This window comes from Panicum virgatum, chromosome 9K, assembly GCF_016808335.1.
Source record: "Panicum virgatum strain AP13 chromosome 9K, P.virgatum_v5, whole genome shotgun sequence".
In the NCBI taxonomy this organism is placed as follows: Eukaryota; Viridiplantae; Streptophyta; class Magnoliopsida; order Poales; family Poaceae; genus Panicum; species Panicum virgatum.
The window spans coordinates 24,409,804-24,481,241 of NC_053144.1; the positions used below are offsets into that span (position 1 = coordinate 24,409,804).

General features: G+C 47.3%; 3 protein-coding genes and 1 non-coding gene across 5 annotated transcripts; all 4 read left to right on the forward strand.

Moving 5' to 3' along the window:
• Positions 1 to 8,774: 8,774 nt before the first annotated feature.
• Positions 8,775 to 14,201, forward strand: LOC120650907 (actin-related protein 7-like). The gene is made up of 8 exons (XM_039928214.1): positions 8,775 to 9,129; positions 9,231 to 9,443; positions 10,436 to 10,577; positions 12,058 to 12,302; positions 12,517 to 12,700; positions 13,509 to 13,576; positions 13,649 to 13,833; positions 13,916 to 14,201. The coding sequence occupies exons 1-7, from the start codon at positions 9,052 to 9,054 to the stop codon at positions 13,799 to 13,801; spliced, it is 1,083 nt and encodes a 360-aa protein (XP_039784148.1). The 5' UTR covers positions 8,775 to 9,051; the 3' UTR covers positions 13,802 to 13,833; positions 13,916 to 14,201.
• Positions 14,202 to 32,021: 17,820 nt separating this feature from the next.
• LOC120650908 (E3 ubiquitin-protein ligase AIRP2-like) lies at positions 32,022 to 34,293 on the forward strand. Of its 2 annotated transcripts, XM_039928215.1 has the most exons (6): positions 32,022 to 32,221; positions 32,254 to 32,367; positions 32,502 to 32,643; positions 32,742 to 32,808; positions 32,901 to 33,123; positions 34,052 to 34,293. In XM_039928215.1, the coding sequence occupies exons 2-6, from the start codon at positions 32,306 to 32,308 to the stop codon at positions 34,263 to 34,265; spliced, it is 708 nt and encodes a 235-aa protein (XP_039784149.1). In that variant the 5' UTR covers positions 32,022 to 32,221; positions 32,254 to 32,305; the 3' UTR covers positions 34,266 to 34,293. The 2 variants fall into 2 exon arrangements, with proteins under 2 accessions (XP_039784149.1, XP_039784150.1); XM_039928216.1 differs by having other exon boundaries at positions 32,022 to 32,367.
• Positions 34,294 to 35,181: 888 nt separating this feature from the next.
• On the forward strand, positions 35,182 to 35,255 carry TRNAI-UAU. The gene has a single exon. It is a non-coding gene; the product is annotated as a tRNA-Ile (tRNA).
• A 17,655-nt stretch (positions 35,256 to 52,910) lies between these two features.
• LOC120648607 (ethylene-responsive transcription factor ERF096-like) lies at positions 52,911 to 53,425 on the forward strand. The gene has a single exon (XM_039925334.1). The coding sequence runs from the start codon at positions 52,911 to 52,913 to the stop codon at positions 53,325 to 53,327; it is 417 nt and encodes a 138-aa protein (XP_039781268.1). The 3' UTR covers positions 53,328 to 53,425.
• Positions 53,426 to 71,438: the final 18,013 nt, after the last annotated feature.

Genomic DNA, 71,438 nt, shown 5'->3' on the forward strand with positions numbered 1-71,438 from the left:
AAATGGATTCGCTCAAGGCAAAAGTATAAACATAGGGCTTTTTCCTTTTACCGGTCATGAGGTGTTTAGAGGATGAAAATTGACTTATTAATAAGATAAATAGCCGTACTATCAAGAGGGGGTCGTTGTGCCCTTGCTTGACCGTGTGCTTTTTTGCTCAAATTTCAGTGTTGCATGTATGAGGGCTAACACTTTTTTGATAAATGGCAAACCGAGTTTAAAAAATGTGTGCTGACTGCTAGGGGCAGACAGTCCAATCCCTGGGGGCGGACGGTCTGCCCCTCATCTAAATGATTTGGACAGAAATGTTTGTTTCTATGTTGCGCTGAAAGGGACATCGGTGGACGGTCCGCCAGCCAGCTTGAGCTCGGGGACAGAAACACTTGGTTTCTGGTCGCGCCGAAACTTTGAACGGCGGATAGTCCGCCCGGGTGGCGCGGACGGTCCTCCTGCACCTGACCAGTTTAGTCAAAGATGTTTTTGATTCTGAGTGTTGGAGATTTTGAACGGTGGACGGTCTGCCCCTAGGGCACGGACAGTCGCTGTTCTAGCCGTTGGTTTTGAATGGTATACCGTCCGGTATATGTGAGGCGGCCAGTCCGCGAAAACTCTGTTTCACGTGTTTTGAGTGTAACGGCTATATTCCGATGGGTCCTCTATATATATCACTTGCCCAGTTGTGGGAGCTCCCTCTCCGCCCATTTGAAAGCTTCCTTGACATATTTGAGCTGGTTTCCTCCTCCTCCTCTCTCTCTCACTCACTCGCTCGCTCATTGCTTAGAGATTGCATCCTTGTGAGTGTGAGAACATTCTAGTTCATTGCATCAAGTGTTAGAGCTTTATGGCACTAGGGAATCCTCAAGCAAGCATCATCGGCTTGTTACTCTTGGGAGTTACCGCTCCCTAGATGGTTTGAAGAAGGTGATTTCGTGGAGCCCTTCAAGAAGATTGTGGAGGAGCCCCGGAATTGGTCGTGAGAGGTTCTTGTGCTCACCTCATCGGAGAGGTGAAGAACAACTATAGTGGAATCGAGATTTGAAGAGGTTCACTGATTCATGCCGGCTCAAGATCAAGAGGAATCTTGATAGAGGAGTGGTTGATTCTTTGAATCCACCTCAACATGGATTATGGGTGACCGTCAAGTCATCGATATCACGGGAAAAAATTCTTGTGTCAAGCTCGGCTATCTATTTGCTCATTTCAATTATTCTTGCAATTTACTTTGAGCAGTTTATTTTCCTAGAGTTTGATTTGCCTTTTGTCATCCTAGATTGCAAACCTCACTAGTGATAGGTGGTGTTAGACATAAAAGCTCTCTTGTATTACTAATTAAATTTTTCTAGTATTTGTGATTTTAGTTAAAAATCGCATATTCACCCCCCTCTAGTCGGTGTCCTTGATCCTACTGTTATCGCCATAAATTAACAGGGTTAATTAATGGGCCGCGAGTGAGTTGAGCTTAATGAAGAGACTGAAGAAGGCTTACAAATCTGCTCCTGCGTGAGCATTTGGGCCATGTGGGCCATGTATCCTTAGATTTAGTTCAGATTGAGTTAGAGATAGAGTCCGATATGGACACATTAGTTTAGATTGTTTCCCAAGTCTCCGGACTATAAATATGTACCCTATGATATTTGTAAAAGAAGAACGTCATCACGTTTTGCAACAACAACTCTTGGCGCACCGCCACCCCTAATTCTAGGGTTTCATCCAAGTAAGCGCCATGCTGCCCTGATCGCTTCTTGCGATCAGGGCAGCATTGTTCTTGCCTTTACCTTGGTATTACTCGTACTGAAGCATTTTTGATGGCGAGTAATGCTAGTTATCTTGATGTTCGTAGCATGATTTTTAGTAGATCTATCATGTTCTCATTGTTTACCATCTATGAATATCATGTTCTCTCTATGCATTCATGCTTGATCTTAAGCTAATTCTTGTTGCAGAGGGTTAGTTGTGTAGAGTTAACACCTTGCTTCTTTTCTATCTAGTAGATCCAATCTGTTATGGTTTGTTCTTATTCTATAAGGATTAGCTCAATATCTGCTAGGTTAGGCCCTGCAAACGGATTGGATGTTCCGGTGATGTAATAGATGCTTTATTTTAGCCTTAATAGGGATTGTTCTGGGAATCAGCTCTTGCTAGTTCTTAGGTCTCTGTTTTTTGTTATGGTTTAGTTATCTGTTATGTTCGCTAGGCCTAGTTACGTGTAGGACGTTCCGATCTAGTGGTGAAGCTTTTACTGTCGTGGATCAGATCAGCTAGATTTAATTGAAGCAAGTTTCTCATAATTATTTGCTTTATTCATCAATATCTGGACAGGTGCAGATCCAATCTGACACCGGGACTTGATCGGCTCTTTAAAGCCGATGCAAGAGTCGTCCCAGGGAGCCGACCACGGCTCGGACTCATGTTTCCACGTGTTTATGTATGCAGGCAAATCGTCGCAAGCACGTTCGCACCTTCCTGATCGAGTATAGGTCAGGTGGCACGCCTTACATTCTCCGGAATCTTCGACGTGTGCCGGATTGCGGGCCGTTGTCCGAGGAAGCAGTGCCTGTCAGCGCCCCGGTGACCTCTCGGCTCTTCGTGTTGCCTGTCGCTACTCGCCGGTAGATTTTGACCGACAACACCTACACAGGATTATATGGAAATCATAGCCATATATCAGCCTAAGTCCTACTATACACTGGTCGAATAGTTTTCTTGTTTTTTAACTAGTTCTACTCCTGATCCAGTAGTTACAAGAGGATAAAAGTACATGTCATGTGCTATCTTTTATTCTAGAACATTTTATGCCTATGAGTGTTGGCGTTTCTTATGCCCCAAAAGAATATTAATTCCGCAAGCACACAGAATCACCGCTGTAGCATTTCACCATGGATTATTTCAGGGTATCATATTTTTCCTCAGGGAAGCACTATGGTAAAGAGTATCGTAAATCGAATGATAACCGTACTAGCTTAATCAACCGACTAACTAGGTGGGGGTAAGCCAGATACAGAGATAAGATAAATGGCCAGTCTATGACCGAGTGACACACGGAGACTCAATTCCTTAGAGAGGTAGCATCTGGGAGGGCAACGAACGAGATAAGATATCTGATATACTTCTGAACTATCGAGCTAGCCTATCTAGATCAGACTAACTATCTAACTAATCTTCGGAAAGGTAGAGCTTACTTCGGCGGCTTCAGGGAAGGACTCAGAATGGGATGAGAAGGGAGTCCAATGACAGTTAGCACTACTGCTATGAAAGCACCCGAACGTGGTGGACTACGAGGGACGGGCAGAGCTATCACCACCTGCCGCCTACCACAACGGTATCGTGGGGTGGAATACACTTTCTAGATAACACTAAGCTCAGACACCACGTCTGCACTCGGTGTTAGGATTTCTCTCGAGGTCTTCGAGAGAAATCCCCCTCAACCTAGAGCACTAACTTGAGATACTCTAGTCCGGGCAAGAAAACCCGTAAGATAAGTTCCCGACTATCAGAGAGATAACTTAGCTTAAACTAAAGGATACAACTTCCGCACTCGAGCTGAACACTCAGACTCGAGAGGATAAAAGAAAGCGGAGAGTAAAGCTGACTCAGAAAATTAGAGAAGATAACTTGTATTGATAAATTCTAAAGAAGGATATAAGAGCTATACCAGACTTCCGAGGACTTCGGAATCCCGAGCAAGCTCGACTCGACTCTAACTCCCAAACTACTAATCCTATTCTAGAAAGTTAAGAGAGAAATGAGCTCCAAGGTGTGTGTTACAAGTGATGGATGGGGGTTCTATTTATAGCCTTCCAAGGTCGGTTCTGAGCAGGTGAAGCACGTGGCTTCAGTTGTAAGCGGTTGAAGTCGGTGTGCTTGTCTTCCACGCGAAGCCAGAGCATGAGTGGCTGCCAAGTGGGACCGGCCGGCCTTCCCTAGGTCGGCCCGCCTGGGGATGTGGCCACGTGGCCACCGACCTTTGGATAGTGGCCCTGATTTGCTTCTGAAGGCGGTTGACAGTTGCTTGAGGTGTACGCGGGCACGTGCAAGGACGGCCGTCTTAGGGGAGGCCGGTCGGCCTCCCTCTGGCTCCTCTCGGCCCTCCGTTGCGCCGACGTTACACTTGTATGCTTGTGATCTTCCAGAGAGGTGGATTGCTGACTTGGATGTGGCGTTGCGCTGAATTGTGGGTTCTTTAATCCTTGTGCAAGCCTTTCGGTCCATACGATCAAACCGACATCCAATCCTCGGCTCAGATGCTCTTGGACTTGTTACATTGCTCCTGGATCGAAGACATGGCAGTGTACGTGGAGGTGCCAGGCCAGCCGGCCTAGGAGAGGCCGGTCGGCCTGGGATCTTGCCCAATTTTGTCCACTTTTGTCATGTATTCTCCTGAAATTAGAACTCATCCAAAACTTGTAGAACTTATTAGAATTAAATAAAATATGAATGGAATATAGTGTAAAGCTCGATTTATTCCCGAGAAGTTGACGGTCAGAACGTGAAATAATGGCCGTCAACAATGAGTAGTATTGTTGTCCCGGGTTCTGACAGGGGGTCCTTTTCTCCAGATATATGCTTCAGCCAAGAGCTTCACTACTTCAAGTCATTTACAAGTCCTCTCATGTTCACCTATGATGTAAATCAAACCCGATGTTGAGCACTTCATCATCTATAATGTAATAGATATTGATGAAAGGGAACATACAATGTGCCAGACCTGTTGCAAATCATGAAATGTACAAGCATATATATCAACGTCTCCATCAAAGGGAATCTCTGCACAAGATGACATACATGTGCACGCCTCCCGTCATGGCGTGATGGCAGTCAGGCTGTCATCAATCGTATCAGACTGCTAGCTAGCTCCCAGTTACATACGATTGCATGTGCTGGTATCAGTTAGCTCTATGTTCAGCTTGGTCCGTTGCCTATGCGGTTTCGTGTCTTACTTGCATTGGCCGGCTTCGACGTTGCACAACACAATTGATAGTGCATCAAAAATGTTTTTTTTTTTAAAATCCACCCAGACCATATCAACGGAGGAAGCTGCATCGCAGATGCTTGCAAACCAGGTCACTAAGTGTGTCACGTTTAGAACCCAGAATAGGCTGGATACCGAGCAGGCGAGCAGTGAAGGCCTCGATGGCGCTAAGATGAATCCACATCTGCAGGCTGCTTCTTTTTCTAGAGCGGTGCACGATTCTTTTTTTAAGGGGAATGCACGCCTTTTTTTTCTCTTCATCTCCCTCCTTTCTCCCTCTAATTTCCATGGAGTCCTTGGGATAGGGGGGCTTGAGCCCCCCCCCTAGCCCCCACGCTAGCTCCGCAGCTATTGGCAACTTCATCGTGGGACTTGTGGACGACGATGTCATGCCAAACTAAGCGGGTACGCGCTGGTCAAGAATAAGTATTATCGTAAGAACAATAAGTTTGTTCATTTCTTTATTTTGTGTGAATGTATGTTGTGAAGGAAGCTCATCTGTTTGTATGCAATTGTGCCTCCAAAAATTTATTCAAATACTAGACTTGAAATGATGATTTTGAAACATTTTTGCAGAATTTAGTGAGAGTTAAACCGAAGCATAAAATTCTTGAAATTTTTGAAAACTGTTGTTTTGTTTATTTTACAACGGGCACTCTAGAAGGACTTTTTAAGTGTTTCTTGTTGCACTGTGTTCTCGGTGAGTTTATCTTGCTCCAATTTTAGTTTGGTAAACTTTGGAGCCAGAAAAGACCTTGTTTTCAAATTTTTAAATCAAATTGTTGCTTCGCTTTTCTCGTTCACCCCAGGCCCACCTGTCATCCTTACCCCGCGCCCCTGGATTGGGCAGCAAGGGTGGCGCACCACGCCGGCAGCCTCTGGCTGGGTGCCTGCGTGGCCGCGGCTGGCCGGGGCGTCACGCCCGACCACCTGCACCTCCTCCTCCTTTAAACCGCCACCCTCCAAACCGTAGCCCTCTCCCCCATTTTCCCCATTACCGCCGCCACATCCATCTTCCTCATCGCTGACCACCGTGATTCTCCTCCTCCGGTGAGCCCTGGTTCTATTCCTCACCGCTGCACCTTCTTCGGCCCTTGCCCACCTCCTCTAATTTGGGCCATCACCCGGCCTTCCTTTCCACCGTGTAGGGCCCCCGGCGGAGCCTCGCCTGTTCGCCACCGCCGATGCGCGGACCGCCTCCTCCATCGCATATCCTCTTCGTCCGCCGCCGGGGTGAGCCTCACCGCCTCCTCGTCTTCGCCCTGCGCGCTCTCCCGGTCCCGCCAGCCTCCCGAGATGTTTTCCCGCGCGAGCCACACTATGGCCGTGGGGCCCGCTGACTGGATCCGGGTGGATCTATTGTTTTAAAGAGTTTTTGTTACTGCTGTGAGTTTGTGAAATTCATATAAATTTCTGTTGATCTCCAAAAAATATGAAACATATTTTGTTGGTGTCCTCTTGTATCTACTCAATAAAAATATTTTTCTGCATGTTTCTACTACAATTATTTATTTATGATTTAATGTTTTTAAAGTGAGTTAATTACTTAGTAAATTCTATACTGCTCTAAATATGTCAAACTAAATTTTTCTAGATTCCTTGTGAAGGTTTCTATCTAGCAATAATTTTTTTTGCTGTATCTCGAATTTTTGTTAGGATTTTATCTTGATTTCATGTTTGCCGCTTGAAATCTTATTTATTGCATAGCTCTCCACCTACACCAACTAGGATGCGACATGTGTCTAGAAAACTCCCTCAACCGCATCGACCCTCGAGCCCGCTGGATGCCCGCTCTCTCTCTTTGCTGCGTTAAACCGGATGTTGGAAAACATTTGCACGGATCTCAAATATTGAAAGATACATTAGCAATTTTCTTTGGGAAGATGGATACTCTTAGGGCTGGGCCTCGTTAAGTTGCGGGCCGTAGAGGAGCCTGCTAAAGGCTTGTTTGGTTTCCGGGGCTAAATTTTAGTCTATGTCACATCAAAGAAAATCTTAGTATTTAGAAGTATTAAATAAATGTCAATTATAAAACTAACTACAGAATCCTAGGTCTAAACTGCGAGACGAATCTAATGATGTATACTAATTCATAATTAGCGGATGGTTAATTATAGATTAATTAAGCTCATTAGATTCATCTCGCGAATTAGCACTCAGCTGTTAAAAAAATTTATAAACAAATTTTATTTAATACTCTAAAATAATAATAAAAAATTTGATGTGATAGGGACTTAAAAACATCCCTGGAATCAAACAGTACCTAAGGCTCTCCGCACTCGTCGTTCTCTAAATTCACTATCTAAACGGAATATTATGTCCTGGTCATCAAGATTCACTGCTCTATATCTCGTTCTTCCGCACCCATCCACTATCTATATCTCCTCTCTATATCAACCACCACGCCATGGGACCCACATTTCAATTTTTTCCCACTCCCTCCCCTTTTTTCTCTCTCCTCCCCATCTCTTCTCCCCGCCGGCCTTCCGCCCCCTTCCCTCCCTCTCCGCCACTGCCACCGCCCCTCCCTCTCCGCCCTCACTCTCCTCCTTGCTACCTCGCCGTGCGGCGGCGGCGGCCCGCGCCCTCCTCCCTCGAGCTCCGGCGGCCGGATTCGGCGTCGGCTCCCTTCCTCTATGCTCCGGCGCCGCCGTGGCCCGCACTCCGGAGCTCCCACCCCCTCGGCGCTCCGGCACCCCTCCCTCCCTTCTCCCTGCGCCGCGAGCTCAGCCAGCCTCGGGCTCGCAGGGGCGGCCTTCCTCCCTCCGTCGCGCGGCGGCCATGGCGAGGCGGCGGCCCACGCGCCGCGGCGGCCATGGCGGCGCTCCGAGCTCGGGCCCATGGCCATGGCGCCCGCGCACGCCCCGCGGGGCTTCCTTCCCCTCCCTCGCGCGCGGGGCCATGGCGGCGGCAGGCGAGCAGGGGCGGGTGCGCGCAGTGGCCGCAGCCCCGGCTCCCACCGCTCACGCCGGTCGCGGTGGCGTTGCGAGTAGGGGCGGGCTGCGGCAGCCGGCGGCCCCGGCTCCCTCCGGTCGCTCCCCGCCCCTCCTCCCGGCGGCGGACGGGCTCGGCGCCCTCCAGCGGCGCGACGGTCGGGACGGGAGGCGGCCGGCGCGGCAAGGCTCCCTGGCCGCGCCTCCCCTACTTGGCCAGCGCCCCCCCGATTTAGCGCGGCGGTGGCTCGATCTGGGCCGTCGTTGCCTCGATTCGGCGCGGCAGGGACCACGCTGCGCCACCCCCTTCCTTCCTCCCTCCGCGAGCAGGCTAGGGACTGCGGGGCGGAGCCCATGGCGTGGCAACCTCCTGGCCTCCTCCCTGCTCCATCCCCTCCCTCGCCTGCGCGCGCGCCCTCCCTCACCTTCCTCACCGGCCTCCCCATACCCACCCTCCCCGGCCGCCACCCACCCTCCTCAGCGCGTGAAGCTGAGCCGCGGCGGGGCGGGCGAAGCTCGGCCACGGCCACCGGCGGTCATGGCTTCGAGCGCGCCTCCCATGGCTGCGGCCGGGCGGAGGCGGCCGCAGCCGGGCAGCCTTGGTGTGGCGTACGCGGCGGCCGGCGGCGGAGAGCTGCCCGACGCGGGAGGGAGGCTGGGGAGCAACGGCCGGAGGCAGGCCCCATGCCACGTCGCCGCGTTGCGGACGGCCGCTACCGCGCTAGCTTTGGCGTGCGAGAGCCCCGCCCGCAACGATGCAGTTCGGCTTAGAGAGTGCCGCTGCAGAAAAAAAAAAGCGCTATACATGCGCGCTATATTGTGTTTACAGAGTCTTTTACACCACTGCGGACAGTCTATGCCACTTTGCCCCGGCCTGGGCGGCAAGACGGGAAGTATACCGATACGTTATCATCCGTCCGTCGACGCGTTCTCCCCTTGCAGTCGCCGCAAGATCTTCCAAGCTTCGTCCTCCTCCCTTCGCTTGGCTCTGGGTCGCTGCTTGCTCCGAAATTCCCCAAACCCCTCCTCCCCTTTCCCGCGGCGTCCACCTTTTTCAAAATTCTCACGCATCCGTCCTAACCTCCAGTCCTAGCGCCTCGCGTCGCCTCCGCACCCTAGGGTTTCCCCGCCCCGCCCCCGCCGCCGGCCATGGAGGCGGTGGTCGTCGACACGGGCTCCAAGCTGCTCAAGGCCGGCATCGCGGCGCCCGACCAGTCGCCCCCGCTGGTGAGGCCGCGGATCTCTCGCCCCCCACCCCCCAGCGCGCTACTCTTAATTCTTTTGGTGAATTATTTAACCTTCTAGTTTTCCGTGGGTTCGCTGCTCAGGTGATGCCGTCGAAGATGAAGCTGGAGGTCGAGGACCAGCAGCTCGCGGACGGCGCGGTGGTGGAGGAGGTGGTGCAGCCGGTGGTGCGCGGCTTCGTCAAGGACTGGGACGCCATGGAGGACCTGCTCAACTACGTCCTTTACAGGAACATTGGCTGGGAGATTGGGGACGAGGGTCAGATCCTCTTCACCGAGCCACTCTTCACGCCCAAGGTGATGGATCTTCCTGCTCAAATCCATCTTGCTCAGACAGATGCTCTGCGTAGTAGGGTTGCTGATGGGGGCGACTTGGGTGGCCAATCGTGCCCCCACATTGTTTTACAACAAGTAAATGTGGGTCTGAATGATGGGCTTGTGGACTGGGGCTTATTTTTGCTTGCCTTGTTATTAATTGGGATTCTGGACTTGTGGTTTTATTTAAGTCTTAATTCAAATCATAAACTCAGTAGCATTTATTTAGTATTCTTACATGCTCATTTAATAGTTTCATGTGAAATCATAAGCTCTTAATTAGATGGCCGTGCCATATGTGTTCCAAACTATGATGTAAAACCTTTTTCTTTGATGGGGTCACGGGATACGCATGCATAGTGGCTTTAATGATCTGTGTGGAAGTTGGTAACAATAGTTAAACTAACTGAATTAGGGAGTTTTTTCTTACCTGAGCTGAGTTGATGGACCCCAATGCATTTCGTGGCTGCTTCAGCCTATGTTTTAAGGTCACTGCACATCTTAGTATTGTATTGGCGCCCATTGAAGCTTAGTAGAAAATTGTAGCTCTAGGTCCAATCTGATACGCTTTTAAAGTAAAAATTCAAACAAGCTGATTTACTCATACTTTTTCCTCAAGTTGAAATCAGTAGTTTAACTGCATCTGTGTGCCAATTATAAAGTAGTATTAAGTAATGGACTAATAGACTGCTTGATGGCTTTTCTGGTGTGATGTTCTATAGATGCTGATAGTATAGGTCTTGAAGGCATCATAGCAGCACATGTTTGGATAGTGTATGATGCATCTCTTAAGCAATCTTTGTACTTCTGGAGCTGCAAAATAATATCTTGTACAACTCTGCTTTCTTAAAATTTTCCCATACTGAACTGTTCATGTTTTGAGCATTTTTTACGCATTGCTCTATAATTAGCAGTTCTTTTAGTACTTTTAAATTTGATTATAATGTCCTCACACCTCTTAATGCTCTCTGCAGACTCTTCGGGAGCAATTGGTGCAGCTTATGTTTGAGAAATTCAATGTTTCAGGCTTTTATGCCTCTGAACAGGCTGTATTGTCACTCTATGCTGTTGGACGCATTTCAGGATGTACAGTTGACATTGGGCATGGGAAAATAGGTAATATCACCAAACTAAAGTTTCTATTTTGGATGCTTAAGTTTTAGATTTCAGTTCTGTTGAGTGTTGATCCCACACATGGCTTTTGGTTGTGCAGTGATAGTCTGAAGCTGTTCATCTTTTGCTTTATTTATTTTGTTCTGCATTACTCGTATCATTCTTATGGACTGTTTTTTACCATATTTTTTTAGTTATTCATAACATAATTGCCTTGTTGCAAACCAGCACATATCGAAGGCTTTCAGGAAAAATATATATTCCCTTTTGAGCTCAAAACGTGTGCCATAGAACAGAGTTGTCACCTAGCGTTTGACGATCGTTAAGTACATGCAAGGGCATCTCATGAGGATGACATAAATTTTTCATGGATTTTTTTCCAAGAATTATTATGTTACAATGCAATACAAGGTTATTGCTTTTATGCCACTAACCTAGTCTCATAAATCAACCATGGTTTGTATTTTACTGTTTTAGTGTTGTGCGTGTTCATTTTGTGCATTGTTTTCAGGTATAGCAGTTTTTCAGTTCATTTACCTAAATATTTTTTACATTTTCTACAAATATCTATTGTTACCCCTCGTTCACCCACTTTCTATACATTCTTAAAGTTAAGAATAACCAACATTTGTTTATCAACTTGGGTATCAATTAAGAGCATAAATGAAACTAAACGTATTAAATGGAGTTTCTGACACGAGGCTACTTGAGGGAGTGGTGCTTATGTTGTACATGGTGATTGAAGATATGGAAATGTTAGTTGTGGAAATGTGGAGTTGTTTCAAAATATTACAAACTTTATTAGTTACGTAAATATATCAGAAGATAAATGAAATGACAAAATTGGATTTGAATGACGAGCGGATGCCTGGAGCAATTCTATTTCCTTAACAAAGGGAACACATTGTTTTATTAAGAGATAAGACTCAAATCTAAGAAAATAACAAATATCATTGTGCTATATTTGTTCATATGAAGAAACAGTGTATTAATAATAAATACTGTTCCTGCCTGGCAACTTCTTTTTGAAATCTTGACTTCTTAGATGCTTGCAACTCCCAAGGTGTCCATCTGTTTATATTCGCTGTCATTAACTCCAACTCCATCAGCTCAGCAAAGGAGGGACTAGAGGATTTTTGGTTCAGTTATGGAAATGTAACTGCATAATTGCTCTGTAGAACTGTTTGTACTTGCATTTATCTTGTTGTTGCTATTCTGTTGGTCTTCTAAAAGGTCTTATACAATTTCTTTTTGTATTTGTTTAGTGTAAAGTAGTTGACTACTTAGTAAAAGACAAGATACATAACGCACCTTGAACGGCTACCTTTTACTAAAGTAGACTCTGCCTACATTTTGGTTCAGTGTTGGCTGTTCAGTGCATGATTTGCTTCATTAACTAGGATTTTCTCTCACAACCACCCTTTTGTATATTGGCCGGCAAGTAACACTTGAAAAAGATTGTAATTTCCTTTTATTTTACCAGATATTGCTCCAGTTTGTGAAGGAGCTGTTCAACACGTAGCATCAAAGAGATTGGAGATTGGAGGAGTTGACTTGACAAATCTGTTTGCACAAGAACTGAAAAAATCCAATCCATCAGTAAATTTTGATACTTCTGATGTTGAGAGGCTGAAAGAGCAATATGCATGCTGCGCAGAAGATCAGTTGGCCTTTGAAGCTATAGAAAGCTCATGCCAGCCAGAAAGGCACACTCTTCCTGATGGACAGGTTGGTTAGAGTTATTCTACATTGCTTTTGTGTAAATTTTGTTTGGTTGTGCCAAACATACATATTGGTCCTCTTTTAATTTGTGATATTGACTGTGTACATAAAATGCATCATAATTGTGTCCTTTCTCTCTTTTGTTGACCAACTGTCTTGGGCCCAAATATCATAATGAATCTATGCAAGCTAATCTATTTATAACCACTTCCTTCTCCAGGTTATAACAATTGAAAAAGAGGGGTATATTGTTGGTGAAGCTTTGTTTCAACCAAGTATTTTGGGTTTGGAAGATTATGGTATCGTTCACCAGCTAGTTACCAGTGTCTCAAATGTTTCATCAGAATACCATCGGCAGCTGCTAGAAAACACCATGTTATGTGGTGCTACTGCATCGATGACTGGTTAGTTATCACTTTTCTATGCTTGATGCCTTTTTTTCTTGATGTGCACCTTTGGGGGCGTTTGGTTCCTTGGCTAGCTTGCCTGGCCTTTTTGCCTTGCGAGGTGAGTGAATCCTTGCCAGCCCAGGCGAGTGAGATTTACTCTCCTGTATCAGCAGGTAAAATCTTGTCAGTGCAGGCCCTGAGGCAAGCTTGCCATCAACCGAAACTTAGCCTCATCCGTATCCTTGCTTGGCAAGGGTAAATAGTGTCCAGCAAAGGATCCAAACATACCCTTTGTTTTCTTCAAACCTTTTCTTTTACATGGTAAATGCATGTCTGCTAGGTAGAAAGGGTAAACATATCTTCTGTTTTGAGCTGATTGTGTATATGCCCTATTGTGTAAGTGCGTAACCTATGCACGGCTATTTTGGTACTTTAGTTTCCATGCTCTCCTGTTTGAGAAGCTGTTGGAACTTTGAAAATCATTTGGTTGATATGAAACTGGAATGAGTTATAGCACTTGGAAATATCTTGTATTTCTGGTATAATTTGTAAGTTTAGTACGTGGATCACACTTTAAAATATGCTGGTCAAATAATATTTGGTGGCTGAAACTGATTGTAAATATTGTAAACAGCAGTTTGTTACACAGCTTTCATGGCGTTGTTCCAGCTTTGCATGTTGAAAGGCCTTCTCTTGCCTAGTTGTGTATCTGACTCAAAACATCTTCCTATCTTTACATACCTAATACATCATAAATTATTGTTTTTGTTTAGACTGTTCTGTAGAGTAACCACTCAAGTTCATATTGCTTTCTTTTTTCAAGGTTTTGAAGACAGATTCCAAAGAGATGCAAATCTTTCTGCTTCAGCAATTTGGCCATCTCTTGTCAAGGTAAGCTCCTTGCCACTAACCTGCAAGTCCACCCTTTTTGTACTGCGTGACCATTGCTAACTGCTCCAACAGCCCCCAGAATACATGCCTGAGAACCTAGCAAGGTACTCGGCCTGGATGGGTGGTGCGATACTGGCCAAGGTTGTCTTCCCTCAGAACCAGCATGTCACCAAGGGCGAGTATGATGAAACAGGCCCATCCATTGTGCATAAGAAGTGCTTTTAGAGACAGTTGCCTTGACTTTGACAGTTGACACGGTTGGTCCACCATTTACTGCTGCCGCTCGTCTCACTGATGCGCTTCGTGTATGCGACTGTATCTCATACTTGACTGTTGCAGGTGCTGATGCTGGGATCTAGAACTTTACTGCACTGTGCTCGCGCCAACCTGCAGTGCCAATGCCCTTCGGCACTGCTGTTCTGAGCTTTTCGTGGTCTTTTCGTGCATCCGGCCCTGTTAGGTTGTATTGCCCCAAGGTTATTTGGAGTGCAGTAAATTGTAAGATTAAGTTATATTTGTTAGGTGTACAATACAATTGTTCAATTGTATTGTAGTATCAGAAAGTTTCCTAAGACAATTATTTGCAATTTGCATTATCATCCATCATCTGTTTAACTGCTAGTAATTATTAGTTGTTTTGGCATTTTTGGACTCATAGGCTTTGCTATGCATAGACTAGAAAATCTAAAACGACCAATAATTTGGGAAGGTTTGAGAAGGAGGGAGTACTACTGTATTAGGAAAAGAGTTAAGTTGCTTCAAGACACGCAGAAGACACGTCAACTGGTTGCTGGATGCATATAATTTTATCTATACCTCTTACTAAAGCGAGTAGGGTTTCCACCTAATTTTTTGGTTTGGTACGTTGGTTTGGTCCGTCTATATTATTGACGGGTGGGCCTTAGTTCATTCCGTATGTGAGTCAGATCAATCCTCTCCGTTCACGACTCGATCACGTACATTCATACAGATTAACGTACAGGCACCAATACGTGTCCGATACTTATACTAATTTTGGCCATAGCAACGCATGGGCATAATTATCTAGTATAAGATAATGACGTGTTATTAAAAGTTGTAGTTTAGGTTGTCTGTTTTCTTGCAGCAACATTAACCTATGAATTGTCTTCGTAAGATACCAAAACCGGGGGCAGGCTTGGACTTTCGGCGCACAGGGTTTTGTCTCTTTTTTTTTTCCTTTCTGGAGGGCGTTGACAAGGTTGAATTTTTGGCGGAATTTTAGGTTCAGCTTATGTCATGTGCAGCTATACCAGCAGTCAAAATCCATTTGCCACGCCACCAGACTGATGAAGACCCCTTGCCCGTCTCACCAAGACTACCTACCATTCCTCGGCAGATGTTACCATATCCTTGGCTAAAGCCGTAACGGTTGAAACCGTGCACAAAACTAGGGGTGAGAACGATGGAAATTGTTCTGTCATGTCCTAAACGACATCTTTCTCGGGGAAAGGTGATAAAAACCAGCAACAAGAACATATACGAAAACAGTGTATGATCGGAAGACAGAAAACCCGGAGCCAATGGACGGAGCTATAGCAGAGGTGAACGATGCTCTCTCTCTACAGTTCTTTTTCCTCACCTCTTTCTAATTCCTTATTCCTTTCTTCTTTCTTTAACACAACAAGCACACCATACAAGTATACCACCCCTACCGCCGCCGACCTCTACCACCGCCCACTGCTGTGGCAGAACCGCCTAAATTATCCCGGCTCAAGTGCGTAAACCATCACTATAAAGGCAACATTAGCTTAAACGCACTTCAAACGGAACAATTTTTGGTCTGTCGGGTAACGTCCTGATACAACCACCGATTCTCGGATCGAACAAGCATACCCCGCACGAAGGCGAGTCCAGAGATATTACAACCACAATTTTTACAACACAGGCATAGTAATGATTACAAGCCAGTTAAAAACATTATTACAAGGCCAACTTAAATAAAACAGTTGTACAAGTTATGATTATAAGTTCAGAGTCTAAACAGCGGAAGATGAGACACGATGACTACAACACGTCGCAAAAGTATACCAAGCTAGCCCAAGCATGGTATTACTCATCACAGTCATTGCCGGCCGAAGACGTATCCCATTCTACGGACCAGCCAGGAGGCAACGAGCAAGGATAGGTCAAGCTAGCGATCTGATCCTCAAAAGTCATACCTGAAAAAGGGTTTTCAAAAGCAAGGCTGAGTATTCTAATACTCAGCAAGACTTAACCGACAACGGGTATAAGTAGCCCACCTTAGCTAGACTATGCAAGGCTTTGTAAGGCTCTGGTTTTCCTTTGCTGAAAAGCAATAAAGAGTAGGTCCTTACTTTCAAGTTTTAGCTTCAAGATTCTAGTTGATTAACCATTCTATGTAAGCATCTACTATCCAAACATGGTGGAACTTCTAAGCAAACATCAAGATTAATAAGAATATTGTTGCTCTTATTACTCTGTGTGGCAGATCAATTAAGCAGTCTCATTTCATCGTGAGAGGCGGACGATTCTGAATCGAAATTCAACCTTGCAAGGACAACCTAACACACACGTCTGGAACACCGTCGGGTCATTCCCAAACAACCGTTGACCTTTCTTTCCGGCTTGTGGATAGTGTCACTCTCCCCGACTACAGGGCTCCAAGGCCGAACCTTGTCCCTTGAAGTCGTAGTGTTGCGTAACATAATAATAAAACCTATCCCTACTGAGAGAGTGAAAGGTATATCCACTCCCCGGTCCAATCGGCTACTAGGCTTGCCGCGTACCATATTTACGGCATGTGGCTAGTACTTTCAAAAACTTAACCGGCACTACCACACACCGCGACCTTAGCAAGTTCATTAACACAGACGGGGTCTCACATAAGGTCATGATATCGAACACAACCCCGTCCGTCGTCCTTATATTGATAACAGAAAGTAAACAGGCAATTCCTATAAAGCTCGCGAGTGACAGGCAATCACTCGACTTTTACCGGTCCTATAAGCTTAGCAATTATTCGAACTCAAGTCTAGTGTTCAGTACATAGGTTCCTAGGATCATGCATCTAGAGTTTCAATTCAACTCCTATGAACTGTAAATGCACAAGTAAAATAATACAGTAAATGAAATTAATTTGAAGTATAGGTTGTGTCCGTGGCTTGCCTTCTCGGTAATTGCTAACTATTTCAGCGCTAGGCTCTTCCGAACTTGGGTTCGGGGCTTCAGTTAGTTCTGCAGTGTTTACTTGAGCTTCTAGATCACCTCCGTCAGATTCCGGGATCAGCTGGTACGTCCCGTCCGATAAGGCAGTCGTGTCTATATGCAATGCAAGAACAATATTATAAACAAACATGGGCAATCGTTTATAGAGTAGTTAAATAACAAATTTAACTACACAAGGCATCATGATCAACAGCACAAAAGAAGTTAACTAACTTCATAAAATGAGTGGTGGTGATTTCCTATACGATTAAATCATGGTTTGTAAATAAAACAACAACTCAGAGTACAAATAGTAATAAAATCCACTACAATTACACTAAACAGAACATGAACAAAGTAATCTACCCTACAAAAATTATATCAAGACATGTAACCATTTAATCGCAATAAAACATTTATGCAGGCAACACCTAGTACAAGCTTGAATTATACAAATCAAAATAGATCAAAACAGAAGCTCAAAATTTAACAGGAGATCTACACAGGTATGATCTATCTACTGTGAATTTTTCATGATTTTATCTACACCGAAATAATTCTGAGAAAATAAATAAAACAGGCAACAGATTAGCAAGATTTATTTTTAGCCCCTGATCTAGCCATGAACTAAGGCTCAAACTTCCTGGACAAGCTAATATACTCCAGAAGAACACTCAGGAATATTTTCACGATTTATTAAGAACAGAAACTATTTACCATGATTAAAGTCTACTAAACAAAGATTAAATCAAATAAATAGCTACACAAGAGAACTGATCATGAAATTTTTATAGCAAAGCTAGTGTAACAAGAGTAAACTACCACAAAAATTTCATAGCTATACCAGCTTTAAAGCATCAGATAAGAAAAAGAGTAAATAACTAGTATTTATAAACCTAGTAACACAAATCAAAATCTACAGCAAAAACTTGCAACTAAAGCCTAACATATTCTGGTTCTACTGCATAGAGCTCTTCAAGAGGATTCCAAAACATCAAGATTTTCCATTTTACGAATTTTCTACGAATTGATCTAGAATTTCAAAGATCACAGCAAACTATTACAAACAAGTCCTTAGAGCACTATTCCTCTGAGTCTAGAGCTTCGCAGATAGCCCCCTGGGCTTTTCCAAATTCTAACACCGACGTCCCTGGCCGGGTCAGAGAGGGGAGACGGGGTTTGACCGGCCGTTTCCCGGCGAGGGGCTCACCGGCGGCGAGGGTGGAGGGGTGCGTGAGCCTCACGGGTTCAAGGCGCACCTCTGGGTGCTTGGAATCGAGGCTAGGGCGGTCGGAGGTGGGGTGTCGATGGCAAGCGGCGGCTTGCGGGCTCGGAGCACGGCGGCGGGATGGCTCCGGTGAGGTTTGGGCGAGGGGAAGTGGCCTGGGAGTTGCGCGAGGGTGAGGCGCGGCTAATGGTGGGGGATGTAGGGGTGGAGCGGGCTTGCAGTGGCGGCTCCGCGGCGGGGTGGAGCTCGCCGGGGTTCAAGCGGGGCGGCGGCGGTGTTCTGCGGTGTGGGAGCGAGGAGAGAGCAAGAGAGCGAGGGGAATGGGTCTCTGGGGTTCCTCTATTGCTCGGGCGCTCGCTAGAAGAGAACGGCGGGCTCTGCAGGGGGCGCTCCACGGCGACGTCGCGGTGGCGGCCGTCGGGGAGGTTCTGGGCGCGGCGGGGCGCGTGGCACGGGAAGGAGAGGGCCAGCGCGAGGCAACAGGAGGGGGAGGAGGTCGTCCGCGACGCGTGGGCGCCAGCGCACGGCGGAGTAATGGCCGGGAAAGCCGGGAAGGCGTCGGCGGCGACGCTGTCGGTGGCGTCGGCGGCGAGAAGCAGAGCAGGGAGGGGGAGATGGTCATAAGGGTAGTTTTGCAATTTCCAAAAGTTCCAGGGACCTCTCTGTAAACAAGCAATAACTTTTAAACTAAAGCTCAAATGGAAAAGTGCCCAACATGAAAGTTGTTTAATTTTCCAAGATCTATAACTTTGATGTTGTGCAAAAATTTATTTGACCAAAGATTCAAGAGCTAAAATTAAAAACATTGAAGGGATTTTGAATTCTAGGAAATTTGTCTTTTTCAATGCAAAATCACTTCAAATGTAGACTTACAAGCAAAAATGACTACCATGCATTAAATGCACTGAAATTTTGCACAAACACCCTCCATAAAAGCTATAAACACAAATAACTATATAAAGGACCTTTCATAAAATCATAATTACACATATAACCTTTCATAATTACAAAAAGGTCCTTTTTAAGTATTTCAAGCACAAGATGCATATCAACAAACACAATTACTGTGCAGACACTTATTTAAATTACTGTACAAACACCCGGGGTGTTACAGCCTTCTCCCCTAAAAGGAATCTCGTCCCGAGATTACAGGAAGAGAAGGATGCAAAGACTTGGTACCTGGATTGGTTCTAAGAAAGTCGGGAAAGTTTCTTTGGAGAAAATTTTCAGTTTCCCAAGTAGCTTCTTCTATAGTATGCTGATTCCACTGTATTTTGTACATTTTAACTTTCTCCCTTCTAGTACTTCTTTCTTTCGCGTCAAGAATCTTAATTGGATACTCCGTATAAGATAGATCGGATTCAATCTCGATATTCTGTGGTTCAATGATTTCAGTAGGTACCCTGGTGCACTTCCGAAGTTGTGAGACATGGAAGACATCATGAACGGCGGCCAACTGAGATGGAAGACGGAGTCGGTAGGCAACGGGTCCACAAGTTTCGATGATTTCAAATGGTCCGATGTATCGGGGTGCTAATTTCCCTTTTACGCCAAAGCGTTGAACACCTTTAGTAGGAGATACTCGCAAATATACAAAGTTCCCTACCTCGAACTGTAAAGGATCTCTTCTTTTGTCTGCATTACTTTTCTGTCTTGATTGAGCTGTTTTAAGATTAACCTGGATAACTCTGACTTGCTCCTCTGCCTCAGAGACTAAATCTGGCCCAAAAATTTTGCGTTCTCCAGCTTGTGACCAATTCAAAGGAGTTCGACACCTTCGACCGTATAATGCTTCAAATGGTGCCATTTGCAAGCTGGATTGATGGCTGTTATTGTATAAAAACTCTGCCAGTGCTAGGCACTTAACCCAATTCTTGCCATATTGAATAACACATGCCCTCAACATGTCTTCAAGGATTTGATTGATTCGCTCAGTTTACCCATCAGTTTGTGGATGATAAGCTGAACTACGAATCAGTTTTGTTCCAAGGGATTCTTGCATTTGCTCCCAGAAACGTGCTATAAACTGAGGCCCACGATCAGAAATAATCGTCTTTGGAATTCCATGTAAACGAACAATCTGATCGAGATAAATCTCTGCGTACCTCTTGGCAGAATAAGTGGTGTGTACTGGAATAAAATGAGCGGTCTTGGTGAGTCTATCAACGATTACCCAAACAGAATCATGCTTATGAGGAGTAGTGGGTAAACCAACGATAAAATCCATACTGATGTCCTCCCATTTCCAGGATGGAATAGATAAAGGTTCGAGAGTACCAGCTACTTTCAAGTGACTAGCTTTAACTCTTTGACAGACATCACACTCAGAAACATATCTGGCGATCTCTCTTTTCATTCGAGTCCACCAGAAATTTTGTTTGAGATCATGGTACATCTTGGTACCACCGGGATGAATCGAAAATTTCGAAAGATGTGCTTCATCAAAGATTTGCTTTCTAAGCTGATGATCCTTAGGTACCACCAGTCGGGATTCAAACCATAGAACTCCCCTATGATCCACTCTGAAACATTTATACTTTGCTTCTCCCTGTGATAACTTTTCCTTGATGACCTTGATACCCTCATCATGTAATTGTCCCATGATGATGCTATCATGAAGTGTAGGCTCAAGGGATATATGGTTCAAACTTCCTTGAGGTACCATTTCTAGGTTTAACTTCATCATTTTCTGGCATAGAGTTTCATTGAATGGTTCTACAGATAGACAATGGCATTGTGACTTGCGGCTGAGTGCATCTGCAACCACATTAGCCTTTCCTGGATGATAGTGCACTTCTAGATCATAATCCTTTATCAACTCTAGCCAGCGTCTCTGTCTCATGTTGAGATCAGCTTGAGTGAAGATATATTTGAGGCTCTTATGGTCAGTGTAAACATTACAGTGAGTTCCCATAAGATGATGTCTCCACATCTTAAGAGCGTGAATGACAGCTGCTAACTCTAGATCATGGGTTGGATAATTCTTCTCATGATCCCGAAGAGCTCTTGATGCATAAGAAATAACCCGGTTGTCCTGCATAAGCACACAACCAAGTCCCGTACCCGAAGCATCACAATAGACATCAAAAGGTTTGGTACTGTCCGGTGTAGACAATACTGGAGCGGTAGTTAATCTTGCTTTGAGAGTTTGGAAAGCTTCTTCACACTTATCATTCCAAACAAACTTCACTCCCTTCTTCAATAACTCCGTCATAGGCTTGGCTATTCTGGAGAAATCAGTAATGAACCGACGATAATATCCAGCTAAACCAAGGAAACTGCGAATTTGATGAACTGAATTAGGAGATTCCCAATCCATCACTTCTTGTACTTTAGTTGGATCAACAGATATACCATCACTGGAGATAGTGTGACCTAAGAATTTCACACGGTCCAACCAAAATTCACACTTGGAGAATTTGGCATAAAGATGATGATCTCGTAATCGTTGAAGAACGATACGCAAATGTTCAGCATGATCTTCTTCATTCTTGGAGTAGATCAAAATATCGTCAATGAAAACCACGACGAATTTATCCAGCTCCGGCATGAAGACTGAATTCATCAAGTACATAAAATATGCTGGGGCGTTGGTAAGACCAAAAGACATGACCAGATACTCATAGAGTCCATATCTGGTTGAGAAAGCAGTCTTTGAAATATCACAAGGCCTGATCTTTATTTGGTGGTAGCCAGAACGAAGATCGATTTTTGAGAAAACCTTGGCTCCAGCCAACTGATCAAATAGAATATCAATGCGGGGAAGAGGATACTTGTTTTTAATAGTGACCGCATTGAGTGGTCGATAATCAACACATAGCCTCAAACTATTGTCTTTCTTCTTCACAAACAGGGCCGGACATCCCCAGGGTGAAGAACTGGGACGTATAAAGCCCTTGTCAAGAAGGTCTTGGAGTTGGACTTTCAATTCTGCTAACTCATTTGGAGGCATTCGGTACGACCTCTTCGAAATAGGGGCTGTACCGGGTTGAAGCTCAATAATAAACTCAATATCTCTATCAGGGGGCATTCCAGGCAAATCATCTGGAAATACATCCGCATACTCCCACACAATGGGGATATCTTCAAGTTTAATTTCTTTTGTGGCATAAGCACAAGAGTTAATGCACTCTCGTTGTGGTAGATAGAGTATGGTGGCTCCTTGATGTGGTGAATCTATCTCAATAGCTCGGGAAGAGATATCTAACAATACTTTATGTTTAGTCATCCAATCCATGCCCAGAATAACATCCATGCCTTCTAAATTCATTAAGATCAAATCCGTCTTGATCAATTTACTACCCAGCTTAATTGGCACATATCTAGTGATTTGATTGGAAGCGATCTTCCCACTAGGGGTTGTTATCATAAAAGACCCCTTAGTATGACAAAAATCCAATCCTAATCTTGCTCCAAATTTGGCACTTATAAAACTATGCGTTGCACCAGAATCAAATAATATGACTGCAGGTTTATTGTGGATAGAGAAAGTACCCGTCATAACTGGTGCTCCTGCTGGAAGGTCTGCAAGAGTAGTGAAGTTAACTCGCCCTTGTCGGACTTGCACCATTTGCCTCTTGCCCTTGCCCTTATGTTGTTGTTGTTGTTGTTCTGATTAGAGTTTTGCCCTGGATTATTCCTTCTGGGTTGTGGACAATTCTTGGCAAAATGAGAAGCACTGCCGCAGTTGAAACATCGATTATTACTATTCCCACTATTGAACTGTGGGGCATTCGGCCTTGGGCTAAACTGCTGCTGTTGCTGTTGCTGAGGCACTGGAGGTCTGAATCCTCCTTGTTGCTGAGGCGGCCTAAAGACAAACCTACCCACTGGGGCATTTCTTTGTGGAGGCCTTGGTGGAGTATTTTGCACCAGGCGATACCTCGGTGGCTGGGCACTCGAGGGTCCCATTGGTGCCTTCCGCTTTTTCTCAGCACGATGTGTAGCAATACAATCTTCCTGTGTAATAGCCATATTAACCAGCTCATTACAGGTATTGGGCTGAACCAAGTTTAAACGTTCTTTGAGCTTAGTATTGAGGCCACGACGGAAACGATCACGTTTCTTGGCATCAGTATCAGCATGGTGGCCCGCATACTGGCACAGATGATTGAAGGTCTGTGCATATTGTAGAATAGTGCGGGTTCCCTGATCTAGAGCCAAGAATTCATTCAACTTTCTTTCAATTAGTCCATCCGGAATATGATGTGATCTGAAGGCTGTTCTGAATTCCTCCCAAGATATGATATGTTCAGCAGGCTGCATTGCACAATAATTATCCTACCATATACGTGCAGGACCACGCAGCTGTTGGGCAGCAAAGGGGGCCTTGTTTGCATCAATGCATGGTACCGCTAACAAAGCAAACTTGGAATTGATTGTACGAAGCCAAGCATCGGCATCCAATGGTTCATCAGCTTTGCTGAAAAGCGGAGGTTGGGTACCAAAGAATTCCTGGTAACCCGCTGGTTGTGCCTCCCTTCCTCCATACTGTTGGCGTGGCTGATTTTGTTGCCCTTGGACTAGCTGGCGAAGCAGCTCTGTTTGCATGGCCATTAACTCGGCCAGATTCGACGGGGGTGGCGGTGGTTGCTGAGATCCACTGCCATTTTCACAACCAAAGCCGTCAGGCGTTCCGCGTGTATGACCAACCATCTAAAATTATGGAAGACATCCATTAGATACATATTTCTTGCTTCCAAAATCAATGGTACGTGCAATGATCATACATAGGATAAAACAAAATCAGCAAAATTTAACTAGATGCGGCGTAGCACAATATGCACAGCACATAACTGTGCAACCCACAAAAATCAAAACTGGTTAGCTGTTAGATAGCTTCATGCTCCATTGTATAGAGACTCAATGCTGAGAGCAAAGGATAAAGAAAATAATCTATCAATTCGCTCTTCATCGCTATGTGCTATGTTGCTAAACAACAAAGATCATAGAAGGGGTTGGACTAAAATTTTAGTCTCTCAAATTCAACAAGCTAACATTTGATGGGCACATATGCCACAAAAATTTGCAACATCTTGTATTCATCAAACGGCGTGAAAATGCACAAATGCAGAGATTTGCTAAGTAGAAAGATTATGATTTCCAAACTGGTAGTCGCTACTTATATTACATCCAAAGCAGCATTTTTCTCACAACCTAATATTACTCACCCTTACCACATATAATACAACAAGTGGTACTCCTACCTAGGGCTATCTTACAACATCTCTTTCCTATGTACAAGCTACAACAAGAGAAAACACGAACTATTTAGGACTAGTCTAAGGAGCCTAGAAGTCGTCGAGGTTGCCCACAGAAGAGGCACTGCCGGAAGAAGAGTCATCCGGCTGAGGGTTAGGCTCAGCAAGTGTGTGCTCTGAATCTAAGTCAGATACTCCCTCAATCTCCTCTGGGTCCTCCTCTGCTGCTGCAGGCTCAGCTGGGGCATCGAGTTGCTCCTGGAGCATACCAACATGTGCTAAAGCATCAGCCCAATCTGCTTGCAGCTCATTCACTTGCGCCTGAAGAAAACCGATAACTGTGTTGCGCTGCTCTATCTCAGCACCATGCTCCATAACCTGATGCTCAAACTGGGCAATAGCAGTATCCCTCCCAGCAACGGCATCCTGAAGTCCCTCAATCTGAATATCCTTCAAATGAAGGCCTCGCTGAAAACTCTGGGCCAAGTCTATCACCTGGTCCATGTGTCGCTGCTGAAGTATCTGGTAGTGAGACTGGGCATTCATATATCTGACTACTGCCTCGATAGTCTCATCCGCTACATCTCCAATCAAGTGCCCAAAGTGTGTGACCCTGAACAGCCACTCTGCATTGCCAGCACTGACTGCTGGAAACAAACCAATAGGATATGCTGCTACCTCCTCGGGATGGTGCTCACAAAAAGTGGTGATAGCGTTGAGAGCTGCTTTCTCAAAAGCATCCACAAGACGGTACCCAATCACCTCGATCTCAATCGGTGGCCACTCCAAAGTGGGGTGCTGAGGAATGGTCATTTTAACTCTGTTTTTCTTAATTCCATCCTCCGAAAACTGACGTCCCGTGTACTGGGGTGGATCTGGGTAGTGGAAGATACGAAGTGAATCCCAAAGAATCCTCGGAAAACCCTCCCAGTACAGACAATCGGTATGAGCATTTCCCTCCTCATCCCAAAAGATCTGGGAACAAGTCGCCATCTGAATCAAAAAGGATTCAAATGTGAGTAATACAATTATCTCAAGACTTCTCAAATAAAGCTTTAAGAAGACTGCGGTAAAACAAAAGTGATTCTAATTCACAAGATGATATGATTCCAAACTCAAAGAATAATAAACCACAATTGGTACTGGTTCATCATTTGAGATTCTAAGGAATGAAAAGATCCTTATAACAGCAAGATGGGGCTTAGGAGGAAGGCATGACTCGAAACCATATTTTTCATCTAAGGAAACCTAAGCATTTTACAAACATGCTACTAACATCAGAGTTTCACTCACTCATGTTTTAAGCACACTAACACTTATCTTATAAGGATTCATACTAGAAATTCCTTAACAAGCTCATGTAGCAACTTCAACTATTACGAACCAATCAAACATCAACCAAATATGCATGCACGTCCTGACCGTCCTCACAAGATAAACAATTGCCAACTATGGTTGGGCTTACGTGGTTAGCACGGTGGTATACATAAATACGGCTCTCCCTATATAGCTAGTCGATACATTCTAACCGTTCTTATCTTAACGAATCGTGGTTAGCGTACCTGCATAAGATTGACAGAACATAAATATATATACCCAATGAACCTTTCATGCCAGCACTCATGAAAGCGTTCCCAAATATTACCGCTTACTATAGAAGCGGCAGCCATACAATTTCCGCCGTATGGCCAACGTTAACATACGCTACTCAGAGGCGTATTCACAAGTTCCTTTACTCCCAATATAGTCGACCGAGATCGATATATTGGCAGCAGCTCAAGTAGGCCACTGCTTGAGCGCAGCGTTCGGTTCGCATCGTCGACGGGAAGGTCAGACTCTCTCAGCTGACTGAGTACACTTTACTTCCAATATAGTCAACTAACAGTCGGTATATTGGAAGCACCTCAAGTAAGCCACTGCTTGAGGGCAGCGTTCGGCTCGCATCACCGACGGGAAGGTCAGACTCCCTCAGCTGACTGAGGATCCTTACCATCTTACCTCACGTAGGTGCGTCGTTACAAGAATTAAGAGTTGCTTGTGAGTATGGTTTGACAAAATGTAAAGTGCTGGAAGTCAGATAACATAACCATACAAAAATAACCACCTAGTAATTCCCATAAATTCCCTAGGACTTTACGTTCTATGCACAACCCTTAATGAATCCAACGTAATTTTTCGAAATACCCTGTTGTTCCAATTTATACGGAAAGCGATTTTTAAGGTTCCAACACCTCTGGTATACGCTTGTAGCTCTGATGCCAGCTGTGGCAGAACCGCCTAAATTATCCCGGCTCAAGTGCGTAAACCATCACCATAAAGGCAACATTAGCTTAAACGCACTTCAAACGGAACAATTTTTGGTCTGTCGGGTAACGTCCCGATACAACCACCGATTCTCGGATCGAACAAGCATACCCCGCACGAAGGCGAGTCCAGAGATATTACAACCACAATTTTTACAACACAGGCATAGTAATGATTACAAGCCAGTTAAAAACATTATTACAAGGCCAACTTAAATAAAACAGTTGTACAAGTTATGATTATAAGTTCAGAGTCTAAACAATGGAAGATGAGACACGATGACTACAACACGTCGCAAAAGTATACCAAGCTAGCCCAAGCATGGTATTACTCATCACAGTCATTGCCGGCCGAAGACGTATCCCATTCTACGGACCAGCCAGGAGGCAACGAGCAATGATAGGTCAAGCTAGCGATCTGATCCTCAAAAGTCATACCTGAAAAAGGGTTTTCAAAAGCAAGGCTGAGTATTCTAATACTCAGCAAGACTTAACCGACAACGGGTATAAGTAGCCCACCTTAGCTAGACTATGCAAGGCTTTGTAAGGCTCTGGTTTTCCTTTGCTGAAAAGCAATAAAGAGTAGGTCCTTACTTTCAAGTTTTAGCTTCAAGATTCTAGTTGATTAACCATTCTATGTAAGCATCTACTATCCAAACATGGTGGAACTTCTAAGCAAACATCAAGATTAATAAGAATATTGTTGCTCTTATTACTCTGTGTGGCAGATCAATTAAGCAGTCTCATTTCATCGTGAGAGGCGGACGATTCTGAATCGAAATTCAACCTTGCAAGGACAACCTAACACACACGTCTGGAACACCATCGGGTCATTCTCAAACAACCGTTGACCTTTCTTTCCGGCTTGTGGATAGTGTCACTCTCCCCGACTACAGGGCTCCAAGGCCGAACCTTGTCCCTTGAAGTCGTAGTGTTGCGCAACATAATAATAAAACCTATCCCTACTGAGAGAGTGAAAGGTATATCCACTCCCCGGTCCAATCGGCTACTAGGCTTGCCGCGTACCATATTTACGGCATGTGGCTAGTACTTTCAAAAACTTAACCGGCACTACCACACACCGCGACCTTAGCAAGTTCATTAACACAGACGGGGTCTCACATAAGGTCATGATATCGAACACAACCCCGTCCGTCGTCCTTATATTGATAATAGAAAGTAAACAGGCAATTCCTATAAAGCTCGCGAGTGACAGGCAATCACTCGACTTTTACCGGTCCTATAAGCTTAGCAATTATTCGAACTCAAGTCTAGTGTTCAGTACATAGGTTCCTAAGATCATGCATCTAGAGTTTCAATTCAACTCCTATGAACTGTAAATGCACAAGTAAAATAATACAGTAAATGAAATTAATTTGAAGTATAGGTTGTGTCCGGGGCTTGCCTTCTCGGTAATTGCTAACTATTTCAGCGCTAGGCTCTTCCGAACTTGGGTTCGGGGCTTCAGTTAGTTCTGCAGTGTTTACTTGAGCTTCTAGATCACCTCCGTCAGATTCCGGGATCAGCTCGTACGTCCCGTCCGATAAGGCAGTCGTGTCTATATGCAATGCAAGAACAATATTATAAACAAACATGGGCAATCGTTTATAGAGTAGTTAAATAACAAATTTAACTACACAAGGCATCATGATCAACAGCACAAAAGAAGTTAACTAACTTCATAAAATGAGTGGTGGTGATTTCCTATACGATTAAATCATGGTTTGTAAATAAAACAACAACTCAGAGTACAAATAGTAATAAAATCCACTAAAATTACACTAAACAGAACATGAACAAAGTAATCTACCCTACAAAAATTATATCAAGACATGTAACCATTTAATCGCAATAAAACATTTATGCAGGCAACACCTAGTACAAGCTTGAATTATACAAATCAAAATAGATCAAAACAGAAGCTCAAAATTTAACAGGAGATCTACACAGGTATGATCTATCTACTGTGAATTTTTCATGATTTTATCTACACCGAAATAATTCTGAGAAAATAAATAAAACAGGCAACAGATTAGCAAGATTTATTTTTAGCCCCTGATCTAGCCATGAACTAAGGCTCAAACTTCCTGGACAAGCTAATATACTCCAGAAGAACACTCAGGAATATTTTCACGATTTATTAAGAACAGAAACTATTTACCATGATTAAAGTCTACTAAACAAAGATTAAATCAAATAAATAGCTACACAAGAGAACTGATCATGAAATTTTTATAGCAAAGCTAGTGTAACAAGAGTAAACTACCACAAAAATTTCATAGCTATACCAGCTTTCAAGCATCAGATAAGAAAAAGAGTAAATAACTAGTATTTATAAACCTAGTAACACAAATCAAAATCTACAGCAAAAACTTGCAACTAAAGCCTAACATATTCTGGTTCTACTGCATAGAGCTCTTCAAGAGGATTCCAAAACATCAAGATTTTCCATTTTACGAATTTTCTACGAATTGATCTAGAATTTCAAAGATCACAGCAAACTATTACAAACAAGTCCTTAGAGCACTATTCCTCTGAGTCTAGAGCTTCGCAGATAGCCCCCTGGGCTTTTCCAAATTCTAACACCGACGTCCCTGGCCGGGTCAGAGAGGGGAGGCGGGGTTTGACCGGCCGTTTCCCGGCGAGGGGCTCACCGGCGGCGAGGGTGGAGGGGTGCGTGAGCCTCACGGGTTCAAGGCGCACCTCTGGGTGCTTGGAATCGAGGCTAGGGCGGTCGGAGGTGGGGTGTCGATGGCAAGCGGCGGCTTGCGGGCTCGGAGCACGGCGGCGGGATGGCTCCGGTGAGGTTTGGGCGAGGGGAAGTGGCCTGGGAGTTGCGCGAGGGTGAGGCGCGGCTAATGGTGGGGGATGTAGGGGTGGAGCGGGCTTGCAGTGGCGGCTCCGCGGCGGGGTGGAGCTCGCCGGGGTTCAAGCGGGGCGGCGGCGGTGTTCTGCGGTGTGGGAGCGAGGAGAGAGCAAGAGAGCGAGGGGAATGGGTCTCTGGGGTTCCTCTATTGCTCGGGCGCTCGCTAGAAGAGAACGGCGGGCTCTGCAGGGGGCGCTCCACGGCGACGTCGCGGTGGCGGCCGTCGGGGAGGTTCTGGGCGCGGCGGGGCGCGTGGCACGGGAAGGAGAGGGCCAGCGCGAGGCAACAGGAGGGGGAGGAGGTCGTCCGCGACGCGTGGGCGCCAGCGCACGGCGGAGTAATGGCCGGGAAAGCCGGGAAGGCGTCGGCGGCGACGCTGTCGGTGGCGTCGGCGGCGAGAAGCAGAGCAGGAAGGGGGAGATGGTCATAAGGGTAGTTTTGCAATTTCCAAAAGTTCCAGGGACCTCTCTGTAAACAAGCAATAACTTTTAAACTAAAGCTCAAATGGAAAAGTGCCCAACATGAAAGTTGTTTAATTTTCCAAGATCTACAACTTTGATGTTGTGCAAAAATTTATTTGACCAAAGATTCAAGAGCTAAAATTAAAAACATTGAAGGGATTTTGAATTCTAGGAAATTTGTCTTTTTCAATGCAAAATCACTTCAAATGTAGACTTACAAGCAAAAATGACTACCATGCATTAAATGCACTGAAATTTTGCACAAACACCCTCCATAAAAGCTATAAACACAAATAACTATATAAAGGACCTTGCATAAAATCATAATTACACATATAACCTTTCATAATTACAAAAAGGTCCTTTTTAAGTATTTCAAGCACAAGATGCATATCAACAAACACAATTACTGTGCAGACACCTATTTAAATTACTGTGCAAACACCCGGGGTGTTACAACTGCCGGCCGCTGCCCCTACCCAGCTATCTCGCTCGCTTGAGTTGCCATCCCCACTGCCAACCCCTCCCACTGGATGTCTCCCACGACCCCATCGGCGTCACAATCACCGCTCGGCCTTACCATCCACAGCCTGCCTTCATCGGTGGGCTTGTGGGGTGCCTGCGACCATCTCTCGAAGTCCGCCTGCCATTGGAACCCACTCGCCGCCGCCTCGACCTCCGCGTGCGGCCGACGGTGACTTTGCCGCCACCCCACAATTGCTACCCCAACCCCAACAAAGAATCCCTAATCCTAGCCTTATTCAATTCAAGCGGCGGCCTCACCAGACTTACCCGTTCGCTGCTACTTGTAGCAGCGCACATGCGTAGTCTAAGAATTTGGTAGAAAACCAGTACATATGATTGGAAAAGACAACCACACAAAACAACAATAACGTAGATATTCTTTCGCTCTACGTAGCATATACCGTCAAATTTTCATGTAAATATCATATGCCTACCTCACGGTTACCTCGCATTTCCAATATAGTTTCCACTTACATATCGTTTCTAGTCTTTCTTCTTCTCGTGTGAATCACAATGATACCCACATTCACTAGTACTCTATCCCAACGAAAGAATAATTGGCCGTAAATACGAACATCAGTAATGAGCCAGAGACTCGAATCGTTTGTGCAAGTAAATAAAAGAGAAAAATTAAAGTACACTCCATACTCGATTTCTCATAGTGGAAATGATCGTGGCTCCGATCCTTCACGAACTTCACTTAGTCACTCATACGTATACTACTTTAGAAAGTGGTAGTACCGTATATAGTTGCTACTAGCTATTGTATCATACTCTTTTGCGATAAGTTTTTGAAAACTTATGGTTATTAACTTACCACAATAAATAAATTACTACTATAGCAGTGTGATTGCTACGGTTATGTGCAATTTCCAAGCGTAAATGCAGTCAGGTTCGATGGAACGGTTCCTATGACAACAGAACAAAGCCGTACATTTCCATGACCCGAAATACTCCTCGAAACGGAATCTTGCTTGTCCCCTTGCTGAAGAAAGAGCCGTCCCTCGAAGCTCCGACCTGATCACATTCGTCGGCCAGTCAGCCACCGATAAGCACGCCTACGCACATCAACCCAACCCTCCTCTCTCGGCTAGTCGGCCTGACGTCCCCGTCCCAGGCCCCACGGATAATGCCGCGACGGGCCCACCCGCCCGGCACCTCCCTCTTCCCAAGTCCCGAGCGAAAACCAGGGCGCGCGGGGCGCCGGGCCGGGCGGCGCCTCGCGGAAAGCAAAGCCCACCGGTTTCTTTCGCGCGGCGTCAGTGCGTCACGCGCCCGCCGCCGCCGGGCTGGTGGGCCAGTCGGTGGCCAGCCCATAAATATCCGGGCAGAGAAACTGCCACGTCGGCGGGCCCCGCGCGTCGACCGGGATGGATATTTTCCGTGGGGCCCGCGCATAGACCCGCCCCGCCCCGGCCCCAGCAGCAGGAAGCTACTACCCGCGCGACCTGCTGCGCGCGTATGACATCCGGGACCCACGCGGCCCCGGACCCATGCACCAGGGACGAGACGAGAGCGCGCTCGTGTCCCCCTCGGGTGCGCCGAGATGCGCGCAGGCCCCAGCAGTCGCCGCCGCGCGGGCCCCACACCGGGAGGAGGAAGCACTGTTCCTCGTCGTCGCTCTCGGCCCCCCCGGGCCCCCCGGAGTGGCAACAAAAGGGAGAAGGGGTTGGAGCCGGACCCGGCAAGAACAATCCAGCGAGCGAGAAAAAGGGGGACGAATCCAATCCAATCCAAGCCGGAGCGCGAGCGGGGAGAGAGCTCAGGGAAGGCAAACCGTTCCGGCCCAATCCAGTCGGGTCGGATCGCCGAGTCGCAGCGAGGGAAGGAACGCGGCGAGGTTTAGGCAGGGTTTGTCTCCTCCCGTGCGATTCAGTTCTCGCCGGGGGAGGTTCCCAAAAAAAAAATCTCTCGCCGTGGGAGGACGAGGAGGAGGGGTCGCCGGCGGTGGGGCGCGCCGATGCGGAAGTTCCAGGACTCCGTCAAGGCCCTCGAGGCCGACATCGAGCACGCCAATGCGCTGTGAGTTCTTGCCCCCCGTTGATTGCTTGTGCTGGTGTTAAAGCTGGAATCTTTTATTTTTCGTTGTTATTATTTTCTGTTCTTGCGGAAACTTTACCGTTCGGGTGCTGAATCGCTCGCTCGCTTCCTTCCAGGGCGTCGGAGTTCCTGCGGGACTACGACGGGTCCTTCATCCAGATGCGGATGGCGTACAGCGCCGTCGCGCATTTCCTCGTGCAGTGGACCGACTGCAAGCTCGCCGGCGCGCTCGGCCTCCTCAAGGTCATGCTCTACAAGGTCTCGTCTCGTCTTCCACCCTGTCTCCTGTCCGTGCTCGATTCGATTTTACCGCGAGAGCAGGTTATTGAACTGCCGCTTCTCCGGTGACGCGACAGGTGTACGCGGACGGTGCGTCGGCGCTTCCCGACTGGGAGAGGGAGGCCAGCATCAGGGAGTTCTACGGTAATCAACCAACGCCTCTTCTCTGTTCTCGTCGAGCCATGGGCAATTTGCTCGTCACTGTCGATTTCTGACGGCGTCGCGCGGAATGGCAGGCGTCATATTCCCGTCGCTGCTGCAGCTGCCGAGCGGGATCACCGAGCTGGACGACAGGAAGCAGAGGCGGCTCTGCCTGAAGAAATTCAGGAGCAGGGACGAGGAGCTCTCGGAGGTGGACACGGAGAGGGAGCTCGAGTGCGGCATCTGCCTCGAGGTCAACCGCAAGGTCGTGCTGCCCGACTGCGCCCACACGCTCTGCATGCGGTGCTTCGAGGATTGGTATGAGCTCTGCCGCCCTCTTGCTTAAAAATCGTTGGCTGTATCCGTTACCATTGCGACAAGGGCCACCGTTTGTTGTTGCTGACTTACTTAGTGCATTGGCGCAAAATTTGGCGATTTTGGCTTATATCTAGCACAAAAATTAGTGCTCATAGGTTCCGGAGCAGAATTACATTCAGATGAAATGTTGTTTGAAGCTTTAGATTGGGGCCATGGAAGGTTTGTTTTTGGTGAAATCTATCTGCTTTGCAAAATGCTGTTTTGAATGACGCAACCATGGTCGGTAGGCTGTCACTTCATACCCTTATTAATGTCCGATGGTCTGTTCAGATTGCTATATATATATATATAGTTCGTTGATAGAATTCAAACTTCTTGATGCAAGCCGTCCATCCAAGCACCTTGCAGCGACAGTACTGCGATTATTATGCTACTAGGAAATTGTAGGAAGCTTTCTGTCAATTTAGTTGTCTGTTTCCGAGTTGGTAGCACAATGACCATTTGTACTCGAAGCATCACTTTCAAATTTAGTTTTGCATGACTCTCGTCCTAACAGCTAACCTTTGTGCTGTTTTGTGTTTTATACCGTGGGTTTATGTTTTTACCTTGAGTATAGTTGGTTAGTAACAAATGGAGTCGTCTAATAATGTGATATGCTCTGTCAATGATTCTGCCATTCAGCTTATCATTGTTTTCTTGAGAGAGAAAAGCTTATCTCATTGTTGGGTCAGGACTCAGGATAAGCTTCACTTTCTTATGTCAATATTTTGTAATTTGCCTTGTCATCAATCACACAAATCTGTCCTTTTCCCCTCCTTCAATCTGTCGTAATCCTTCCTTCACGGACTTATCAAACCGTGTACACCATTATAGCTGATCATCCTAGTGGCGGCCGGGCCATAACAAAGTTGGTTCACTCTCATTGCAGGAACGCCAAATCCAAGTCCTGCCCGTTCTGCCGCGCCTGCCTGGAGGAGGTGAAGCCGGGCAGCCTGTGGATGTACACCGACGACAGCGACGTTGTGGATATGGATACCTTGACAAGGGAGAACATTAGGCGGCTCTTCATGTACATAAATAAGCTGCCCCTTGTAGTCCTACATGTAGTTGACCTCGACATTTACCAGTACCGTATCAAGTAAATTTAACTGCTCCTTGTTCATAGCTTCATACCAGCTTTCCCTTGCGATTCAATGCCCTGTCATGTCTGCAGCCATGATAGTGCACGCAAAGCGCATAGAATGTTCTGTGGCCTGGTAAAATTAAACAATAGTAACAAGAACCGATTCCACTCCAATGCTGAGGCACGAGCGTCGGTGCGTGATAGGAGAGGAAGTGACGTCGGTGATCGAGTCAAGTGCCACTGCAGCCGCCGAGCAGAAGGCTAGGAGTCGGGTGATCGACAATTGGGAATATGAAGTGCGACTTCTGGGTGCAATTTGGGCTTTGTTTTGCTACAGATTGGGCTGCAAATTAACGAAATTGAAACCTCTTATATTACTATACATATATACTTCATATTTTGGGGTCCTTCAAATTTAACACGGGAATTTTATAGTCGATGTTGTTTGGATGAGGTGGAGGAAAAACACAGGAATCTTGCATAAGAAATGGTAAATCACATCTGTTAACCATCATTTGCAGAAAAGCACATTTAATTATCAAGGAAAAGCATTGACACGTTAGCAAACAAAACTATAATACCACCCGTTACTTGTTAGCTTGTCTCACCGCTCTAGTCGTTTTCTCATCTTTGTGTCCAGCCGAGCTGGCAGGTGTGGCGATGCGCGGTACTGCTGGTGTACAGCGATAAGTGGGCAGTGGTGTGCTTAAACAGTTAAACGGTTCATTAGCAGCAGCGAGAAGCTCGTTTTGCCTCGATCCTATGCGACGGGAACAAAAACAAAGAGCTTGGACATTTTCCCCCAGTAGTTTTCCTGTGAAATCAGCATGGTAGGAAACTTTCCTCCATTTTTTTTCTAAGCAAGAACCTTTTAAGCAAGAACTTTTCTCCGAGAATTCTGTTATGAAATGGTAATATCAGAAGTTTTACACACAGCTCCCGTAGCTCAGTTGGTTAGAGCGTTGGTCTTATGAGCCGAAGGTCGCGGGTTCGAGCCCCGCCGGGAGCACTTTTTTGTAAAACGTTTTTTGGGCCTTTTCTCTGCACAAAAGAGATCACATGGCCGAAAGATGGGTCATCCTCTTCGGTCCATCTATAGGCCGGCCCACAAATGACGATGGTTGTTTCTCTCACGCTTTTTTTTTTTCAGTTTGGAGACCGCTCGTCCAGTGGGAGAAATAGGCTCATACGGATGAGTCCATCTATATAGGCCGGCCCACAAATGACGATGGTTGTTTCTCTCTCTTTTTTTCATTTCAGTTTGGAGACCGCTCGTCCAGTGGGAGAAATAGGCTCATACGGATGAGTGTTTGTGAGAGTGTCTGTGTCTATATTGTGTTTCTCAAAAAAAAAAAAAAGCGTGAGAAACAGGTCCGGCGGTTGAACCGCCCCGTTGGTACAACTGCCCCGTCAGACCCACTGCGTTTCGAACCGCTGCCTGCCTAAGTCCTTTCGTTTCAAATTATAGATTGATTTTAACATTTTTAGATACATTACTTTTTTTGAAAGGTAGATACATTACTTTTGCTATGTAACATAAGATCAAATTCTTGTCCATGTGTTATAACATAAGATCAAATACTTTGTCTATCCTTTGATTACGAGGACATATTTGGTATGAGTAAAAATATTTTCTTATTTTCTCAAAACGGGTTATGATAGGAATCATTAGGATTACTGTATTTGGTTTCTATCTCATCTCTAGGATGCACTCTACACATATATATGGAACTGCTTCATTCAAAAATGTAGGTTGTTTTAATTTTTCTAGATTCATAGATTTTGCTATTTATTTAGACATATATTATATCTAGCAACATAGTAATACTATGAATCCAAAAATATCGAAACGCCCTACATTTTAAAACGGAGTGAGTATTTCCTATACGCACTAGCCACTTGAAGCTCATTCCATTCAACACATTGCGCTACTTTCTTTTGCAAAAATGCTCAAAAAAACGCACGCATTCTTATGCTTATGAATACATGCACACAATCCTAGTTCCGATGAGAATCTTCGAGAGACTGATCTATCAGATTCCCGAGATTAAAAAAGTTACCACAAGCGCCTCGCTGTTGATCGGCATGTCGCATACCACTAAAATAATAGCACCGATTGAATTTAAATCTAGCATGTCGGTACCCTGTAGCAGGAATACCCACTACTACTGCAGCAAAGCAGGACTCACTAGTCATCCATAACTACGCCCTAAGGGGCGGAGCAGCCGGGCCCCAGGGGGTCAGGCTCTTACCTCATCGGGCCAACGGCCCCGGACCCGTTCCCTGCTCTGGGACGGGTCCGGTGACGCCACGTGTCCCTTAGGAGGGGAAGCTCCGCGCGTACAGCCGAGGGCTCGGACCCCCATAGGGGTCCGAGACCTCCCGCGTCCGTCCGGACCTCCCACGCGCGTAGAACCAACATACCGCTGGAAGGCTCACCCACCCACCGCATTCAATGCGGGTGGTTGAGGTGTGCTCTGCCGCCGCGGCACGCGGGGCATCCTTTGTTAGGCCTCACTATAGACCGCATATTACCGAGGTACACAGTGCAGCCGCATGCGCCGTATCCGCGCAGAGCTTGTCTGCCGCATTAAATGGATACGACGGCACGACACCTTTTCATCATACCGCCTACGCCGCAAGCTACACGGCCCGTTCAGCTACGCGGCAAGCTACGCCTAGACGCCATTTCGACAAGACAGGGCATGGCTATGCCGGACGGAAGATTCCCACGGGCAGATCAAGGAAATCCAGGAATGAGATCTCCGTCGCCTGCTGCGCCATAATGTCTGTACAGTATGTTATTTTATAGGGTTTTTTGGATTCATGCCATTACAATTTTTGAAGTTTTGAGATATGCCACTACAATTCACCTATTTCGAAATTTGTCATTACAATTCTCCCATTCTTTGAACCGTGCCATTTTATACGTCTTTGATGCTCTTGGACCCACTCGCATACCTCCGTATTTTTGTATAGTCCACAATGCCCCTGCTGCCTCTCTTCTCTCCACTGGCTGACGTTTGGGCCCCACGCCATCTTCTTCCTCCCTTCCTCCCACGCCAGCCGCTCCACAACGCCGCCGTGGCCGCACGCCTCGCCGGCGCCCCTGCACGCCGCTCCGGCGCCTAATGTTGAGTGCCTGGCCGCGCCACTCCTTCCTCCCTAGCAGCCTGGCCGCGCCACTGCCGCGAGATCCAAAATCTCGCGAAGCGGGTCGGTGGGCGGCGTGAGCAGGCCTCCAAGGACAGCTCACCCCTTCCTCGCTAGCAGTCTGGCAAGGAGAAAGTCTCTGACAGTGAGACCACTGCCGGGGAGAAGGAGCTGAGGTACCAATCCCCCGCTCGGGAGCTGAAGGGCGTTTACAGCCACGACAACTCCGACTCTGACAACGAGGACCACCGCAAGAAGGTGTACGTAATGTACGGCGGAAGCTGGGAGCTTGTCTCTCAGCGGGACGTGAAGACCCTTCGCCGAGAGGTCCTTTCGGCGAAGCCGGGGGTCCCGAAGGCGGCGCCGCACCATAGGTGGAGGAACACCACCATCTCCTTCGGACCATCTGACTGCCCGGAGAACATGGCCGGGGCTGGTGTACTACCTCTAGTCACCGCCCCTGTCATAGCCAACATCAGGCTTTATCACGTGCTGATTGACGGTGGGGCTGGCCTCAACGTCATCAGCTATGCAGCGTTCAAGCAGCTGCAGATCCCGGAGTCCAAGCTGACTCCCTCTCGCCCATTCTCTGGAGTGGGCCCACATCCAGTGTTCCCTCTGGGGAGCATCACTCTGCCGGTCACGTTCGGGACTGAGGAGAACTTCCGCACAGAGAGCCTCCAGTTCGATGTTGCGGAGGTGAACCTCCCATTCAATGCCATCATTGGCAGGCCGGCTCTCTACTGCTTCATGGTCATTGCCAATTACTGGTATTTGGTCCTGAAGATGCCTTCCCCTGCCGGTGTCCTCATCGTGCGGGGTGACCGCACCGCTGCCGTCGCTGCAGTTGAGAAGCTGCATGCTCTGGCGGCAAAGGCTGCACGTTTTCAGGAGGACCCATCCACCTCGCGAGCCAAGGTGCCTGCCAGGGTACATAAGGTTCAACCTTCCGACCCGGACAATGTTCCCGTGAAGACCATGTAGATCGGAGCGGACTCCTCCAGGACCACCCGCATCGCGGGAAACCTGGAGGAGAAATAGGAAGACGCGGTCATCACTTTCCTCCGGGCAAATGTGGACGTGTTCGCCTGGGAACCGTCACAGATGCCCGGGATCCGAAGGGAAGTGATCGAGCACCATCTGAGGATCTACCCCGACGCAACACCGGTACGCCAGAAACCTCGGAAGCAGTCTATGGAGCGGCAGAACTTCATCCGCGAAGAAGTCCGCAAACTGCTACACACTGGCTTCATCGAGGAGGTCCAACACCCCGTGTGGTTGGCCAACCCGGTCGTCGTCCCAAAGGCCAACGGGAAGCTTCGGATGTGCATCGACTACACCAACCTCAACAAGGCATGACCTAGAGACCCCTATCCTCTTCCACGTATCGATCAGATTATGGACTCCACCTCCGGGTGTGACCTTTTGTCTTTCCTAGATGTACACTCTGGTTTCCACCAGATTTAGATGTCTAGAGAGGATAGGAAACATACTGCTTTTGTAACGGTGGATGGACTTTATTGCTATATTGTCATGCCATATGGTCTGCGGAATGCCTTACCCACGTTTGTGTGAGCTATGAACAAAACTTTCTGTAATCTAATTAGAGATATAGTTGAGGTGTATGTCGATGGCATTGTGGTCAAGACTAAGGTAGGGTCAACACTAGTTGAGGACCTGTCCCTCGTCTTCGACCGACTGCGCGCCACGCGTATGAAGCTAAATCCCGAGAAGTGCGTTTTCGGTCTCGGCAGGGAAGCTGCTGGGTTTCCTGGTCTCACATCGAGGCATCGAGGCAAACCCAGCCAAGATCAAGGCGATCGAGAAGATGATGCCTCCTGGCCGCATCAAGGACATCTAGAAGCTTACTAGATCTCTGGCCGCTCTTATCCGATTCATTTCGAGGCTGGCTGAGAGGGCCCTCCCCTTCTTCAAGCTATTAAGAAGGTCCGGTCCATTCACTTGGGCTGAAGAGGCTGAACAAGCCTTCCAGGAACTGAAGCAGCACCTCACCTCACTGCCAGTATTGGTGGCTCCAGATCCAGGTGAGACGTTTTTATATCTTGCTGCGTCTACAGAGGCGGTCAGCATGGTGCTGGTGGCCGAGAGAACGGAGCAAGCTCGCCAGAGGGATACCAGGGTCTCCCCGGCCAAGGATGGTGAGCCGGACCACGGACATGGGGGTATGGCAACCACTCCTCTGTCTGAAAGTCCGGATCCCGGACAAGGGGGTCCGGAGGAGCCTTGACCCAGTGGGAACCCAGAACCACTGGGGGCCCAAGGACCTGACGTGTTGGACAAGGGCGAGCTGGACCCGGTGGCCAGGGTCTGGACCATCCAGAAGCCAGTCTACTATGTCAGCGAAGTCCTCCACGAGGCAAAGGCCAGGTATCTTGTGACGCATAAGCATATCTATGCCATACTTATTGCGTCCAGGAAACTGCGCCACTATTTTCAGGCACACAGAGTTGTCATAGTGCCTCTTATCCGCTGAGAGCGATCCTGCACAACTCCGACGCCACGGGCAACATCGCCAAATGGGCTGCAGAGTTGGCTGAGTTCCAGCTAGACTTCCAGCCTCGCCATGCAGTCACAAGCCAAATCCTGGCTGATTTCATAGCAGAATGGACTCCTTCCCCAAGCAATTCTAGCGGTCCAGACCTCAACGTCGGACCCCCGGAGCCGAAAGTCAGGACACCAATCTTCACCGAGCCCCACTGGACACTCTTCTTCGACGGGTCCGTCCGCAAGCAGTGGACTGGAGCTGGTGTGGTCCTCATCGACCCAAACGGAGATCAGTTGAAGTACATGGTGCACCTTGAGTTCAAGGCCACCAACAACATGGCAGAGTACGAAGCTTTGATCTTTGGCCTGACACAAGCCCTGTCTCTGGGAGTCCGGCAGCTCCTGGTGAAAGGAGATTCTCAGCTGATCATCAAGCAGGTCCAGGGGAATTGCAGCTGCAACAATCCCCAGCTCGCGGCATACCTTATTCATGTGAGGAAGCTCGAGAAGGACTTCGACGCCTTGGAACTGCAACATGTTCCCCGCGAATTCAACTCAGCAACAGATGATCTCTCCGCGAGAGCATCTACCTGGGCATCTGTGCCCGAGGGCGTCTTCGAAAGACGGTTGCTGAGACCTACCGCCCAGCCTGCCGAACTGGGTGAAGGGGATCAAGCTAGCACCTCGAAGCTAGCAGTCCCTGCGGCATTCCATCCGTGGTGCCCGCCCAGGGTTGTGTGCGCTGTTGAGGATCCTGCAGACCTCATAGAGCCACTCCCACCTTCTCAGGGAGGTCCCGATGCATGGATCTCTGAGATCCGGGACTACCTGAAAGACAATATCCTTCCTGATGATGATGTGTCCGCTAAGCGCATAGTACGATTGGCTAAACACTACGCGGTGGTAGAAGGGGGTCTCTACCACCGTGGCGCCAATGGTATCCTCATGCGGTGCATTTCCCAGGAAGAAGGCTGCGAGTTGCTCGCCAAGATCAATGGAGGCGAGTGTGGAAGTCATTCTTCCTCTCGCACGCTTGTTGGTAAGGCCTTTCGGCATGGCTTCTACTGGCCGACAGCACTCCAGGATGCAGCAGAGCTGGTAAGGTCCTGCAAAGCATGCCAGTTCCATGCAAAGCAAAGTCACACACCGGCTCAAGCTCTGCAAATGATCCCGCCCTCATGGCCATTCGCCGTATGGGGTGTGGATATCCTGGGGCCGTTCCCCCGGGCCGTCGGCGGGTACCGGTTCCTCTACGTCGCCATTGACAAATTCACAAAATGGCCGGAGGTTACCCCTGTGGTGAACATCACCAAAAAATCAGCAGTCGCATTCCTCAAGTCCATTGTGTGCAGATTTGACGTCCCAAGCCGCATCATCGCGGACAACGGGACCCAATTCAAAAGCAGACTCTTCCAAGAGTACTGTGAAGACATCGGCATCCAGCTATGCTTTGCGTCCGTGGCACATCCCCGCAGCAATGGACAGGTCGAGAGAGCGAATGCAGAGGTCCATAGGGGACTCAAGACCCGCACCTATAACTGCTTGAAGAAGCATGGTGCAAAATGGGTTGATGAGCTCCCGTGCGTACTATGGGGCAACCGGACCACACCCAGTCGAGCCACCGGGGAGACCCCATTCTTCCTGGTCTACGGGGCTGAAGCATGCCTTCCCCCGGAAATTCACCTGGGCTCACCACGGGTCCAGGCTTTTGATGAATCCATGCAGGAAAAACTGCGGCGTGACGATGTGGACTTCGTTGACGAACGAAGGTGGCGAGCAGCAATCCGAAATGCACGCTACAACTAGGCGCTCAGGCGTTATCATCAACGGTTTGTGCACATTAGGGAGCTCCGGGCTGGGGACCTCGTCCTAAGGTGGATCCTGAACCGAGCAGGGCTCCACAAACTCTCCCCCAGCTGGGAGGGTCCCTTCAAGGTTACAGAAGTATGCCGGCCCGGATGCGTTCGTCTTGCCACAGAAGAAGGGGTGCTGCTACCCAACCCATGGAACATAGAGCATCTGCGTAAGTTTTACACTTAAACAGAGCAGGAAATGAATTTTTCCTTTGTAATAAGATAGGATCAGCGTGCGGTCCAGAGCATTGGGGGTCCATCCTCGTAAACCTGGCCTCTGGCATCCATCGCACCATCGGCTAGCATTAACGCGCGGCCCAGAGCGGTAGAGGTCCGCCCTCAGAAACCCGGCCTCTGGCATCCATCGCGCAAGCCATGTATATCAAGTTGCAAAGGAAAGATTTGCCCCAGTTCTGTCTTGGTGTCAAAATTTTATTTCGCATTTTGATTCTCGAGCTTTTCCCTTTCTAACCCCCGCGCGGACTTCCACTCTTGTCGCTACAGCTCAGATCTGTATTGAGTTGCCCGACTGCCGTATAGGTCTGGACGCCCTTGCTGCTGGGAGAGGGGTCTGGGCCCCTAGGGACCTGCTCTGGAGATGGGGTGCTTGTTTCCTGGGGTGGTTCGGAGTCCTGTGTAGCTACTCAGCCAGTTCCGTACTTAAAGCCTACACGCTCCACCACCCTGTAACGAGTGCTCTAGTATCCGGAGCTGGGTAATTAGGGGTCCGGACCTCGTTCTAGCTCAAGGGTTGGCTTCCTAAGTCCTACACGGCAGGTCCAGCTCCATATCTCAAAGGATCGAGTATGACATAATGGCCTCACCCACTGCCAGGGAGGGGTCCGGAACGTCGGAGCCAGGTCTGGTAAAATCGTGCTTGTTTCCAGGAGTGGTCCGGAGCCCTGTGTAGCGGCTTACTCTGGTTCCGTACCCTAAGCCTACATACTCCACCACTCTAAGCATCGTGCTGCCTGGACCTGCGTATCCGGAGCTCCGAACCTCATACTAGCTTGGGGCCGGTTCAGAATAGGTCCCGCGGGCTTGCTACTAAGTTTTGACCTTGAGTCGTATGCAGGTTAAGCCTTGACTGGTGGTAGCTAGCCTCAAACCATTGAGCCTACCTACCAGGGGGCCCAGGCATCCACTTTAAGGTTTCATGCAGATCGAGGTCCAGTCTCAGTGGTAGACAGACTCAAAACAACTGAGCCTGTCTCCCAGGGGGCCCGAAGCGTTCGCTTTGAGCCAGACACCAAGAATCGATTCTGCATGTGTCAAACAGCTAAATTGCAGTATCATATCATTACTACCATCTCAGTGAGTTTGATTTTCCTCTCTGTAGTTTTTTTTGCTATACAGAGAATAAGTCGCTTGTTTGACTTGCAATCTATGCTACACCTATGCCCAAAGACACTTGCTCAACCTCATACGGGGGTCCGGAGCGTCTTCTCGGCTCGGATGGCAGATATGTTCTAACAACCGAACCTATCTACCAGGGGGCCAGGGCGCCGGGGTGCTGCATACCGCAAACCAGAGCAACTGACAAACAGCTAAGTTGAAATTTTCTTCTATTAAAATTTCAACAAGTACAATATTTTTACATAACACAAAAACAAAAGTTCGCCTGCTGTGATGGTCCAGCTCAGGAATCTGCAGGCTCCCGCTTGAAATAAGCAGCTACAAAGTCAACGACCTCCTGCACGCATTCCCGAGCGGAGGCCTCCGTCTCCGCCACTAGACCATCGAAGACGGGGGCTAGCGAGATGGCAGGGTCGTGGCTCCGGAGGCAGGTCAAAATGTACTCCGCCACCATCCGGCACAGCTCGCGGCCCTCGGCTTCAAGATGGCCAGCAAGGATCGGCTCTAGGCGCCGGAGTCTATCTGAAGCAGAGTTCAGCACTGGGAGGGCGTCAGCAATTGAAGCTGGCGGCTCCGCCACTTGGATTGGACTCATTCCAAATGGCACCAGAGCTGAGCTTGCTTCTCTCGCCCAGTCGATGATTCGCTGGGTACCCATGCGCTGGTAATCCTGCAGCTTTCGGACTGCCTCCTGGACCGCCTCCTACACCTGGGCATCCAGTGCCGCCTGAGCCGCCTACAGCTGGCGGGTATTCTCTTGGAGCGAGGCCTCATTCCACGCCGCTGACTCCTTCAGGGTCTTAAGACACTCACGCTGGCGCACAAGGGCCTGCTCCATGCTGGTGGTGAGGGATTCCCGCCGTGCAAGGGACTTCCTCTCCCCCTCGAGCTCTATCTCGGCAACAGCCTGCTGGCGGGCTCCTGCAGGTCCTGGCGCCATTGATGCAGGGACTCGGAGAGTTTGTCGAGCTCCAGCTTGCGGACCTTGAGTTGCTGGCTGCGAGACTCAAACTCGGATCACTGGGCTGCAAGGCTGGCCTCCTCCTTGGCAATAGACTCCTCCCGCAGCGCCAGGGCTTTCTCCCATCCCACCGCCGCGAGCTCCCGGTCGAACACCTTCCGGAGCCCTTTTCTGTAGGACTCAAGGTCGGCCTCAAGCTCGGACCGGGCAGCGACAGCATGGGAGGCTTCGGCCTTCGTGCGCTCCTCTAGGCGGATGTGCCAGTCGCTGAGGCGCTGACGCTCGCTCTCTAGAGCTGCCCATTCCTGCCGGAATGCTGTATCGGTGGTAGAAGTCGCCTCTTCTATCATCCGCCGGACCCGGACTAGCACCCGGGGTAGGGGAACCGCGCCCTCCTCTGGTGGACCCTGCAAGAGCTGCCTACCAGAGACCACCTCCAGCTCTTCCTCTGCTGCAGGATGGGAGCTAGGGTGGGGTCATCCGGCACAGACGTTGGGACCTCGGGTACCGAGGTGCTCGCCGTTGCTACGCCCGCTGCCGCTGTGGTCGCCGTTGCCAAGCCCGGTGTCAGTGCGTTTGCCGCCATAGCCGGGGCCTCGGGGGCCACCGCGTCAGGCGTTGCTGCGCCTGGCACTGGCGCATCCGCCGCTGCCGCGCTGGCCCCCATCGGGTTAGCGGAGGTCGCCGTACCCGAGCTCCCCACATCCGCCGTCGCTTCCGCCGTTGCCACCGCGGTTCCGGTCGCCTGGACCCCCGCTAACGAGCCAGCGGCGGCGAAAGAGCTGGCTGGGCGAGAGGCCCTGGCAAATGAAGAGAAGATGCCCTTCAGCAAAAAGCGAAGGACCGGGAATAAGGGGAATGAACGGAAGAACACTTACCCCGAAGCGCCGGGTCTCCAGCGTCCATGGAGGCTGGGCTGCTGCTGCTGCCGTGGCGGTAGCGGAGGCGCACCTCGTGGCTGCTGTTGCAGCCCTGGTGGTGGCGGTGGTGGTGGATGCTGCGACTGCTGCCGTGGCGGCGGCGGAGGCGCACCTCGTGGCTGCTGCTGCTGCCTTGGTGGTGGTGGTGGTGGTGGTGGAGGCTGCTGCTGTCGGGGAGAGGCACCTCCCGGCGGAGGAGGCGGCGGCGCGGCTACTCCAGGGGTCCCGCATGAGCCGGGGGCCCGGGAGCTACCCTGGCCCGCGTCCTCAGCGGCCCTCCGATGTTTTGCGGCGGGCTCCATAAATGGGGTCCCGTCACTACGGTGCAACCTGCGCCGGCTCACCTCCTCCGGCGATGCGCCAGAGCTGCTTCGGGCCTGGCTGGGACCGCTCGCGGCGGAGCTACCAGCCACGGCCTGCTTGCCCTTGGCAGAAGGGCCAAACCCCGCGGCGCTTGGCATGGCTTGTTCCTCGGACGCACCAGGGATCCGGATCCCACGGTCCGGGTCGCCCCCAGTTTGGCGCGCTGCTAGCCCACCGTCGTCGAGGGTCGGCAGAGTGGTCAGCACCGCAGTCCTCAGGCTTGAGTTCTCGCAGAGAGGGACGACACCCTGAGGAAGGATCAGGTGCTCCGGGACGAAGATCTCCCCCGTCACCGCCCGCGCCACGACCTCTAGGCCTTCCTGAGTCAGCTCGCTGTCCTCCCCACGGTGGGTCCTGCAGCAGTCTTGGAGTCCGGTGAAGCTCCAGGCAGGACGCGGCCGCTGCTTCAGAGGGGCGATCCGGCGCTTCAGGAAGTCCCCGAGCACGTGCAGCGAGGTGAGGCCGCTCTCCGCCAGTGCCCTGATCTTGCTCAGCACGCGGTCAAACTCCGACGGCAGGGACGACTTGGCCCTCCAGGACTGGCGGTCGGAGGCGGGTCCCCCAGTCGGCATGACGAGGCGCTCGTTGGCTTCGGTGGTGGCGATCACTCACTCCTTGCTCCAATCCTCCCACTTCCCGCCAGTAAGCTCGGGAATGTTGGGCGTCCGCAAATCGCTCCTCGTCTGGAAGTAGTACGCCCCCACTTCATCCTTGCCATTCCCGGACTTCACCAGGACGAAGAAGTGGCGGAAGAGAATGACGCAGGGCCGCACCCCCACGAACATCTCACATAGGTGGACGAAGATCGACGTCATGAGGATGGAGTGGGTGTGAGATGCTGGAGCTGGAGGCCGAAGTCCTCCAGCACCAGCAGGAAGAATGAAGAGATCAGCAACCCCAAACCGGTGGAAATGTGTGAAATAAACATCACAAATTCCCCGGCGCGTAGATCGCCGAGGGGAACTGAGCCTGCTCGAATCCTCCAGGCAGTCTCCTGTGGACTCCACCCAAGCAGGCGGCGCACCATGTTCAGTTCCTCCTCGGTTTGGAAATGACGGGGACGAACGAGGGACGCCATCTTGCTATGGAGGCGAGGAACAATCTGCGCAGAAGAGCAAGGGGCGAGGAGGCTCGAAGGGAAAGGGGCGCAAAGGTTTGGAAGGAAGAAGGCGAATGCGGAAAAGTAACCGCGGAATGCGTTTCGGCCCTTTATGAAGCCTAATCCATCCGGCGCACCCCGGAACCGTCGCTGGAAGCTAAGAGACGCTCACGCCTGGCGTTAGCCGCCTAGTCCATGACCAGGGGGCCCAGGCCCGCCTGTCAGGAGAGGCGGGTAACAAATGAAGGTGTGAAAAGGCAGGATCTGAACCGTCACCCACGCGCGAAGCGATGCAGAAGCTGAGCTGATATGCGCGCACGAAGCGCTGGCAAGACCAGGCTTTTCGGGAACTGCGCTGGTGGTAAAGATTCCATTTACCCCGGTCGCAATAATGCCGAGCGTCGCTCGTGTGACTAGGTGTACCACTGTGTGTGGGGGCCACGAGTCAGTAAGCCGTTGCGATGTGATGAGGCAGCGAAAGTCCCGATGGATGGTCAAAGCCGGGCAATACTCCTGCAGCATGCATAGTCTAACGCTGAAGGCTTCAAGTTATGCAGAGCTAGATCACAATAGTGGCCCCCCACCTACGGGTTCGTGGCCTTTCCCGAGGTGGGCCCGGGGGCCACTGTCGGTACCCTATAGCAGGGATACCCACTCCTACTGCAGCAAGGCAGGACTCGCGTAGTCATCCATAACTACGCCCTAAGGGGTGGAGCAGCTAGTCCCCAGGGGGTCAGGCTCTTACCTCATCGGGACAACGGCCCCGGACCCGTTCCCCGCTCTGGGACGGGTCCGGTGACGCCACGTGTTCCTGAGGAGGGGAAGCTTCGTGCCTACAGCCGAGGGCTCGGACACCCCATAGGGCTTCGAGACCTGCCCGCGTTCGTCCGGACCTCCCATGTGCGTAGAACCAATATACCGCCGGGGCGGGGTCAGGGGGCGCCATGTGTCCCGCAGGCGCAGGCGCGGGCGCGAGTCTTCTGCTGAAAGACTCGCCCACCCACCGAATTCAATACGGGTGGTCGAGGCGTGCTCTGCTGCCGCGGCACGCGGGGCAGCCTTTGTCATGCCTCACTGTAGACCGCATATTATCGAGGCACACAGTGCAGCCGCATGCGCCGCATCTGCGTAGAGCCCGTCTGCCGCATTAAATGGATACGACGGCACGGCACCTTTTCATCATACCGCCTACGCCGCAAGCTACACCGCCCGTTCAGCTACGCGGCAAGCTACACTGCGAGCTACGCCCAGGCGCCGTTTCGACAAGACAGGGCATGGCTATGCCGGACGGAAGATTCCCACGGGCAGAGCAAGGAAATCTAGGAATGAGATCTCTGTCGCCTGCTGCGCCATAATGTCTGTACAATATGTTATTTTATACTACATCGTTGGCCCCACCTGTCGGGGACTCAACGACCGTGTACGCGTCTCCCTTGAGATATAAAAGTGAGGCGCTCGCTGCACACTCAAGTCTCTCAAAGGCTCTCTAAAGGCGAGAGGGGGGCAGACATAACACAAGCTCGGATTCACTCCGAACAATCCTGTTCTCAACATCTGAGAGCACAAGCAATACAACACACAGTGGACGTAGGTTATTACGCTCCGGCGGTCCGAACCACTCTAAACCCTCTGTGTTCATCGCATTCTTGCATCTAGATTGGACTAATCCTAGCTAACCCCCGAGTACTCACCCTCTGGGTTTAGGCGGGTGCACTACGGCTGTGAGTTTGCACACCACGATATAGCAAAATAGGCAAGTCGCCTACCACTAAAATAATAGCGCTGGTTGAATTTTGAAATAAATTTAGAAAAATATGCACATTGCCTACCACTAAAATAATAGCCGGTTGAGTTTTGAAATAACATTAGAAGAATACGAGCACCCGTGGGACTCAAAAAACCCGTAGGCAATGTCCACCACCAAGGAACCTTACTAACAGATGCTCAGATCGCTCAACACATTGTGCTTCTGACAGTCTGATAGTAAATCTAATATTATTACTACCGCTCTCATGCATGCAATTTCTAGGACATTTTGGTTGCACAGTACGCTACAATGGAAGCTATTTTCCTTTGGAAGCGGTGGCAATGCCAATTTGCACCAAGCATGATGGCTACTTTATTATTATGCGCTATGCACTTAATTTCTTCTTTTTTTCTCCCTTTGGTTCGCAGCCACATACATCATGACAACATCATTCCCCGGTAGTCCAGCCGAGGAAAAGTCAGTCACGTCCGTCCGCATCGCCAAAGCGATGGCTAGAGGTTGGAGCCAGTGGCGGAGCCAGTGGCGGAGCCAGGAATTTGTGGCTGGGTATGCCAAATTCCTGGCTCCGCCACTGGCTGCTGCTGTGCTACAAAAGGGGCGCCGCACGTCCTGTCGGCCGCTGCGGCGGCGCCGGCTGCACCTGGCCGTAGGCCGCCGGTGGCTGGCTCCTTCGTGCTGGGAGCCGCAGGGGGCTGGTGGTCGGCCGGAGTTGGGCTTGGGCAGGTCGCCGCCTCGCCAGACGCCGGATGTTGGGCGGCGCCGGGGAGGACGCGACGCGACTCGCAGTCGCAGGAGCAGGATGTGAGCCTGGCGGCGAGCGTCGATTAACAGGGGTGGGCGGCAGGGGATGAGGGGAATCAACAGGCAGGCAGCAGCGACGGGATCAGACGGGACGGAGGAAATCTTGAATACTACACTGATAAGTGGATGGAGGTGGATCTAGGGTGTTCCTCTTACCTTTACCTTGCTGAGTTGCTGGCTTGCTTGAATTGAAGGCCAAGGGTGCAGGGAGGGTGGAGCACAGGAGCAGTACTCGTCGGCGCCGCTGGCCTCGGGCCCGCCAGCCAGCTGGTGCCCCCTCCTTCTCGCTGCTGCTTGCTGGGGAGGCGTCGCGGCGAGGGGCCAGCCCGGCTGCCCCTGCCGCCGGACAGGCGGAGGCCGGAGGGTCGGAGGGTGGAGGCGGAGACGCACTGGGGCCGGGCCGGGAGGAGCCGGTGTGCGGACGGCGGCGCCGGGAGGTCGGGGTGGGGGGGGGGGGGACAGGGGCTCGGCGCCTGGCGCTCGGGGCGAGACACAAGCAAGAGATAAAGAGGGATGGATTGGTCTTCTTGCTTTGCTGGGCTTTGGACTGGTGAATTGAGCCCATATGTTGTATAAGATAGTATACATCTATGAATACTTATTTGTATTTTTCTCTAAATCTTGGGTATGCCTTGGCATACAGGGGCATACCCCTAGCGCCGCCCCTAGTTGGAGCCCTAGGCACAGGGTGTATGCTAACCGTGTAGGCAGTGTACATATAATAACCAGCCTCGTTTAGTTGTACGTGTAAAACTTTTGAATTTTTTTACATTTAAAATATTAAATATAGAATAATTATGAAACTAATTACAGAACACATCTGTAAACTACGAGATGAATTTATTAAGACTAATTAATCTGTCATTAGCACATATTTACTGTAGCAATTTAGTGTCTAATCATAACCTAATTAAGTTTATTAGATTCGTCTCGTAATTTATAAACAAACTATATAATTAATTTTTTATTTCGTCTAAATTTAATATTCCATGTATATAAAATTTTAATGATGTAGCTAGACCTCATGCATGAGAGGAGAAGAACCCAGATCCGGGAATAAATTCCGGCCTCTTATTGTATCGCACATTTATACCCGATCGCTGGTGCCGTGTTTCAGAGTGGAGGCAGACGGCGTGGGCGCCTGAACTGCTGTGCTGAACCTTCGTCAGATATCAGATGGAACTGCAGCAGCTCTCGCGCAGGGGCGGATCCAGGGGGGTAGGGGACCCAAACATCAATGGATACCCCCTGAGCCCCAGTTTTATTTTAAAAAAAAATTACGAAGAAGAACGGGAGAAAAAAAAAAGGGAATGAAGAAGATGAGAAGTGAGATGAGCCCCTTTAGATGTATTTGCTGGATTCGCTACTGCTCTCGCGCGCCTAGCTTTTTCAGGGCGAACATTCAACGTCTAGTCAGGCCTGAAGCTACCGCGCTCGCTCGCAACTATCGCCTTTTCGGGGGCCAGTTGCACATGCGCACGTGAACACGCCGCCCCGCTTTAGCAAGCCAGCCGGCGGCGCGGCGGCACTTGAGCTAACTTGATTCTCAAGAGCACAAACGAATAGACGTTTATGATTCTGCATCCTGTCCAATATTCGTCAGAAAAGAAACCTTATGTGTAGCTAGCTAGCACGCTTGCCTCACTGGCAGAAAATGGTTCCAAACCTCAGCCTCGAGAAATTTCGGGTGACATACTCTTATTACTATACGCCGTGGGGTGGGAAGCCTGTGAGCACCCGGCTGTTCACAGAGCGACACGCGTCTAATTGGAGAGAGCGAGGACCGGCTTCAGGGGAAAAGCTCGACGCGGGGCGTGGAATTGTCGCGCCCACATGCCGCGTCCGCACCGCCTCGGCTGCGCGGTGGGCCCGCCGGGTTCCCCATTTTCTATGCGTGTCCTCGATTAATAAGTCCTTCCACTGCTCTCCAATGGCGTCGTCGTCCATCGCCGCTCTCTTCTTCGCCGCCTTGGCTCTCCCCGCCGGCGTCGGCGCGTGGCTTTGATGTGGGGAAGTGATGACCCAAGGAAAAAATAACATTTTTTAGTTATAAAAGTTCTTAAATGATGACTACAATATTTTTTGTAAAAAATCACTCGAACTGCAAAGTATTTGTAAGGTAAATATGTATTTGTAATAAAGTATAATAGTGTGGCTATAAGATAGTAAGGTATAGATTTTTTTAAAAAAAACATCTACACATATTTTGTTATACTCCAGCATAGTCCGGACTACTCTTATTACTATAGGCCGTGGGGTGGGAAGCTTGTGAGCACCCGGCTGTTCACAGAGCGACACATGTCTAATTGGAGAGAGCGAGGACCGGCTTCGGGGAGAAAAGCTCGACGCGGGGCGTGGAATCGTCGCGCCCACATGCCACGTCCGCACCACCTCGGCTGCGCGGTGGGCCCGCCGGGTCCCCCATTTTCTATGCGTGTCCTCGATTAATCAGTCCTTCCACTGCTCTCCAATGGCGTCGTTGTCCATCGCCGCTCTCTTCTTCGCCGCCTTGGCTCTCCCCGCCGGCGTCGGCGCGTGGCTTTGATGTGGGGAAGTGATGACCCAAGGAAAAAATAACATTTTTTAGTTATAAAAGTTCTTAAATGATGACTACAATATTTTTTGTAAAAAATCACTCGAACTGCAAAGTATTTGTAAGGTAAATATGTATTTGTAATAAAGTATAATAGTGTGGCTAGAAGATAGTACGGTATTGATTTTTTTTATAAAAAAACATCTACACATATTTTGTTATACTCCAGCATAGTCCGGACCAAATTGATTAAGTTCTAGAAACTCTAACATGCATGAAGCAAAGATTTCTACACTATAAATATGTTCCATATTTTGGAGTGAATTCAAGTTTGTTTTAGTCCAGTTATATTTCGTTTTGCTTGTATAAAAATTACGTGAGTGGGCTTTACATATTTCGTATTCCATATTTTCCCCTTGGGCCATGCTCCAAAATTGACTCCACATCAGTCAAGTCCACCCTTAAATTTAGCACGAGGTGGAAAAGGTGAATGGTTATTGCCACAGCTTGTTTCACTGGAATATATCTTCTTTCACTACTGTCCTTTTTGCCGCAGCGTGTTAGAATCTACATCCTTTGTTTCAAATTATAAGACATTCCAACAATTTTGGAGAGTCAAAGTTTTTTATGTTTGACCAAATTTATATAATAGAATAATAATATTTATTATATAAACGAAGTACCATTTGATTTTTTATTAGTTATATTTTTATAGTACATCAATTTGATATCATAAATCTTTATATTTCTCTCTATAATCTTGGTCAAACTTGAAATTACTTTTACTCTCCAAAATTCTTGGAATGTCTTATAATTTGGAACGGAGGGAGTAATACAGATACGCCGAGAGAGCCAAACTCTTATGACACTTGTATGTTTCAAGCAAATAATTAAGCTGAAAGGTAGCTGCCTCCATGCTAAAAGCTACAGTCCCTTTCAAAAAGGAAGCATCTCGAATATAGCACTGGTTCATGCAATTGCAAGCCCGTGGCGCCAATGAGCAGTTTGAACTTTCAACGGTCCAATTATGCTCCATTTTTTCTTTTTTCTCAAGAATGCCCGCTAGAATTTTGTTCCTTAGCAAACAACAGAGTATGTTTCGTACAGAACTACGTATACATATACGTATGCCACGGCCGACACGCGCGCGTGGCCTCTATAAATATAGCCGCGCGTGCGTTCTGCAGGCCAAACACACAAGCATCCACACAGCTTCCGGTCTCGCAATAGCTAGCTGCACCGGCGTGCAGCTCGATCACTGCCGGCGTGCAGCTTCCGGTCTCGCAATAGCTAGCTGCACCGGTCTAATTGCAATTGCGTGCTAGCGAGCGAGCTAGGCCGGGGGACGATCCATGGAGGATGGCAGCAAGGACGCCGGCGGCACCAAGTACCGCGGCGTCCGGAAGCGCCCCTGGGGCAAGTTCGCAGCGGAGATCCGCGACCCGGAGCGCGGCGGGGCCCGGGTCTGGCTCGGCACGTTCGACACGGCCGAGGAGGCCGCGCGGGCGTACGACCGGGCGGCGCTCGACCAGCGCGGCGCCGCCGCGGTGCTCAACTTCCCCGGCGAGGCCGCCGCGGGCGGGGCGACGAGCAGGGGCGGCGGCGGGTCGTCGTCTTCACCGTCGCCGTCTACCGCCCCCGCCCCCGCCGGCGCCTCGTCGAGGGGGAGGGGGAGGGCCCGCGGGGACGCGGAGAAGATCGAGCTCGAGTGCCTGGACGACAAGATCCTCGACGACCTCCTCGACGACGGAAAGTACGGCCGCAAGTGAGGGGCGTGCCCGTGCCCGTGCATGTGCATGTGCATGTGCTTGCATGCATGCATGCCGGAGCTCATGATGAGGGAACGACCTATAATTTGAATTTAATCAAATAAACGAACGCATAATAATACAGAAACGACCCATCCTTATATTGAAGCAAACGTTACAAGTTGGTCGCTATAGAAGAAATTAAACACCATAATAATATTGCATGCATGGACTAATAAATTGCTCACAAATTTGTGTTTGTATGTGTGTGTGTATTATATATATATATATATATATATATATATATATATATATATATATATATATATATATATATATATATATATATATATATATATATATATATATATATATATATCACACACACAAACTATCGTAGGGGTGTGTGCACCACCGTGGCTTATTATTACGATGATGATTTTAGTATGACAAATAAATAAATGTTTTTGTTTGAAAATCGAAGAAAGGAGAAGGCCACGTTGGACGTCATGGGTACCAGACGTTGTGGTGATACGTTGTGGTGATATGAACTTAAAATGGAGTGTTGGCCTGCAGGTTGCAGGTGGTATCGAATCATGGTTCTAGTGGTCTGTTCACAATCTAAATTGATCCTTACAAGTTATTAGCTCAAAGTTGTATAAGATTAGAGTCCGAGCCTTTTAAGATCTGACTGTTAGATTATTTAAATCAAATTTTAAGATCCTTTGCTAACTATATAGTTGCAGCCCAAATGGTGAATCCACACGAGTCACATTTCATGTAATGCATGTGTATGTAGTACGCTATCAAAAGCATTAATGTGTGCGGCAATATAATGGCAAAACTGACCAACATTTCGGGTATTGTTCGATCTCCTTGGAAGTTTGGACCGTCCAACTTGCTGACGTGCATAGGTGCATGAACCTTAATATTCCTCTTCTTTTAATTATTTGTACTGCCAACATAGATTCATATTTATGTAACACGTGATGGACAAATTTTCTATGTTTTTTCATTGCGCTGGCATGGCATGCATATATGATCTTCGGTGGTGCTGTGCAGCCTGTGCTTCCTTTTTTGTGTTGGTTGACTAGCATAGATGCAAAGTGTGTATGCATCGTCCTAGACATAAGATCGAGTTCAATTGCACGAGAAGTATGATATTAATTAGCCAGATCAAGTGGATGACCCACAACTTTCGCAAAAGCATATTACATACTCCCTCCGTTCCAAATTATAAGTCATTCCAAAAATCTTGGAGAGTCAAAGTTTTTCAAGTTTGACCAAATTTATATGACAAGATAATAACATTTATGATACCAGTTAAGTATCATTAGATTCTTTCTTAGCTATATTTTTATAGTGCACCTATTTGATGTCATAAATTTTTATATTTTTCTCTATAATTTTGATCAAATTTTGAGATGATTTGACTCTCCAAAATTCTTGAATAACTTATAATTTGAAATAGAGGGAGTATATTCTTTTATTTTAGTGCGATGGAGCAAACCTCGCTTCCCCAGTACTCAGATGCAAATTTGGCTTATTCATTTTCCTTTTACGTATAGCAATTTAGAGTTGAAGTTTTAAAGTCAGCACATAAGTCTGTATTACCGGTTATTATATATTGTTCGAGTGGCGAAGGATCGATCAAGCAAGAGCAGACTGGGCGAGGTCGATCTTGAGGCCGCTCCAGCCCAGTACACCCACTGTCAGAAAACTTTAAACTCTAAATCCTAATATTAGTATCGGATTCATCGCGCTAGGCTCAGTTTGAACGGTGTGTGGCTAGCTCTCAAGACGCTGTGTTCAGCGGCGGGACACCCTACCGGAGGGCGGAGGCATTATGGCGCCTGCGTACAGGCATATAAATAGGGGCGGAATAGATTATGATCCTAAGAGCATCTCTAGTGGACCTCTCAAAATCAATTATCTATTTCTTCAAATAGGAACCCATCTATAAAAATTGAGGATCTAAATCAGAGCCCAACTAAAGTGGACCTCTCAAATTTCGGTCTGCAAACTTTTGGAGCCCGCTGACAGTGATAGTCTGTTATCCCCCGACGCCTTGGCTGTCCCGCGGCCGCCAAGATTGGCGCCCCGCCCATCGCGCCGTCCTCGGCCGCGGAGCCCGCCACCCTCGACGACTTGCCCATCGCGCCGTCGCCCGGTGCAACGAACATGGCACCATTTATGCCATTTCAAGTGATTTTGATGATCATATAACAACACAATCAATGAGACTAATGGTTTTGTTAAGTGAACATTTCTAGATTCCCGGGATGAAGTAAAAAGGCTATACAAAGCAAAACACGAAGAAAGAACTCAAAGAAACGCTGAATTGGACGAGTTCTACTAAAATCAGTAGCACCGGAAGAACCGATGCCCATAGCATTGGTGCATCCGATGGTTGTCGGAAGATCCGACGCCCTGGCATTGGTGCAGGACTGAGCGTCTCTGGAGATCAAGTGAAGAAAGAATTGAAGCACCGGTTGAACCGACGGCTTCAAGATAGGCATCGGTGCATTCAACGTACTATGTTCCAGAGACGATGTCAAGCGAGCATGAGCGAAGTCTTCAGCACCAGTTGAACCGGTGGTGCGTCGGAGCAATGACGTCAGCAAGGGCAATGGCTACAAGATGATCAAGAGTCACCGGTTGAATCGACACCATAGCATCGGTTCAACCGATGGGTGCCAACTCAGCTGCAGAAGCGTCAGAGAAACCAACGGCTAGTTTCAGCTTGTGAGTGACCGGAAGAATCGATGTAGAAGCACCGAAAGTTCCGATGCCCACGCAGAAAAGCTGCTAACGGCTACAAACGGCTAGTTCGACTTGGAGGCCTATATATATAAGCTCCCCGGCCATTTGAGTTTGCTAGAGACCCAAGACATCTCATACACACCCAAGAACACCTCCAAGCCATACAAGAGCTTATTGATCATATCCTTAGGTTTTAGCACTATCTTTGTAAAGTATGAGTGCTAAATTAGCTCTTGAGTGAGTGAACAAGTAAGGTTGAGATCCTTGTGGCTGGTTCTAGAGTGAACCACACTTGTATTACGGTGCGCCGCTCCTTGGAGCAATTGGTGGCTCGCTGGCAAGTCTACGACCCTCCGGCTTGGTGTGGAGTGGCGTCGACAACTTTGTGCGGGGGACGGAGACCCCTCCTTCGTGGGCAATCTCCCTTAGTGAAGATCGGGATCAAAGTGACCGTGATTGTGTTCACGGAAGAGACTTGATTGCCGGGAAGCGATACTCTTCGTGAGTGCTTCAACAATGTGGACGTAGGGGCGCCTTTGTGGCAATCCGAACCACGGGATAAATCCTCGTGTCGAGAGTTCGCTTCCTCTCATCCCTCTATTTAAGCATCCGTATTTCATATTGCAATTTGTGTGCCTTTACTTTCTTAGTGTAGTATCTTGCTAGGATTGGCTATAGGTTGCAAAACTCTTTTGGGATGAGAGTTTCACACTATGGTGAACCGTAGTTGCACATCTAGATAGCTTGTTTTAGTTTAAGTTTTGTGCAAACTAGTTGGAGCCATAGGTTAAGAATTGAAGAGTGCCTAATTCACCCCCTCCCCCTCTTAGGCTAGAGCACCCGATCACTTTCAATTGGTATCAGAGCCGGGACTCACTTCTCTCACAAAGAAAGCAAATTCCATTGGCAAATTTGTGTTTACCGGCTCATTAGATCGGTAGGCTTCACCGCCTAGTGAGTTAGCTCTTAGGGGGAAATGATGGATCCTTTTAAACCCGCTCCACGGTTCGACGGCACGGGCTTCCAACGATGGAAGGTTTTGATGCAAACCCATCTCCAAGCGACGGGGCTAAACGTTTGGAGAGTAGTGAGTGAAGAGGTAAAAAATAATAGTCAACAAAAGAAGCAAAATGATGTCACTGCCAAATGCATAATTTTGTCTTCTTTTAGTGACAATGTGTTCAATCGTGTTTATTCTTGTGAAAATACTAAAAAGTTATGGAAGACTATCATTGAGAATCATAAGGGCACAGAGGATGTTGCCAACGAAAGATATCATGTTCTCATTGATAAGCTTAATAGCTTTAAGCAACTTGATGATGAGAATGCCGAATCTATGTACTCACGTTTGAACACTCTTGTGAATGAGATTAATTCCTTAGGTGTAAAGCAAATTGAAGACTTAGAACTCATTCGCAAGATCATTCACTCACTCCGAAGGCCGGACTATGATTTGGTGACAACAATTCTATATGAAAAAGATTTCAACACAATGACACCAAATCAAGTCCTCAATAAAGTGATTGCCCATGAGCTACGCAATGACATCAATGCAAAAGCGACTTCTTCTTCACCAACGCATAGCGCTCTTGCATGCAAACAACTCAAGAAGTTGAAGAAGATGGCCATCAAAGGTAGCTCAAGTGACGAGGAAGAAGAGGATGCAAGAAGCTCCTCAAATAATGAAAAAGAGCCAATGAACCCCAATCTCTACAAGCAAGTAAAGAAGATGAATAAATATTTGAAGGAAATCAATTCAATGGGGTATATGGTCTTCCTCAAAGATGAGCCTCACCATCAACTCATGAAGGTTGAGAAGAAGTTCAAGAAGAACAAGCAAAAGAAGGAGAAGAAGCCCAAGCATAAATCATATGCCATATTTGGTGAATGGGTAAGCGGTGGTGAAGAATCAAGTGTAAGTTCAAGTGACGAATCAAACAAGAAATTCACCACCCGCATGGGATCATCATCCAACATTTGCCTCATGGCCAAAGGTATGGATAGCGATATAAGTAATGATGACTCCGACTCTTCCTCAATTGATGAACTTCTTGACCTTATTCATGAGCACCAAAAAGCCTTTAAGAAGCAATCAAAAACCTTAATGCTCTCAATGATCTAAATGCTTCTCTTGCTACAAATTTTGAAGATTTGATGTGCAAATTCAAATTGCTTAGCAAGGAGCATGAAGAACTCAAATTAAAATTTGAGAGCATTAATTATACTAATGACCTTTTGGAAATGAAGCAAACTATCCCTTGTGCAATTCCAATTTCTAGGATAGATGCCTCAACTTCTTGTATTGACTTAATTGATGAATCTTGCTTTAACCCTTGAAATGAGAAATGCTATGAGAATGTTGTTGTAGAATCATGTGATGATCTCATTGCCAAGGAGAATGATGAGCTCAAGCAAGAAGTGAAAAGGTTCATGAATGACTTGTATAGATTGAAGGGCAAGAGCATAGAGAGCAATATCCAACATTCTCAAGATAACCGTGAAGACATGGTGAAGAAGCTTGAGAAGGGGTCCACCGTGACTTGCTCAAAGTGCCACAAAGAAGGCCACAAGTCCAACAAGTGTCCTCAACCAAGGAAGAAGCTTCTGGATGAGAAGAACAAGAAGAAACTCACAATCAAGAGTTCTCTCATCTACACCAAGCCCAACCGGAGGAACAAAAGCAATAGCACCTCCTATGTGATAAAAAAGAAGACCATTGGCAATGTGGTTGCTTACAAGGTTGGGAAGAAAGAAAGGAGTTGGAACCACTCCATTTGGGTGCCCAAGGACATCATCACCAACTTGAAGGGGCCTCAAATGGTGTGGGTTCCAAAGAAAAATTGAAGCCCAAAAATGGCTTCGAGGTATTTGGAGGCTTAGCTTACAAATTGAAGTGAAGGTTCAACCCAAAGAAGCTAAACTCACAACTTGGATATTTGTTGCCCAAGTCCTCCATATTAAGGTAATAGTAGCTAGATTTCATTTCAAGCATCATGTAGCTCCATTACTTTTGCTAGGATGTTTGCATATTGCATGTCCTAGTGTTATATATGGTGGGTTGTTTGTGTCATGATTCTAACCCATGAGCAACCTACATAGTTTGATAAGTGTGTAGAAAACTACACAAAGTTACCCTTCATGGTACATGGACCTCATGAGGTATGTATTTCATATGTGTACCATGAACACAAGCTATAGGGTAAACTTTCCAATTGTGTCAAAATCAATGTGCATACATTTGCTTGATGATTCAAACAATAAATGCACACATTTAGGGGGAGTTCACTCTATGGTTTGTGATTTTGAGACTAATGTGTTTGCAAGTTTATCTTTTGTAGTCTCATGATGGAGTTAACACTCTAAGAGAATGTTATTCACAAGCAATGTGAACAAATAACTCTATAAGAGTGATTAGATAAAACAATGTGCTTTCATGTATATTGAGCCATACTTTATTGAACTTAAATTCTCATATCTAAGTTCATAGGCTATGTGCTCATACATTTGCCTAACCTTGGTGTACCAAATGCTCTTCCTTTAAAGACTTTCAATTGATTGCAAGTCACTTTCAATTGGTACATGTAAGGTAAACAAAGTGACCCCCGGAGGTATGCAATGTTCTAAACTCATTCAATTGGTATAATTGTCAATTTCTTATCTTTTTTTAGAGCTACCTCCGTGCATGATATGATCTAAGCTTTCTTGTTGAATCTTTTAGTTGTACACTTGATTTTCACATTATCATGATGTGCACACACTTTGCGGAAAATTTAGCTCATGTCATGCTAGTTTTGTGATTTTGTGATCCACCGTAATAATTTTTCAATTGGTATCTTCATTGATATCATACAATTAGATCATAAGTCATGAAACTAACTCCCTAGGCTACTAATCTTCTCTTGAGTTATATTGTTTTGCAAGACCTTTTAGGTGCAAGACCTTTTAGGTGATTTGATTCCAAAGGGAGAGAAATATGGATCAAAGCAAGGCATGTTCCAACAAAGGGGGAGAGATGTTCCCAAAAAAGAAAAGTATATTCCAATGGGAGAAAATACAGACTGGATCAAGTCAACATATGAGAGAAGAGTAGCAAATAGGGGGAGGAACAAAAGGGGGATCATGGTTTTAGGGGGAGGCCAAACCGTCATTGGATGATGGTAAGCATCCAAGCAAGTGTAAGTGGTTCAATTTGTCAATTTTTGCAAATTTTATGATTGCTTTGATTGTGTTGTCATCAATCACCAAAAAGGGGAGATTGTAATGAACATGGCACCATTTATGCCATTTCGAGTGATTTTGGTGATCATGTGACAACACAATCAATGGGACTAATGGTTTTGTTAAGTAAACATTTCTAGATCCCAGGGATGAAGTAAAAAGGCTATACAAAGCAAAATACGAAGAAAGAACTCAAAGAAACGCTGGATTGTACGAGTTCTACTGAAATCAGTAGCACCGGAAGAACCGATGCCCATAGCATCGGTGCATCCGATGGTTGTCGGAAGATCCGACGCCCTGGAATTGGTGCAGGACTGAGCGCCTCTGGAGATCAAGTGAAGAAAGAAGTGAAGCACCGGTTGAGCCGACGTCTTCAAGATAGGCATCGGTGCATTCAACGTACCATGTTCTAGAGACGATGTCAAGCGAGCATGAGCGAAGTCTTCAGCACCAGTTGAACTGGTGGTGCGTCGGAGCAAAGACGTCAGCAAGGGCAACGGCTACAAGATGATCAAGAGTCACCGGTTGAATCGACACCATAGCATTGGTTCAACCGATGGGTGCCAACTCAGCTGCAGAAGCGTCAGAGAAGCCAACGGCTAGTTTCAGCTTGTGAGTGACCGGAAGAACCGATGTAGACGCACCGAAAGTTCCGATGCCCACGCAGAAAAGCTGCTAACGGCTACAAATGGCTAGTTTGACTTGGAGGCCTATATATATGAGCTCCCCCGGCCATTTGAGTTTGCTGGAGACCCAAGACATCTCATACACACCTAAGAACACCTCCAAGCCATACAAGAGCTTATTGATCATATCCTTAGGTTTTAGCAATAGCTTTGTAAAGTATGAGTGCTAAATTAGCTCTTGAGTGAGTGAACAAGCAAGGTTGAGATCCTTGTGGCTGGTTCTAGAGTGAACCACACTTGTATTATGGTGCGCCGGCCCCTTGGAGCAATTGGTGTCTCGCCGGCAAGTCTACGACCCTCCGGTTTAGTGTGGAGCGGCGTCGACGACTTTGTGCGGGGGACGGAGACCCCTCCTTCGTGGGCAATCTCCCTTAGTGAAGATCGGGATCAAGGTGACCGTGATTGTGTTCATGGAAGAGACTTGATTGCCGGGAAGCGATACTCTTCGTGAGTGCTTCAACAACGTGGACGTAGGGGCGCCTTTGTGGCAATCCGAACCATGGGATAAATCCTCGTGTCGAGAGTTCGCTTCCTCTCATCCCTCTATTTAAGCATCCGTATTTCATATTGCAACTTGTGTGCCTTTACTTTTTTAGTGTAGTATCTTGTTAGTATTTGCTATATGTTGCATTTGGGATGAGGGTTTCACACTTATGTGAATCATAGTTGCACATCTAGATAGCTTGTTTTAGTTTAAGTTTTGTGCAAATTAGTTGGAGCCATATATTAAGGTTTTAAGAGTGCCTAATTTACCTCTTCCCCCTCTTAGGCTAGAGCACTCGATCATTTTCACCCGGCCGCCGAGCCCGCCGCCCCCGACGCCTTGCCCGTGCCCCGGCCGTTGACCCTGCCGCAGGCGCAAAGCAGCAGCTGATCGGGGGCGCCGCCGACCCGGCCGCCGTGCGCCGGTGCCAGCAGCTGCTCACCAGGGAGGACGCCGTCAAGAAAAAGGTTCGTGCCCAAGCAACCTGGCCTGGCTTCTTTTTAGCTGTTCCCCGTGGGCGCACCTGGGTTCGTGTGCTCTGCAAGGTAGGCCCATTCGTAGTTGAAGCAGCTGTCATGCTTTTTCCTCTTCCGAAGAAAGCTTGTGACAGTGATGTCTGAACTAAATTTGGGTACACGCACTCCTGGAAAAACGCACATTCGTCCGCGGCCGTTAATACCGGTCATAGCTTTGGCCGGTACTAATGTGCAAATTTAGTACCGGGTCAAAGGAACAGTGGCCCTGGGAGACTATTAGTACCGGCTGGTGGCTCCAGCCGGTACTAAAGTCCGCCATCGACAGGCTCTGACATTCGCCACCGACAGCTAGTGACAGTTTAGTACCGGCTGGAACCACCAATATGAAAAATTTATAGACATATTTTTCAATCATTTTCTATATATTACAAATGACCGGAGCACATTTTTTATTTCTAGATTCAGATGAGCATGTGGATAGTAGAAATTTTTAGAATGAGTGTAGACAAAACATGTGATTGTAGTAGATATAACCATAATGTGGATAGTTAATTTTTTTTATAATGAACTAATGAAAGAATTATAATAGTTTTTTTATTATGAATTGATTAATTTGACACTCTAGTGATGTATTTATTCAGGCTCACATTGAAACTATCTATAAGCTAAAAAAATCTTTATTTCGAAACAAGTATACGTCGTTAATCTCCATCCAATAGTGATGACACTACCTTTCGGGGAAACACTATGCGCTATATGGACGTCGCGAATCGGCTGGTCGCATCACCAGCACTTCCGATTGATACGAAGACAGCATTTGACGTAGTCAGCGTGGCCGTTGTTGCACTGAGAGCATATCAACGAGCACACTGCCTGTGCCTAGTGCTGCGTTCCTATTAACCGGAAATGTTGGTGCTGTGACTGGCTGATTCCTTTGTTTCGTTGCCAATGGGTGAACCGAGCAGTTGGCGGTGTAACGATAGACCGGTATGGAATGACAATAGTGGACTTCAAAAAGATTGGATATAAAGACGAACCATTCGTCCTCGCCAAGGATGCGACGTAGGTTTTCTATGTGAAGGACATGGCAAACAAACCTAAGAAAAATCAAGGCAAGTCCGACGACGAGCCAAAACGCCACATAGTTCTTCTAGGAAAAAGAAAAATCGTTGGAGTTGAAGACATTTCGGACAAGTCAGAAGACTTTGATCAGTTTTACGACCGTCCTCCATTCTCTGTCGATGTTGACCCTAGCATGCTGTTGTCCAAAGAGGACGCTCCTTACTTACGCCTCTATTATGATCAAGAGACATTCGTAAAAAGAAAGGTTGTCAACGTTCCATTAAACAATGATGTGTAATCATTATGTTATACTTTCATGTTCATGTAACCAAGTGATTGATGTAATATACGGTGTATGAAATAACTTATATTTTAATTTTTATGCATTTATATAATAGTTTGCACAGAAAACACAATTGAAACAGATATAAAAAAATTTGGACTCAATATGATAAATTAAGTGCATACACATTAAATATATCCAACATAGTGACCTATAATACAAAAATATAATTTTGCATGGTGAAAACAATATATATTTGTATTTATAATTAATTTATTATGAATAAACAACATGTAAAACACTCAAAAAGAAAACAAAAGAGCTATTTAATTAGCTGTTTAGTACCGGGCTGAATCTTAGCCCGGTACTAAAGAGCTACGTGAAAATTTCCCCGCCAGATGGGGCAGGTTAGTACCGGGCGATGCCCTTGACCGGTACTAAATTTGGTCATTTAGTACCGGGCCGTGGCTACGCCCGGTACTAATCTGCGCTGGCGCCAGTTTAGTACCGTACCGGGCGATGCCTTGGCCCGGTACTAAAGTGGCACCCCTGTATATATAACACAGCCCCGGCCGTTCCCCCTCACCTTCAATTCTCGCCTCTGCCCAGATCGATTTCGCCGCCGCTGCTGCCGCCGGTCGCCACTCCACCTCCGCCCCGCCGCCGCGCCGCGCCTCCATCTCCGCGCCGACGCCCCGTCGCGCCTCTGCCTCCTCCACCGCGACGCCGGGCCCTATCCTCCTCGGAAGCGGGCGCCCCCGAACTCCACGCTGGCCGCCGGCGCCTCCTCGCGCGCGCACGCCGCCGTTCGCCGCCGCGCGGCTCCCGGCCCCTCCAGCTCCGGCTCCTGCGCTGCCCCGGGCCGTCTGCAGCGCCACCTCCGCGCCGCCACCTCCAGCGCCGCCGCCGCCGCTACTGCCGCCGTCGCCATTGTGAGAACTGGGGCTGACTCCAGCACAAGTACTTGCTGACGTCAGCAAAGCTATTTAATTGTCAGAAATTTGCAGAAAATTGATGAAATTGTTAGAAATTTGTTCAAATTGATGGAATGTCTATAGATATTTATGAAATTTGTGGATATTTCATAACATGTATATATGTATATATGTATATAGTGTTTGAGACAGAAACAAGGAACCAACCTCTGCGGATACTACGTATGTGAGCACATGCACTTTTTTTCAGAGATACCAAGAGGGTGACACAAAAAAACTTCGAAGTACGTATAACATTAGTAACAATTTCTTGTATCTAATTCCATGTAGGTACTAAATTAAACTATTGGTGTTTATTTGTTGTTGACAGATTTGGAGACTGAAAGAGAACCTCATCGAACCGGAAAGAATCAGGGTAATTCAAGAAGCACTCTGTGGATTCCTGTTGGATGAGGTGATAAATCCAAAAGGTGAATTTCATTCCGATCTAATGATAAGTCTGGCTCGAGCTGATAAACTCAACAAACGCCGCAAGAAGGATGCCGGTGCCGATGACGATGCAGATGATTAGAATTATTGAAGAATTTGTCGGAAAAAAACTTATGAGAATTCATACTTGTAAATATTATTTTCTTTTATCCATGTATGTATATAATTTCTAACATTTCTTTTATCCATGTATGTATATAATTTTTTTATTTGCTTTGCTCCATATACAAATACGAATTCTAGATGCGAGTACGAGTACGAATACACAAACCGCTGCGTGTACGACTACTAATACTAATTAATTGAAATTGAAAGGAAAAGAGAAAAAATATAAAGCATCAAAAAGAAAAAAAATCGTTTAGTACCGGTTGGTAACTGCTCGGCCTAGCTACTGGCATGGCCATCAGTTTAGTACCGGTTGGTGTTACCAACCGGTACTAAACGGCCAGCTGACCGGTACTAAGTGCGCGTGCACATAGTACCGGAGGAGCGGTACCGGTCGGGAAACCGGTACAAACCGGGGGTTCCCGACCGGTACTAATAAGAGATTTTCTAGTAGTGACGGTGAAACTGGAATCGTCACTAAATGGGAACTAACCAAATTGTGCACGCATTTAATTGATTTTGGTCTTTCGGAGTGGTTGACAGTGAGATTGAAGATCTGTGTGAATAGATAGTAGTAACGTCTTACGCTAGGAGATATGAGTCCACTAGAAATCTAATTCAGCCGGGAATGCATTGTTAGTATATCCCATTACATGTGAATCCAAAAAAATATAGAACGGGCACTTTGCCACCTGACCTTCTGGCTTGCTAGCACCTATCAATCTATAGCATGGAGGAGATGTGGTGTGTTCGCTTACATCATATATCATGAGCCGTACATGTGCTGCAACCGGTTGCAAACCTATTTCTAGAGTAGTTTGCAAGCAGAGTTTCCGGTTGCTAACAGACCTTGCCGTCACAGGCTTACTGCCAGTGAAATCATGGGAGTGATGATTCCCTACAGTTAATTCACAACTGTGTTGTTTTTCCCTTCCAGATAAGGGAATAGTCTAAAAATAGCACTAGCTTCCGAAGTATGGAACTTTTGGTAAAGAACCAATACAATGTTCAGTATGCAACTAGCTGGTAAAGAACCTTGTAGGGACGAATTTTGAGTATATTGGTTAGTTCAGCAAAAATAGCAGATACAAAGGAACTAATACAATGTTCAGTAATCCTGCAGATGTTTTCAGTAATCCAGCAAATTCTCAATAGTCGATCCAATGTCTTCCGTAATTAATCTTTGTTTAGTAATCCATGTTATATAATTCCGAAAGAATTTCTAAACCAATACAATTTAGTTGTTCCAAGCAAGAGCAAATATTGTGCTTTAGTAGTTTGAGCTATAGCAGTACCATCCCTCTTGTAGTGTTCAGTAATAAGCTTGTAAAGTGTCAGAAACTTTGTTTCAGTTATTTTTGGATTTGATACTTAGCTAAGCATGTTCACAAAAGAAATTAAGTACTCCTCTTTTGTACAGTAACACATTAAGCATGCAATTTTGGGTCTGGTAGTTTATCTTTTCTAGAGCTGATGTAGCATATGTAATATTGCTAACGGATGACAAATGTGTATAACTTATGTGTTTTGTTTCTATGGCAGATGTCAAGATTTGGAAAAAGTCTTCATCAGCGCCGGCGCACTTGCGGGGCGACGCAGGGAGGCGTCGGGGGAGGGCAGAGCGAGATGAGAGGGAGGAACGTGCCCTCCTTTTTCTAGGGGCCGGCCACTGTAGTTTGGGAGCCCATCTAAAATGAGAGTCTATTTGGAGGTCCTGCTGGAGTTGAAATTCCTTCTAAACTTCTAAAAAATAGAGTAGGAACCCAAATGAGAATTTGGGCTGTAGTTGCTCTAATATTCTCTTCACAATCTACTCTAAAATTTAAAATCCATACAAGAGGCAGGCAGTCAAGCGACCTGCCTACCTGCATGCCGCATGCCGACTGGGGTCGCCAAGTGGTCAACTCAGCCGTCAGTCCACAAGCCGCGCTGCCACCACGAGCTGTACCACCGGGCCTGCATAGCCTCGCTTGCTGCGGCCAGACGCAGGATGGGCTTATGTATGGGCTGTGCCTGAGAGCTTGAGTGCTATTGGCTTTGCTGGGCTGCTCGCTCGGTCACGTTGCTAGGCCTGATTGACTCCCAAGGCCTATTATTGATTTAGTTCAAGCTCCGTCTGTTTGTTTGTTTGATCCGACGGCGCCACCCCCCACCTCTCTCTCTCTCTCTCTCTCTCTCTCTCTCTCTCTCTCTCTCTCTCTCTCTCTCTGATATAAGCATCGCGCCGCTTGCTTTTAAGTTCCAACACGGGCCATCCTGTATTCCTGTGTAGGCTCCACATGTTTGCCCGGCTCACTCAGCACGGGACTGACTATGGTCGACGCCGTGGGTGCGGAGCCACGTATGTACCAGCGGTGCGATCACGAGCTCAGCGCTGCAACAATCATAAGAAGAGGAGCGCGAGTGTCTCGCTCTCACCCTGTTTCGATGATCTCGAGAGTAACGTTTTGACAAATGTTTGCTCGCACGATGATTGATGTGCTGCTCAAGAAATTTTAGATTTAAAGTGCGCTAGCTTTTTTTGGCAACGAAAAACAAAGATTTCCGTGTATTGATTGAAAAAAAAAAGATTTCCGGCTTTCAATGGGTGGACACCTAAGGTTATTCCCAATGAGGATTTTATTGTATATACTAGAAGTAGTACAAAATTTTGAACTAAAGAGGGTTGGAGGTGCCTCTAAAAATCACCGATTGACACCTCTAGTTCATACTAGAAAGGTCCACGGTTTCGCCGCACGGGACTTGTATTTCACGTGGTAGGTTTGTATTTCAAACGAACTTAGATTATGTATATAATAATTATGGTATATTTTGGACTTTTTATTGTCGTGATGCTATCATACGAACATTTTTTGATAGTATATTTATTGAGGTGAAAAAAGGGGTAAAATTATATATTAGGAGCACAACTAGCCAGAGGCTTAATGTATTTGCCAAATGAGGAGATTTGGACTTTTAATCATGTGGTAATTAATAAATATGATGTTATATTTTAAGAAAGTAGTGTTATATTAAAATATGTCGTGTTATTGTGGAGGTAACATAAGAAGCTATAGAAGAACGGTGGTATGATATTATATTTTTAGTAGAATAGGATCTTATATTGAACGAATTACGAAAATGTTTTAAATTTAAAATTTTGTGGGGTAGCGAAGCTTTAGGTTTTGAAATTCTAAACAACTTTTAATTTGAAGATGTTTTGGTGTCCAAATTGTGGGTACAATTAATCTCATGTAAGTATGTGGGCAAACTAATTGCAAAAATATTTTGGATTTAAAATCTGTTCTACAATAAAGTTGTAGTTTCTGATTTTTTGATCAAATTTTATATTGAAAAACTTTTGATATTTTGACATGTTTTGGTGTTCAAATTGTACGTATATTATAATATTTCTCGTGATGAAGAACCGAATGGAACGTGTTGTGATTGTATTTAATTAAAATTTGAGAGTTTTTCTAAAAGTATTCCTGAGAGAGGATCAGGTTGATTTGGTCAGAAATGAAGATTTTCTTTGCAAATTTTTCTGAATGTGAACGTTAGACTCTGGGTTCATTTTGGTAAAAGTTTGAGTTTTTTCGGTAAAGGCAAAACATCCAAAACCATCCCTGATATATGAGGCTAGGCTCAATTTGGTCCCTAAACTATGAAAGCGTCCAATTTAGTCCATGAGCTATCCTAACTGGCACAACTTTGTGCTTGAATCTCACATGGCATGTCACATCGGCTCCTCCAGTCACCACCCACTCAGTTTGGGGGTGTGAAATACACTTTTTACCCTCCATCCATAGAGCAGATTTAACAGGGGCAGCTTCCAGCCCACATCAAGCCGATCACTCCCTCCCAAGCCAGTTCGTCACCCCTCCTAGGTAGCGCAGTTCATCAATGGCAGGGGAGGGAGCGGCTCTATGCGGGCTGGAAGCAGCCTGTGTTAAATCTGCTCTATGGATGGACCTGCAAACTATCTGAGCGGTGGCTGGAGTCGCCTACGTGGCGTGCCACATCACATTCAAAGACGAAATTGGGACGGTTAGGATAGTTTAGGGACTAAATCAGATGTTTTCATAGTTCAGGGACTAAATTGAGCCGAGCCCCATAGTTCAGGGATGATTTTGGCTATTTTGTCTTCAGGAAAATACCTCAGAGAGGAGGTCGAACTGTGTGTTGATTTCGATAAAGTGAGAGAGCTTTTTCGCAAAAAAAAGTCTAAGTGATGAGGTAACATGTTGATTTCGCTAAAGTTGAAGGATTTTTTTTTTTGCAAAATGACCAGAACTCGCACGATCTGAGGCGTCCACCCGGCCGAGAATTGAAGGCGACGTAGCCACGCTCTCTGCCCCCTTTTGGTGCAGAAATGCTATTGTAAGATTTTTTAAGGGTGCCAATATCACCGAATCATTTAGTACCGAATGGATAAAATTGCTCATACAATACATTATTTCATTTTTGCATTTCATAGGCAATACATGCGAGAGACATTCTATGCTAGAAATGATGCATACATAGTTTCATCTAAATGAACTCTTTTTATCTCTCTCCTCATTAAATGTTTACCATATCATAAAAAATATTGATATTACACCCTATTTATTTAATATTCATAAAATCTCTATAAAACTTTGAAAGGTCCTTGTTTGGTTTTGGTAATTGAGTGACAACATTAGTGTAAAGATCACCGGGGTGTCCGACCCTAGAGGGGGAGGGGGTGAATAGGGTCGCTAATTGCTTTCTAACCTAGGGCTCAATCTATTTGCATAAGATAAACCTAACACGTCCTACACATGCTAGTTATGACTAAGGTTTATCTATGCTACTCTCTATTTACCCCTAAAAGACTTGCAACCTATAGCCAATCATAATCAAACTAACTAGGAAAGTAAAGGCACGCAAGAAAGAGTAAATGCGGACTTCCGTGAAGATACCAAGACACACGATTTAACGTGGTTCGGTTAGGACACCAAGTCCCTCCCTACGTCCACGGCCACTTGTCCAACAAGAACAAGTGTGATGCCGAGTCTCTTCGCTTGATCACCATTTTGCGTTCGCCACCAAGGCTTCCAGCAAGCAAAGGCTAAGTGGCGCCAAGTCACCAAGACAAAGCCACCGCCACCGTCTCTCTCGAAGCGTCACCAACGGCACCGTCTTCACTATCGGAGCTTCTCACCAAGAGGGGTCTCCTTCCCCGCACAAAGTGTCGTTGCCGCTCCACACCAAGTCGGAGGGTCACACGACGAGTACACGGTTGCTTGCTGCAGCAAGACTTTGCTCAAGGGAGCTCTCGCAAGAACTAATCCCTATACAAGTACATAAAGCACTCTCTCAAAGCTTCTCACAAGCTAGATATGACACTAAGCTTTGCTAGGATGGTTGGAGATGTTAGTTTGCTTGGGCAACACTTTCTTCAACTTTTCTAGCGTCCAACCATATGCAGCAACCGGCCTTGGGGGGTATATATAGCCCACACACCCCAAAAGAGCCGTTGGAAAGTGGCTGACAAAAAGCGCTATCACCGGTTGAACCGATGATCCACTTTGTGTCATCACCGGTTTAACCGGTGAGCACCTTTTTCCAACTAGTTGTTATACTTCAACGGCTACCTTAATCAACCGACGTAATCAACCGGTGAATGTAACTTCATCGCCGGTTTAACCGGTGCATGCAACTGTCCCAGAGTTCCCGAAAACCAACTCTCTGGACAACTGACGTAATTGACCGGTGTATCATCGGTTCAACCGATGTATGCATTTCCCTTGGTCTTCTTCTGCTGTTGCACCAACGTATTCAATATCTTCATCGTCGGTTCAACCGACGCAAAACCCTAGCCTCAGCTTCTGGGTTCATTGCACCGGTGAGTACAATTTGCTCATCATCGGTTTAACCGGTGATAGCAAAATATCTCTGTCATGTTTGTTTTGACTTGATTTCTTAACGGTCTCTTCAATTCTTTGCCCTTTGGACCGAAGAGGTTTCAGGGCTCTGCTGTGAGACCCGCGAGGGGGGAACCACCGTAGGGGCGGCCCTTCGGGCCTAGCTACGCCTATCTTCTCTTTGTCATCACTTGAACCTAAAAGCCTGAGAATGATCATCTTAACAATCATATTAGTCTAAGTGTTGTGTTGTCTAATTCAATCACCAAAACATTATATTGAAATATGGCATGAGAGGCCATTTTTGCTACAATTAGGTGGACTAATAATGTGGCATATGGAGATACACAGGTGATTAGTCCATAGGTGATGATGAGAAGGAGCTCATTGCATATGAGACATGACATGGAGTTATGTGACCAAAGTGGAGAAGATCAAGACAGGGCTTGGCTTGATGGACCGGATGCAATGGTGAAGGGCAAGTCAAGGCTTTGAAGCGATGAACCGCGTGGCGGTGAAGCTTGGGCAAAACTTGGCACCGATGGACCGAGGCGACGGTGAAAAGCGAGCAAGGTCAAGATCAATGGACCAGAGAGGTCATGTGATGATATGGAGTGGATCATATCATTCATGATTGTGTTGGTGCATTGGTTGCATCGACAATTGGAGGATGGAGATAAAAATGGAGATGAAATGGAAATGCGCAAGGCAAAAGTATAACCTAGGGCATTTCAGTTCACCGGTCTAAGGTTGAGTAGAGAAGTGCT

Bases quoted from the DNA above. Each gene is read 5' to 3' on its own strand.
- LOC120648607 (XM_039925334.1), top strand. From the start codon at position 52,911: ATGGAGGATGGCAGCAAGGACGCCGGCGGCACCAAGTACCGCGGCGTC.
- LOC120650907 (XM_039928214.1), top strand. From the start codon at position 9,052: ATGGAGGCGGTGGTCGTCGACACGGGCTCCAAGCTGCTCAAGGCCGGC. The intron at 10,578-12,057 runs GTAATATCACCA...TTATTTTACCAG, and splicing joins CATTGGGCATGGGAAAATAG to ATATTGCTCCAGTTTGTGAA. The intron at 12,303-12,516 runs GTTGGTTAGAGT...TTCCTTCTCCAG, and splicing joins ACACTCTTCCTGATGGACAG to GTTATAACAATTGAAAAAGA.
- LOC120650908 (XM_039928216.1), top strand. From the start codon at position 32,306: ATGCGGAAGTTCCAGGACTCCGTCAAGGCCCTCGAGGCCGACATCGAG. The intron at 32,368-32,501 runs GTGAGTTCTTGC...GCTTCCTTCCAG, and splicing joins ATCGAGCACGCCAATGCGCT to GGCGTCGGAGTTCCTGCGGG. The intron at 32,809-32,900 runs GTAATCAACCAA...GCGGAATGGCAG, and splicing joins CAGCATCAGGGAGTTCTACG to GCGTCATATTCCCGTCGCTG.